Source organism: Mustela putorius, unplaced genomic scaffold (assembly GCF_011764305.1).
Source record: "Mustela putorius furo isolate JIRA1106 unplaced genomic scaffold, ASM1176430v1.1 tig00537227_pilon_pilon_pilon, whole genome shotgun sequence".
NCBI classification, from domain to species: Eukaryota; Metazoa; Chordata; class Mammalia; order Carnivora; family Mustelidae; genus Mustela; species Mustela putorius.
This window is the reverse complement of record NW_025422368.1, coordinates 1,593,302-1,663,447: the sequence shown is the minus strand read 5'-3', so window position 1 is coordinate 1,663,447 and position 70,146 is coordinate 1,593,302. Positions and strand designations below refer to the sequence as shown.

The 70,146-nt window shown below is 42.8% G+C and overlaps 3 protein-coding genes across 6 annotated transcripts in view; 1 reads left to right on the top strand and 2 right to left on the bottom strand.

The window, feature by feature from the left end:
* The window catches only part of GTSF1 (gametocyte specific factor 1), a 16,125-nt gene extending 4,726 nt beyond the window's left edge, over nt 1-11,399 (bottom strand). The window contains exons 1-8 of one of the 3 annotated variants that reach the window (XM_004774535.3): nt 11,298-11,383; nt 10,913-11,048; nt 10,678-10,795; nt 9,410-9,454; nt 3,944-4,044; nt 1,365-1,491; nt 844-927; nt 319-382 (exon numbers count right to left, since the gene is read on the bottom strand). In XM_004774535.3, the coding sequence (XP_004774592.1) occupies nt 319-382; nt 844-927; nt 1,365-1,491; nt 3,944-4,044; nt 9,410-9,454; nt 10,678-10,681 (425 nt within the window). In that variant the 5' untranslated portion in view covers nt 10,682-10,795; nt 10,913-11,048; nt 11,298-11,383. Of the gene's footprint in view, nt 1-318; nt 383-843; nt 928-1,364; nt 1,492-3,943; nt 4,045-9,409; nt 9,455-10,677; nt 10,796-10,912; nt 11,049-11,297 lie in introns of all 3 variants that reach the window. The other 2 variants (XM_004774536.3, XM_004774537.3) reach the window with 2 other exon arrangements.
* An 8,484-nt stretch (nt 11,400-19,883) lies between these two features.
* LOC101685080 (gametocyte-specific factor 1-like) lies at nt 19,884-25,430 on the bottom strand. 2 transcript variants are annotated; one of them, XM_004774534.2, is made up of 7 exons: nt 25,235-25,430; nt 23,703-23,814; nt 23,110-23,230; nt 22,844-22,945; nt 21,820-21,886; nt 20,990-21,060; nt 19,884-20,035 (listed from the first exon to the last, which is right to left on the bottom strand). In XM_004774534.2, the coding sequence occupies exons 2-7, from the start codon at nt 23,793-23,795 to the stop codon at nt 20,022-20,024; spliced, it is 468 nt and encodes a 155-aa protein (XP_004774591.1). In that variant the 5' UTR covers nt 23,796-23,814; nt 25,235-25,430; the 3' UTR covers nt 19,884-20,021. The 2 variants fall into 2 exon arrangements, with proteins under 2 accessions (XP_004774591.1, XP_004774589.1); XM_004774532.2 differs by having other exon boundaries at nt 25,104-25,429.
* Nucleotides 25,431-29,254: 3,824 nt separating this feature from the next.
* Nucleotides 29,255-67,796, top strand: NCKAP1L (NCK associated protein 1 like). The gene is made up of 31 exons (XM_004774531.2): nt 29,255-29,434; nt 30,469-30,579; nt 31,508-31,600; nt 35,462-35,518; nt 35,982-36,124; nt 37,111-37,201; nt 37,292-37,429; nt 38,228-38,276; nt 38,376-38,532; nt 41,604-41,660; nt 41,929-42,025; nt 42,599-42,708; nt 42,869-43,001; nt 43,388-43,469; nt 43,651-43,709; nt 44,168-44,313; nt 45,422-45,554; nt 45,841-45,960; nt 48,518-48,663; nt 48,994-49,125; nt 50,455-50,673; nt 52,519-52,649; nt 55,787-55,884; nt 56,006-56,099; nt 56,256-56,338; nt 56,611-56,691; nt 59,258-59,351; nt 60,225-60,341; nt 60,725-60,834; nt 62,813-62,902; nt 66,383-67,796. Exons 1-31 carry the CDS (start codon nt 29,333-29,335, stop codon nt 66,512-66,514), a joined length of 3,405 nt encoding a protein of 1,134 aa, XP_004774588.1. The 5' UTR covers nt 29,255-29,332; the 3' UTR covers nt 66,515-67,796.
* Nucleotides 67,797-70,146: the final 2,350 nt, after the last annotated feature.

Below are 70,146 nucleotides of genomic sequence, written 5' to 3'. Positions count from 1 at the left end.
GAATATTTTCCAAAGCATTAAAATAGTGCCAACTCCGCAAAAAACCCAACTTAGACATAAGAATGTCTGGTGCCACTGTCTCCCTTGCTAGACTGTAAACTAGTATTTCTGTGTTCCCACAGGGATTAACACAAACCATGTGGCCTTTTTATGAATTGAGGAATAAAGAAAAAAAAAAATAACCCATCAAAACTATCTAAGTTACCACCAAGTAACATCATTAACGAAAGAAACCAAACCATGCTTTGGTGGCTTCTTTTGGTACCAGAGCACTTAGATTTTGGGAGGCAGTGCTGGGAATGAGCCTATTTCATTTACCTGTTGTTGCCACAGTAGTTGGCTGTGCCCCAGACAAATGGGGTGCTGGTCTGTTCCCACAGATCTGCCAAAGAAAGCAAGACATAGTTTGTGGCATCCCTAGGTAAAACACCAGTTTATGCTAGTTGAATCTGTAAGTTGGGAAATAATACACCTAAGCTTAGAGAAGCAAGTAAAAATTGATCAAGTACCTGCCGAAGTGACACAGTAGCAGGAATTTAATTGAAGGATATAAATGCAAGCAACATAAATAATAATAAACATGCCCAGTAACAACCAAACACAGATGGTACAACACAATTTATGGAAAAAGGCAGTTGTAAAGAAGTGCTTTTTCCAATCGAGAGGGATAGGCTGTTCCACATGCCTGCACAGTGATACAAATGTGCTCATTTGGGGGCCCAATACAAATAATAAGGCGTTCTGAACATGGGATGCTCATAAAAAAGGAAAATCTTCCTTCTGCCTAAACTAAATGACTTGAGATTTAGACATTATGAAAAATAAGATGTAGGTACAATCCACCTTTATCCCAATCTTCATCGCAAGGAGGGCACTGCCATGTGCTCTCAGCCAGAGTCTCTTGTCCAAGGTTCCTGGTTTGGTTGACTGCAAGATAATAAGGATTCTGATGTAAGAAGGGGACATCGTCAGGTTATTATTTTTAAAGGGGTTAAGTGGCTTAAAAGCTTTCAGGGTAGCCTAATAGGTCTTTGTTTCTGAAAAATGGATGCTATGAAAGCTAAACAGAGGTCTTATCCCCTTGCTGACAGAAGAAAAAGCAGAAACAAGAATGTTTACCATATTTACGGCAAAAAAGGATTTTTATTTTTAGATAAATTGGTAAGATGGATCAGGTTGTTCAGAAGAGAAAGCAGTCTGATAAACACAGCCTGACAACCTTTTACGGATGAGATAAAATACTCAAGGGCAGAAAGGTACTATTCTTCTGAAATGATGAAAGCCAAAAATCAAGCTGACAACGCAGCGTAATACAAATCGGAAGGGGCTAACCTGTAAGATGGAAACCTTTCAGCTAGTCTTACCAACATCCTGCTCAATACAACTTTTATCATCACAGCTTGAGATATGATGACTGATTTCGGCCCGAGGAACCTGGTGACGAGCATTGAAGGGACAAGTAGCCAATTTGTTTGCGACATCAGGATGATTCTGTGGAAAAAAATTAAGGGGTCTGTCAATTCTTTCTCTTCAGATTCAAAGGGAGTGGCCTAGCCTTACTCTATAAATGACTCCCCTAAAATCTCGCAATAAACTTGACGCTTAACTGTGGTAGGTAAACTCATGGTAGAAAATTAAGAGGGAATGAATTATTTCTCACTTACACAAACTGTACAGATGACCTCAAACTCATCAAAATGTAAGCTTCTTTATTATGTTCATAGAGACCGACAACACAGATACTGAGTTCACAGTGACTTTTATAAGGAAGTAAATAGTGAATTTAAAATTGGTTATTTATTTTAAGATTTTATTTACTTATTTGACAGAGAGAGGGACAGTGAGAGAGGGAACACAAGCAGGAGGAGTAGGAGAGGGAGAAGGGATCTTGACCTGAGCTGAAGGCAGCAGGCGCTTAATGACTTGAGCCAGCCAGGCACCCCAGGATTGGGTATTTGAACCACATTTCTCAGGGTCCCAAGACTGGCAGAACAGCCTGTAATGGTGGAACTCTCTGGATGTCTCTGAAGGGTGATATTCAGGAAACAGTAACAAGAAAACCTACTCTTAGTCCGTACTGCAGTCCAGCCCTGCTACCGCTATGCAATAGTGCTGGCAAACAGCTGTGGGGAGGGAGCCCTAGAAGAAGCTGGCTGAGGAGTTTTCAGATTAACACAGGGATACTTATTTAAAGTAATGGTGCCTGAAATGGTGCTGTGGAAAATTTGACATTTATTTCAACAATTTCATAAAGGAAAAGCCCAAATGGGAGAGGCTGCTTGCTGATCAAGTTCTTTACTTTAAGACAAAACAAAAAAAAACCAAAGTGCTAATATCACCCAAATCCTACAGGAAGCATATCAGGTATTAAGAAGTTGATTTATTAGAAGGAACAAAACATTTATCACAAATTATACTCAAAAGAGTAAAAATAATGTGAAGTGGGAGGACACGAAGAAAAAACAGAGGATGAAGAAAATTATGAGGGCAGTTACCTCCATGATTTTCATAAGGGATACTGAGCTTTCCAGTGCAGAGAGGTTTGCGGTCAAAGATTAAGAGGTTTAGAAGAGGGGAGTGAAAGGGGTGCCTGGGTGGCTCAACTGGTTAAGCATCTGACTCCTGATTTCAGCTAAGGTCATGATCTCATAGTCCTGAGATGAAGCTCTGGGTTGGGCTCTGAGCTGGGCATGGTGACTACCCAAGATTCTCTTTCTCTCTCTTTCTCCCTCTGCTCCTCCCTCCCCTCCCCCCAAAGTGCACATGCTTTCTTGCTCCCTCAACAAAGGAAAAAAGTGAGTTAAAGAAAATGTCTTTTTATTGCTTGGTTTTCTTTCCCAACCTTTGTCCTTGGGGACATGTTTGCAATCCTAGGGGAAGAAGTTGTGGTGGGATCTGGGGGCCCACATTATCCAGGTGCAAATTTAAGGGATCTTTGCTCTAGAGATTTAAAAGAGCTGGAGAGGGGCGCCTGGGTGGCTCAGTGGGTTAAGCCGCTGCCTTCGGCTCAGGTCATGATCTCAGGGTCCTGGGATCGAGTCCCGCATCGGGCTCTCTGCTCAGCAGGGAGCCTGCTTCCTTCTCTGTCTCTCTGCCTGCCTCTCAGTGTACTTGTAATTTCTCTCTGTCAAATAAATAAATAAAATCTTTAAAAAAAAAAAAAAAAAAAAAAAAATAAAAGAGCTGGAGAAATGATCAACAATGGCATCATAATCATGTCATTAGGAATGCAAAAGAACACACTTTAAAGGATGTTAATGCATACATGAATTATATGGAGTTTGGATTAAATACCAAAAATGCTGTCCAAGCATAAATCCTGCAGACCTTTGGCCTTTGTATCTGACATCTGTATTCTAACAATCCTTACAAAGTGCCTCAATTAGTCTGCTAGCTTTAAAGTAGTTTATGTCATCTAAGACTACAAAAGAGTGACCAGAAAAAAAAAAACCTCTGCCTAGTTGTCTCCCACCCCCACCAAAAGATGCTTCAACTAAAGACTGAAACTTGGAGAAACCATTATTTTTAGGAATAATCTAACCTCTAGCTGCTCAACTTCTCTAAAAATTCCAAGCAAAAATAAAGATAAATGTATTATGGCACTCAAACCTTATCAGGACAACGAACACATAGAATTCACAAGGCAAAAGGGATTTCTCATTGCTAGCCAACATTACTGTTTCTTCTGTTTTATAAAGTGTGAGAAGAGTATATAGAGGACGCTCTGTCACTAGTTAGGTAGAAACAAGAAAACACGTATGTACCCAAAGAAATGGACTCATTTCTATAAATTTGGCACTTAACACAGAAGTGTTAATGCCCAAACCAAGTCTGGCATTAAATTAAAACATTTTTGCTAAAATTATATGATACTTTCAAAATTTGGCTTTTTAAAAGAACTCAAGAGGTCATTACAAGGAAAATTATGAAAATAATGTCTTACCTTTCTGCACTTGATAAGATGATAAGGAAACCTGCAGGCCCTGATCTGGTGGTTTTTATCATAGGGGCATTGTAATAGCTTTTCAGGGTCCAGGGAATCGACTGAAAGAGAGAAGGGAAGGATAAACATACAGCTTAAGCTTTAAGCCTTTGTAAAACCACAGTATTCCAGGCACACTGGATTTTTCAACAGAGTCTACAAGAATAGAACAAGACAGTCTTCACAACAACTTGGAATTTAAAAAAAAAGGGTGACTAAACATTTAAACATGAAAACATAACTCCAAGATAAAACTGTATTACCAACAAATCTTCCTAAGTACAGCAAAACAAGCTATCACGGGATAGGATCTTGGCTCGTATTTAGTTGTATATAAATTTGTTTTACACTAAAGGTAACCAACAATGAAAAGAATAATAAAGTTACATGAAATGATATCCTCTTTTTCTTCCTAGAAGTGCTAATTCAGGGTCATTCTTATCTCTAGCTCGCCTAACCAAAGCCTCTCAACCAGTATGCTAAAGTTGGAATGGATGGTGTGCCCATATATTGATGCAGGCTACCTGTGCACACATGCCTCCTGTCCCCACCAGTCATTTCTAGGGCAAGTTAAGGGCAATTAATCCCCTTTGCCAGCATTCTTGCCTATTTACTAGTATGCTATGACATGAAAAAAGATCAGTTATAAGCTCTACGGAAGCTTGATAGATGATTTCTTTTTCATCTGTCTGCTTGGACTTATTACTGTAAGTAGTTCTTGATCTTGATTACGCTCGATACCTCTCAAAAGAAACCAATACCTTTATCAGATAGGGTGGTTTTATTTTTCATAGTTTGACACACAGATGAGAAAAAAATCAGAGAATTCTTTAATCTAGTGATTATCAAGTTAGACAGATGAAAAAATAATCTGTAAAAACAGAATGTGCTAAGTTTAAGATAACTGCAGACATATGGGGATGCTCTGTGAAAGAAAGCCTCTAACCTAGATCATTCTACTTAAAACTTCCCTTAGAAGACTATACTTTCAGAAATCATCTCTATAGTTACTAAACAAGTTTCTCTAAATGTGTAAAGCTACACGTAGGCTTTACAAATTTTAGCAAGCTTGATTAAGGAAGGGAAATTAAATAGTTAAACACATTCTCAATATATTATGGGGACAAAAGGTGACCTAATAAAATGCTGTTACCATCATTGAAGGCAAAGATAAAAATGAAATAAGATAAACAATTCACATTTGATAAGGAGCTTATAAACCAGGAGACTGCTATGAGAATCAGAAGCCAGTGGGGAATTGAAACAGACAGTTTCACTGGAGGAGTGGTAAACATGGAATAAATTGCTAACCATGATCGTGATGCAAATGAGCCAGAAAGGTGATCTGAAGGACAGAATGAATAGGAAGGAAAAGTCTTAGAGGACAAGCAAGTTTATTATGCCAACCAGGCTCATCCTGACCAGCAATTTTTTTCACATTTCTGAAGCTTCAGGACACCCAGGGACAGTTTACAGATACAATTCTTATTACTTTCCCTTCATTTAATCCTTTCCATCATGAGCAAATATTAGGCCATGTCACCAGCTGACAGACTAGACATACCTTATGATTCATACACATTATGCTGCCCATACAGTGACATATATCACAGTTGGTAATGATGACTTCCTACCATAATGTTTTATTTCTTGGCCTCTGGTAACTTAGGTTAGCTCTAAACTGTTTTTCTAGATTAAAGAATTTTTATTTTATTTTTAATTAAAAGTTTTTAATGGTGGCAAAAATATACATAACATATAACTTAATGTCTTAATTAATTTTAAGTGCATAGTTTGACAGTGTTAAGTATAGTCACATTGTTATGCAACCAGTTTCCAGACTTTTTCATCTTGCAAAACTGAAACTCAATATCCATTAAGCAATAATTCCCCATTCTCTCCTCTCCCCAATCCCTGGCAACCACTAATTCCACTTCTTGTTTCTATGAGTCTATTTCAGATACTTTATGTAAGTAAAATCACAGTGTAGGTATTTTTTTGACTGACTTATTTCATTTAGCATAATGTTCTCAAGGTTCAACCATATTGTAGCATGTGACAGGATTTCCTGTACCTATTTTGCTATTTGTTTATTTTCTTTAAGTTTTTATTTATATTTTTTAGTAATCTCCACCTCCAGTGTAGGGCTTGATCTCATGACCCTGAGATCAAGAGTTGTATCTGCCTTCAACTGAGCCAGCCAGGTGCCTGCCTTTTTTTTTTTTTTTTAAAACTTCATATATCTTGGAGCTCCTTCTATGTCAGGATATAAAAAGAATATTAAAAAAACAAACCAAAACCCCCAAACCAAACCAAACAGGAATACTTCAGTGCTGCATATGGATGTGCCATGGATTCTTTTTCTTTTTTTTTAGATTTTATTTGAGAATGAGAGAGAGAGAGAGAGTACCAGAGGGGAGAGGGTCAGAGGGAAAAGCAGATTCCCCACTAAGCAGGGAGCCCGATGCAGGATTTGATCCTGGGACTCCAGAATCATGACCAGAGCTGAAGGCAATTGCTTAACCAACTGAGCCACCTAGGTGCCCATGTGCCATGGATTCTTAATAATTTCTCTTACTGATGGACATTTAGAGGTCATTTCCAGTTTTTACTGTTATATAAAATGCTGTGACTAACAATCTGGTAAATGCTTGTGTTCTAGGAGTATTTTTTTGGGAAGATACCCAAAAGCACTGCATTGAGGCCTATGTGCATTTAAAGTAACAAATACTTTGTACTTGTAATAAGTACTATCAAACTGCTCATCACAAATTCTATCTGGCTTTTGGGGAATACAACTTAATTGCAGAAATAGAGTAGGCCCTGTGGACAAACTCTCTCCAAAACCACAGACTCAGACGTTTCTCACACCTTGATAGGGCCTGAAACCCAGGGGGAGAAATGGAGGAAACTTCATAGAAATAGGAAGGGTGGGGCGCCTGGGTGGCTCAGTGGGTTAAAGCCTCTGCCTTCGGCTCAGGTCATGACCTCAGGGTCCTGGGATCAAGCCCCGCATCAGGCTCTCTGCTCAGCAGGGAGCCTGCTTCCTCCCCTCCTCTCTCTACCTGCCTCTCTGCCTACTTGTGATCTCTATCTGTCAAATAAATAAATAAAATCTTAAAAAAAAAAAAAAAAAAAAAAAGAAATAGGAAGGGAGACCTGACAAAAGTTTCATCAGTTAAGAGGTACAGTCCCAAACAGAAGCTGGAGAGCTTTAGATCAGATTAAGATTATAGTTGAAGGACGCCTGGGTGGCTCAGTTGGTTAGGCAACTGATCCCGGAAGTGCTCAGATAGAGTCTCCCACGAGGCTCCCAGCTCTGCAGGGAGTCTGCTTCTCCCTCTGACCTTCTCCCATCTCATGTTCTCTCTCTTTCTCTCTCAAATAAATAAATAAAAAGAAAAAATATTAAGGTCAATTTGGGAAGAAGATCAAGTATATCCTAGGGCAGTGTTAAATTATTTGGGGACTATGTTAAAATGCAGATTCTGATTCAAAAGGTCTGGGACCGGGCCCAGAGATTGTGCATTTCTAACAACTTCCAGGTGATATTTTTCTAAGAAAAAAAATTATGGCTGAAAAAAGTAAAGAATGAGAGACATAAAGAGGAGTTGTTGCTTTCTAATTTAATGGAGTAGTAAGCTTCTAGGAATAAATATAAATCTACCTATGTCACATGGAATTCCAGGTTTACATTAAAGTATCTTTAAAAAATTTTTTAAAGATATTTTTTATTTATTTGACAGAGAGAGAGCGAGAGAGAGGTCACAAGTAGGCAGAGAGGCAGGCAGAGAGGGGGAAGCAGGCTCCCTGCTGAGCAGAGTGCCCGATACAGGGCTTGATCCCAGGATCCTGGGATCATGATCTGAGCCAAAGGCAGAGGCTTTAACCCACTGAGCCACCCAGGTGCCCCCATTAAAGTATCTTTTTAAAATATTTTGCCTATTGGGACACCTGGGTGGCTCAGTTTGTTAAGCGGCTGCCTTCGGCTCAGGTCGTGATCCCAGAGTCCTGGGATTGAGTTCCACATCCGGCTCCTGGCTCATCCTCCCACTCTGCCTGCTGCTCTCCCTGCTTGTACTAGGCCTCTCTGTTAAATGAATAAAACCTTAGAGAGCACACAGGCAAGGAAAGGGGCAGAGGGAGAAGCAGGCTCCCCACCAAGCAGAGAGCCCCATAAAAGGCTCAATCCCAGGACTCTGGGATCATGACCCAAGCTGAAGGCAGACACCTAACCGACTAAGCCATCCAGGTGGCCTACATTAATATATCTTAAGAAAAACTAAGGAGGTAGGGGAGGGAGCCCTAAGGCAGACCAAGGAGAATCAGTTTTCTAGATCAATGATTCTCAAAGTGTGGTCCTCAGATCAGTAGCCTCAACTGAGAACATGTTAGAATTGCAAATTCCTGAGCCCCAGACCTTCTAAATCAGAAATTCTGGGGGTAAGCAACAACAACAACAAAACACACAAAAAACCCCAAACCAACCAACCAACCAAACATACAAATTCTGGGTTAAGTCCAGCAAGCTAGTTTTAACAAACTCCCCAGGTGATCTTGCTGCATGCTCAAGTTTGAGAATCTCTGATGTAGATATTTAATGAAGACTATTTCCATAAAAATATCGGTGATTAAGATTCTTTGAAGGTAGAATGGAACTAAAAAAATACCCTTTAGTTGGAACTAAACTCCAAAGAGACTCTGAACAATACAGCAAAGTAAGAAACAAAGTAGGCCCTGTTGTCAAGTTTCATCCACTCACTGATGCCGTTGTTCCTTAAATTTGGTCAGGATCTAGAAACCACAGTGCCTTATGGTATCCAGTGTGGCACTGCTTATGAATAACGTGTGACTCTCTCCCTAACTATGTCACCTTGGACAAATCAGTTAATCCAGGTTCTGTTTTCTCAGATGTAAAATCCAAACATTAAATGAAATGATTTTTTCAGTCTCTTTTGTTTCTACATTTGTATTGTTCTAGATGCTAGCTTCCTTCTGACTTCTTGGGCCATCTAAGATTCTTGAATCACTTGAGAAATAAGAACTCTTCATAGGATTTCTTTAACCCCAAGAACTCAATGTATATCAGCATTATTAAGAATATCATATTGTCCCTCATAATAGAAAACAGACGTTATAGTTACTATCCCCTTGTCTTTAATAGGAGAAACTGAAGTTCTAAGAAATTATGTTTCATTTAATAAAAATATAGTTTAACACAGATGACCCAGCTGTAGCCTTTTCAAAGACTGATAGATTTCAAGTGTCTTATTTCAAATTTGGGAACTTCTCTACCACCACACAGACAACCTCAGCAGTTGACGGAGAAATGTGAATCTTTCCAAACACACCCTAAGAGTCTTGTCAGACATAAAACTATATGTAAGAAATTTAACTTATTTTCTAAAAACAGTAAGAAATACATACTGTAAGTTTCTTCCATGTTGGAAATGAAGAAGCTGAATCCAAGCACTGAGGGGGGAAAAAAAAGCAGTGGTTCAGTAAATAGGACTACTAATTTAAAGTGTATTCAGGTGATAAGATAGTGTACTTTAAGTGCCATTACAACAACCTGTCACTGTTTACCATCCATTAGGGTTGGTATTTAACATTAAAGGGGCCAAGTCAAGACCACAAGGGTACTACTATTTAAACTTTAGGATAAACATAGGAATAAAGTACTCTTTTAAAGCTCTCCTCTGAAGTTCTTAAAAATACAGGATGGACAGGCTGCCAGTCTTGCTCTCTCCTGGCACCTGGGAATGCTGGAAGTCTAGGTCCACCAGTATGCACTTAGTCCATCCAATAAGCCCAGAGACATTGCTAGCTTACTATTTTTTGAAAAAGATTTTATTTATTCATTTGAGAGAGAAAGAGAGTGAAAGCGTGAGCAGTGGGGAGTAGGGAGTGGGAGAAACAGACTCCCCGCTGAGCAGGGAGCTTGATGTGGGGGCCCTATGCCAGGACTCTTAGATCATAACCTGAGCTGAAGGTAGTCACCTTACTGAACCACCAAGGTACCCCTAGCTTACTAGTTCTATGACTTCTCTAAATATGATCAGGAAGTGTCACACTTACTCCAGTGATGCTTCACCTCCCCTCTCCTCCACCAATCCCATATACAAAAATGGACAGACTTTAGGTTAAATCTCTCCAGTTAGTAGTCACTCCCTCTAAGCACTGAGGGAAAACTTGATTGTTAGGACTTAACGACTATCCATTTTATGGATAATACAGTAATAAAAGAACAAGTCTGTAACAGAAATGTGGAAGATAAACGACAAGAAATGATCCTGTAGTTTGAATCCTCTTCTACCGAAGATCTCCCCCCATTTAGCACTGTGATTAAATAAACTAATCATTATGGGAAAAAACTGAATTTATAGAAGACCATTCTCATAGGAAACTTCTGAAAATTAGCTAGGGTTACAGTTGTTGTCTCTAGGGCAAGCTCTCCTTTGGCCCATCTTACAGTTCCACACCCCTTCCCCCCATTCTATGACATAAGCAGCCCTGGAATCTGAGGTAGGAAATACAAGTGATCAGCTGGAACTCTAGTTTGGTAATCTGCCACACAGCCTATTTGTTAATAACATTTACTAACAAAACTGCTGGAAAAAAAATTTTTTTTTCATGTCTGGATTAAGAAATTCTAACTTTCCTTTTGACAACTTTTAGTTATACTTTATACTTACTCATTAACTATAAGATGTTTGGAAGGAAGAACCAAGTAGTATGTTCCCTGATTTTAAGGTATTTATAGATGAACAATCAGCACGAGATTCAGCAACTTACGGAAAGCCAGCCTGAACTCTGGGGGCAAAAAGACTAATTACAGTAGATTCAGGGTACTGAAATCCACAGCTTTATCATTCAGCCGTGTCCACTTAAGTATCTTCCGTACCAAACTGTTAACAGGCGATTCTTTACCTTTTCCCTAGTACTAGACCGCGGTGAAACGGATAAATTACGCGATGCAGTCAAGTTTGGGGGCTGGATGTAGTCTGAAGCAACTGGTTAAACTCTTAACAGAGCTGGGGTCTTGGTAAAACAATCCTTTTTCTTCCTTCAAACAAAACAATCAGAGGAGATTTAAGCAATGGGACTCAACAGGAGGTGGGGAAGGTGGTTAACTTAAAACAATGTACACAGAGGAGGCAGGGAGGCCCTCGAGGGGACTGGCGGTGCTGAGAACCCACAAGGCCCAAGGCTACAGGCTGGTGGAAAGGGAAGACATCAGGTGGTGAAGGTATCCCAGAACCCTAAAGGTGAGTGTTTGTGGAGGCCCCAAGCCAGGCGGGGACGTCTTTCTTACCTCGGTCGAGACACGTTCCCTCCACAGCCGCTTTCTCCCCGCATCGGCGCCCAGCAACGCTCACTTCCGCCCCTGACGTTAGGGGGTGGGGCCCCCACTTCCTATGACGCTGGTCTAGGCTCCGCGGGAGCCAAGGGGACCCTCCCTCCCGGGCCTTCCCGGGCCTTCCCGGGCCACGGCGCCTTGGCCAGTTCTCACTCTTCCCGTTCCACTTCCTCGGGCCATTTTCCTATTTCAGCCCCTGCTTGTGGGGTCTCCGGAATGATAGTGGCCTTGCGTGGGTGAAACTCACCCAAAGCCTTCCCGGGGCTTTGTGGCGGCCATCTTAGGAAAGAGAATGAGGGCTTAGATACGGGCACCGCGCAGGGGAAGGGGACTGGCTGGTGTCGGCTGCTGGCTGGGAGGAAGCCTTGTTTGTGGAAGTTGCCTAGCCAAAATAACCAAGGAAGGGGAAGCTAGTTTTCGTTGAGCAAACATTGTAGAATCTTAAAATCCAAACGTCAGTAGTAGTAAGAATGCTTGGAGGAAGGATGCCCTAGTTAGATTAAAGGGAGTCAGAGTTGAGAGAGCTCAATGCTCAGTGAAGAGTTGGGAGAGGTGAAGAGGGCCAAAAAGTTATAACTTGATAATGGAAACCCAAATATAGATTGCGAGTCTTGTGGAAACCGTGACACACACACACGTATAAACAGTTTTGTCCCTGAGGTGCTTAGGAAACTAGGCCTAAAGAGGATGAAAGGCGAAATGGCAGTATAACATGCCAAAAATGTGGTCACGACTGGAAACTTACGTTAGGAAGAAATCAGTGGGGCCCCACGATGAGCTGGGAAGGATTTATAGAAAAAAGAGACCGTGTCCTTTGAAAGCTAGACAGAAAAAAAAAAGGAAGATGTTGAACTATGGATAGATCTGGTGATACTGTTTTTCAGAACCAAGAAAATAAAATTAAAATATGAAAACAAAATATAAATTTTTGTACTATCCAAGGTGCAGGAGGCAGTATGGGAGATCAGTCTGAGTGCTCAATTATTGAGACTTTTGGAACATTTCAGTGGTTTCTAGAGCCTAAATGTGACTTCGGAGAACTTGTCCTGATAGCAAGAACTGAATATAACTTATGAGACTATTTAGTAAACATAGATTGTTACCTTTTCTTTTTCTTTTTTTAAGATTTTATTTATTTAGGGGCACCTCGGTGGCTCTGTGGTTAAGCAGATACCACAGTCACCCAGGTGTCCCTACCCAGTTGGTGGTGGTGGTGATTGTTTTTAAAGATTATCAGCCCTTGGGCTGAGGAGATTGTGCTTCATAGTATTTGGCTCATATTAAGACCCTAAAAAGAAATGTGTTGTTAGACGCCCTGCCCAAGCCATTCATGTAGGCTAGTGGTTTTTAATCTTGTCTGTACATTAGAATCATCTGGGGAGCTTTTAAGGCATACTATGCCAAGTTCCTTTTCCAGACCAATTAATCAGAAAGGGCTGAGCATAGTTATTTTTAAAAAGCTTCCCAGATGATTCTAATATGCAGTCAGGGCTGAGAACCACTGACCTAGGCACTGTTTTGAATTTAGGAAATCTATTCTTTCACCCGAGTAGCCTGCATAATTCCTGTGAAGGAGGATCAAGCTGTTAAAGTGCTTCTTGAAAGATAATAGCTAAGAACGAAAACTTCATTGCAAGCTTAGCACAAAGCATTTTAGAGAAAGCTGCTGTTTTGGTAAATCAGTTTCAGATTGTTAGGAATATCTTAAAGTAATCTTTCTGAAATCCTAAACCTCTGAATTTATCACATCATTCATGCAGATTGGTGCAGCCAATGTGATTTGAAGTGAAATGTGATTTTTCAGGCTTTAAATTGCAGTAAGCTGGTGAAATTGTTGACACTGTTACTGTGACCCATGCATACTTTTCAGATACCTGCAGACTGAAATTTCTGGGCTTGAAAGGATGGAGGTGGTGGGTACCAAACTAGAACCCAAAGTCAGGCTTCACTGCATTTAGTAATGCCTTGTCAGAGTGACAGGATCCTCATTTGAAAAAGCTGTTCGATTTAGCATGAGGGAACAAGCCCACCAACTTTTATTTTATTTTATTTTAAGATTTTATTTATTTGGGAGAGATAGCATGAGTGGAGGGATGGGCAGAAGGAGACACAGAGAGAGAGGGACAAGCAGACATCCCCCCAACTGGGCAGGGAATTCTGATGTTGGGCACCATCCCAGGTTTCTGGGATCATGACCTGAGTGGAAGGAAGGTAGATGCTTGACTGACTGAGCCACCCAGGCACCCCATGCCCACCAGCTTTTAAATAAGTAAACAAACAAAACAAAACCCCCAAACTGTCTTTCAGTGGAGACTTTAAAAATTAAAATGTGCAAAAAAAAAGAAAAAAGAAAAACGCACCACACATCTATTCTTTCTATTCTTAAATGCTTTGTTCATTCATCTCCAACCAGGAAAGTTCCTGCTTTATCTAAGATCCCTGCTGAGCTTTCTTTCAGCCTGGCTTTCAGCCAGGTTGAATATATTTGAAAAGGGAAAAAACAATGAGACCAAGGCATTCATAAAGAGTCAATCTAGGTGCTAGCCAGGATTAATACCCTGGACTGAATCTGATCCTTGCTGGCTCTATCTGAGGATATGCTAGCATTTATCCCTAAATTATAGATTGTATTTTTGAATTAATAATTGTAAGTTAAAAACAGAGACTCTGGACTAACAAATAAAAAGACAGACCAGTGCCCTAGTGATTAAAAACAAACACCTTTTTTTTTTTTTTTTTAAAGATTTTACTTATTTATTTGACAGAGAGAGACATAGTGAGAGAGGGAACACAAGCAGGGGAAGTGGGAGAGGAGGAAGCAGGCTTCCTGTGGAGCCGGGAGCCTGATATCCCAGGACCCTGAGATCATGACCCGAGCCAAAGGCAGACGCTTAATGACTGAGCCACCTAGGCACCCTTAAAAAAAAAAAAATTTAAAAAAAATGGTTTATTTACTTGAGAGGGACAATGTGTGGAGAGGGGCAGAGGAAGAGAATCTTCGGGCGCCTGGGTGGCTCAGTGGGTTAAGCCGCTGCCTTCGGCTCAGGTCATGATCTCAGAGTCCTGGGATCGAGTCCCACATCGGGCTCTCTGCTCAGTGGAGAGCCTGCTTCCCTCTCTCTCTCTCTGCCTGCCTCTCCATCTACTTGTGATTTCTCTCTGTCAAATAAATAAATAAATAAAAAATCTTTAAAAAAAAAAAAAAAAAAAAAAAAAGAGAATCTTCAAGCAGATTCCCTGCTGACCCATGAAATCGTGATCTGAGTCAAAACCAAGAGTCTGGTGCTTAAGCAACTGAGGCCTCAGGCATATCCCCCAACCCCATGCCCCCTCAAAGATCTTTGTTAGAAAATGGGTTTTCGGGACGCCTGGGTGGCTCAGTTGGTTAAGCAGCTGCCTTCGGCTCAGGTCATGATCCTAGCGTCCTGGGATCGAGTCCCACATCGGGCTCCTTGCTCTGCAGGGAGCCTGCTTCTCCCTCTGACTCTGCCTTCCACTCTGTCTGCCTGTACTCGCTCTCTCTCTCTTACAAATAAATAAATAAAATCTTTAAAAAAAAAAAAAAAAGAAAATGGGTTTTCCCAGCTTCTAGGATTGAAGGAATTCCGTAGTCTTTGAGATTCCTTAGGGATTTTCAGTGTTTTAGATAGCCAATAAAACTTAAACTTTGCTCATCAGAAGACTAAAATGTTAAATTTCTTTATTTTTGGTTTGAATGTCATCAGCAAAGTTCTGATTCTCTCACCTAATTATAAATTCTGATTGGTAGTTAAATGCATAATTAAAAATAGGAAAATTATTCAATAAACACAGTTGCAAAATATTTCAAATTGAAAGATCTAGGGGATCGTAATGGATAGTGTTACTGATGAGGATAGATTGGGAAGTACTGCTTTAGAGGAGGGTGAAAGGTTGGTGCTGGTTGTAATTTTTCAGGCAAAGTAGCAGGGATAGGTGCTGCTACCAGGAAACCAAAGAAAATAAATTTATGTTTGAAGAAAGAGTCCTTAATGGGAGTTTGGAATAAATAGCCAACATTTAGCTCTAGAAACACAGGCTAATACAAGATGAATGAAAAAACTAATAGTGATTTTTAAAAATTTATACTTTAAATTATTTCTGTGTCTTAATATGTAAATGTTATATACCTGTGTAATCCATATCGCCTGTAACAGTTATGAGTGGGTTTGAGAAATCTGTTCTCTATGTTTTTCCTTGACTTCTAGCTAGTTTCTTTTTCCAAGAAGTCAGCAACAAACAACCCTTCACTCTCTTTCTGGTGTTGATATCTAAAATGTAAATTGTTAAGTCAGAATTTTCAAATCATTGTTAGTATCATGTTGGCAAGGCTTTTATGAACAAATAGATGAAGAAATGAAATTTATTGAAAGAAGATCGTTGAAAAGATGGTAGAATGGCAGAATAATACTAAAGAAATTTTACCTACTAAAAGTTATGCCAAAGACTTGTCTTGCACAGAACAGTTCTAAAATTATAAAACTGCCATTCTTCTGTTATTTAAAAAAAATGTTAATGGGTGCTTGAGTGGCTCAGTGGTTTAGGCCTCCAGCTCAGTCTCAGCTCAGATCTTGATCTCAGGGTCCTGAATTCAAGCCCTGCTTTGGGCTCCACCCTGGGTGTGGAGCCTACTTAAAAAAGAGAGAACAACAGCAACAACAACAAAGCAAAAATTTAAAAAATGTCAAATGTTTAAACCCAAGGGTCATTTTTTTCTGTAAAGTTTTCTAACCTCTAGGGGCACCTAGGTGGCTCAGTGGGTTGGGCCTCTGCCGTTGGCTCAGGTAATGATCCCAGGGTCCGGGGATTGAGCCCCTCATCAGGCTGTCTGCTTGGTGGGGAGCTTGCTTCCCCCTCTCTCTCTGCCTGCCTCTCTGCCTACTTGTGCTCTCTGTCTGTCAAATAAATAAATAAAATCTTAAAAAAAAAAGTTTTCTAACTTGTGTCTGATATTAGGTTCTTATGTTTTCTTTTCATCCTCCTTCCCTCCTAGCGCTTAAACTGTGTTCAGGCCAGTGGTTCTCAAATTGTGGTCACAGACCACAGCATCACTTGGGAACTTGAGAAAATGTCAATTCTTAGGCCTTACCACAGTCCTGTTGAATCAGAGACTCAGCGGTGAGATGTCCTATCATCTATTTTAACAAGGCCTTCAAGTGATTTTAATTAAAAAAAAAATTTTTTTTTTTTTTTAAGATTTTATTTGACAGAGAGAAACACAGTGAGAGAGGGAACACAAGCAGACAGAATGGGAGAAGGAGAAGCAGGCCTCCTGCAGAGCTGGTAGCCCCATGCAGGGCTCCAACCCAGGTCCCTGGCATCACGGCCTGAGCCAAAGGCAGACGCTTAATGACTGAGCCACCCAGGCACCCCCAAGTGATTTTAATTTTTTTTTTAATATTTTATTTATTTGTCAGAGAGAGAGAGAGAGCACGAGTGCCCAAGCAGAGAGAATGGCAGGCAGATGGAGAAACAGACTCCCCGCTGAGCAAGAAGCCTGATGTGACTTGATCCCAGGATCCTGGGATCATGACCTGAGTCAAAGGCAGACCTTAACTGACTAAACCACCCAGGCATCCCAGCCTTCAAGTGATTTTAATACCCACTGAAGTTTGAAAACCATTGCCTTATACTATAGTTGTCAACACTCCTCCTTTATAATGGACCAGAGCTGCTACAATTTTTAAAGAGACTAAAATATTGGAGGTTTTTTCCTTTTCTCATTTTATACTACAGCTGCTTGGGAAACCTGCACAAAAAGGCCATGTAGTATGGAACAACAATAGGATAAATCTGGGGAACCAATGAATTATGCTTTGGTATGTTATTTATGATATGAGTAATGAGCCCTAGTGATTTTTTCCCCATGGTTCATCATATTGTGAATGTAAAAGTGGAAATCTTAAACTTGATCATAGGGAATAACCTTCATAGCTACAAAGTCTTATTACTACTACACAAATATAGTTTAAATTGCTTTGATAGGACTTTTTGGTGAAGATCAGTGAATTTGGTTACCAATGTTTTTGAAAGGTTGATTAATTCAGTATAAATATTTAAGCCAGGTCACTGAGTTTCTTTCTTTCTCTCTTTCTTTTTTGTCTTAATTATCCTTTTTAAAAAAGATTTTATTTATTTATTTGAGAGAGAGAGCATGAGAAGGGAGAGGTCAGAGGGAGAAGCAGATTCCCTGTTGAGCAGGAAGCCTGATGTGGGACTTGATCCCGGGACTCCAGGATCATGACCTAAGCCGAAAGCAGTTGCTTAACCAATTGAGCCACCCAGGCGCCCACAGAGGCTCCTTTTACCCTATGTCTATGTAGATTCTTCACATTTAGCAACTTTGATTTTTTTGTGTGTGTGTGGGCACAGGACTATAACATAGTCAAGATCATGCCTTTCCTAAAACATCTTATAGTTTATTAATAGTAAATCACAATGAAGGGATGTTAAATGGAGACATAAACTACCTGTTATGGGAATATGGGAGGAATAGTTAAGACTTTGGGGAATCTAGGCAGGCTTTGAGGCAGTAACTTTGAAACTTTGTTTTTGTTTTTGTTTTTTTTAATTAAGTATTTTCTGTAAGTTTTTTTGTTTGTTTGTTTGTTTTTGTTTTTGAAGCTTTGACCAAACGTTATGTCAAAGGCCAAAAAAAAGGTGATATTTTAGTTATTATTGTGCCTTCTTCTAAGAGGCTCAAAACTTTTTTTTCTTGATCTCACCTCCCTGAGACCAGGACTTGAGTCCTGTATATCACAAAGAATTGGATGTTTAACCAACTATGTCTCCCAGGGATCCCTTAAAACTTCTTAAAGTGAGTTATGAATAGATCTGGCACACGTATTTTGAATGACAACTGCCTAATTAGTGATATTTTATCCCTTAAGACTAGGATGGCAATCTAGTTTTTTGTTTTTCTCAGGATAATTATTATTATCCTTTCATGGTCAAGAGTATCCTGGTTTGAAGGAAAAATTATGTAGTCACCCCAATTAAGACTTTTTGAGGGGAAGATTCCATATCCTGAAAATATGAGTATGGAAGACATCTTTATCTTTTTGGGCCATTTTTACTTGGACACCTTTTGATTTTCATATCGTTTGGTATTAATATACAAAAGTTAATTTAAAAAATTCAAAATATATGTAAGGCCTTAGTCAGGAGATAAAAATCTTTTTTTTTTTTAATTTTTTATTTTTTATAAACATATATTTTTATCCCCAGGGGTAAAAATCTTTTTTATATTATGTAAATATAAGGGAACAAGTCAGTAACCCTCCTTTGTAAAAGTATACTAGAATGTGTTAGACACTAAAATTATCTAGTTTTTCTCCCTTCTGTTTTCTGCTTTAATTGAAGGGGGGAAAAAAGATGATTTTAAAAGGATCTAGAAAATACTTAGGGATAAGACTTCTAAGGGCAGAAAATATCCATTTGGTTGTAACTTCTACTTTTAATTTTAAGTCTATATATACCTGAACCAGTCAGTAAACTAGCAAAAAACCAAGGTCATTAAAATTAGCTAGCTGAGTGCTCGCTTCGGCAGCACATATACTAAAATTAGCTAGCTGAAAAAAAATTACAGCTAAAGTGGAACAAATTTTAGCCTGTTGTAAGTTGGGTCTTGGTTCAGTTTAAATATCACGTATGTGAATATCTACTACATGCATAGCACCGGGCTAGTGGTTTATGGTATAGCAAATATGAAGTAGCATGTGATTCCAGCTTCTCTTGGGAAGGTTTGTGAAATCCCTAGAAAGGGATTTTAATGGTTGAAGGGCAAGGGATGACATTTTTAAATGAACGGAATGAAAAAAAAAAGTGTATTTACGATCGGAATAAACTGCTGCAGAATTAAAAAGGGAGATTTGGAGACAGGCTCCAAACTCAGCTTGTCATAAAAACTATAGCTTTTGTTCCGTTTTTTTGTTTGTTTGTTTTTTAAAGTAGACTCCCCATCCAACGTGGGGCTTGAACTCACGACCCTGAAATCAAGAGTCACATGTTCTATTGACTGATCCAGCCAGGTGCCCCCCAAAACTGTATCTTTTTTTTTTTTTAAGATTTTATTTATTTGTCAGAGTGAGCACAGGCAGACAGAGTGGCAGGCAGAGGCAGACGGAGAAGCAGGCTCCCACTGAGCAAGGAGCCCAATGTGGGACTCGATCCCAGGACGCTGGGATCATGACCTGCACCGAAGGCAGCAGCTTGACCAACTGAGCCACCCGGGCATCCCCCAGAACTGTATCTTTTAAGCATGGGAGATTTGTACAAAACTGTTTGAAGAAGGTTGATCTGATGGTCACATAGTACATGACTTGGAGTAGGAGAAAAATAATTGGAGGATGAAGAACCTGATTAAGGAATAGCATAGCTTACATTGATACCTGTATTTCCTCTACTAATAAGGGAAATAGGCAAATAATCCCTCTAGGCTTTTGGTTGACAAATGGGGATATGAAAACAAGGAAGAATTAAAAAAAATCCAGTGAAGCTTGTCATAGGAAAAATATTCTTTATTTAAATAAATAAAAACATTTTAAGATGCCAACAATGACTGGAGTTGTTACCTAAAACATGACAGTTAAGATTTCCCCAAAGTTTAAAAAAAGACAATTAATTTTCTGCCTGCTGGCTCTTTAATCCACAGCTTCTCCATCAGTTTTTCTGACCTATGGGTAGAAAAAGAACATTAAGGTAATGTCATTTTGTAAGTGTTTTATTGGAAGGCCTAAGCTTGATGAACATTAGTTGCATTTGAAATAGAGCTCTAGATAGCTTTTTCTCCACAGTCTGACTTAAAGCCTCTGGGACTTTCCCTGCTTTCTATTATGGGGAAGAAGGACTTAGAATAGAAAATAGACTTATTATTTATTTTTAAAGATTTTATTTATTTGAGAGAGAAAGAGCATGAGAGGGGAGAAAGTGAGAGGGAGAAGTAGACTCCCCATGGAGCTGGGAGCCCAATGCGGGACTCGATCCCGGGACTCTGGGATCCTGACCTGAGCCACAGGCAGTTGCTCAATCGACTGAGCCACCCTGGCACCCATTAAATAGGTTTCTTTTCTTTTTCTTTTTTCTTTCTTTTTTTTTTTTGTTAAGATTTTATTTATTTGACAGACAGAGGTCACAGGTAGGCAGAGAGGCAGACAGAGAGAGAGCGGGAAGCAGGCTCTCCACCAAGCAGAGAGCCCGATGCGGGGCTCCATCCCAGGACCCCGAGACCATGACCTGAGCCAAAGGTAGAGGCTTAACCCACTGAGCCACCCAGGCGCCCCTAAATAGCTTAATTTTCTTAAAGAATAAAAGTTTGTCTAAGAATCTTTGAAGATTTAGGGGGCACCTGGGTGGCTCAGTGGGTTAAGCCTCTGCCTTCGGCTCAGGTCATGATCTCGGGATCCTGGGATCGAGTCCCGCATCGGGCTCCCTGCTCCGCTGGGAGCCTGCTTCCCCCCTCCCTCTGCTGCTCCCCCCACTTGTGCTCTCTCTCCTTCTCTCACTCTCTGTCAAATAAATAAATTATTAAAAAAAAAGAATCTTTGAAGATTTAGAATACATTAGTGGTATTAGTTAAAGCTATGTTAACATTGTAAAACTAGGATATTCGTTTTAAAAAGTTACTCTACCTTTTCTCCAGGACTTATAGTTGTTAGGATGTTTGCCATCCATAGACTGTTTTTTAATGTCTCTTGAGTCACTGTAGGAGATGGCCAAAAAAGAAAAGTTAGTTGGAGACCAGAACTAGAGATTTAGTCTAGATAACCATTCTATCTAGGAGATTTAAATTACTTTATCAAAAATAGCTGACATTGGGGCACCTGGGTGGCTCAGTGGGTTAGGCCGTTGCCTTCGGCTCAGGTCATGATCTCAGGGTCCTGGGATCGAGTCCCACATCGGGCTCTCTGCTCAGCGGGGAGCCTGTTTCCCTCTCTCTCTCTCTCTGCCTGCCTCTCTGCCTACTTGTGATCTCTCTCTGTCAAATAAATAAATAAAATCTTAAAAAAAATAGTTGATATTATTAAAGGTCAGAGTAAGAATTATTGATTTTGTGCAAGCTTCTGTTTTATATAGTTCCTTTGTACTTCCTGTCCCCCTATGTATGTGGTGGGAAACTCCACTGATGGCTTCTCTAACCCTTAGATGTACCCTTCAATCTTGTTAGGTTATTTCATGTAGAGTGTAGTAATTATTTTCCCTTCAAAGTTTTAGGAATTGAAACTCTTACATAGAATTGAGAATCTTATGTAATCAAGTCCTTAATGGATTAAAGTCCGAAGAGAGTCTTATGGAGGGAATGGAAGTACTCAGATCCCATGAATGCAGATCTTTCGAAATTCAAGACTGAAGTTTAGGCATTTGCCACGGCTATGGCCTAGTGGCCACTTCACTTTAAGAGTCAAACTTAAAGGTATTTCGCTCTCTATTCCGATAACTTCTATAAGATGATTTATCTTACCTTTCACAGACCAGCGTTTTTGGAGCAAATGTCTTAAGAACAAATGAAGGAGAATGATGTGTGTTATCTAGAAAGAAAGAGAGATGATGGAGATGTGATATCAGTACTATAGCATTTTTATATTGTTGCAGAGAAAGCCATCGGCAGTAGAGATTTGAATCTCCCATCCATAGTTGTTGCTGGGAATTAGCTGCTTTGCAAGGACTGCATTCTTATCCACTTGTCTGAGTATGGTCATATGACTGGTTTTGGCCAATGGAATGTGACTGGAAGTATTTTCTTCTGGGCCAAGATGCTTAAGGGGGACCTGGACCTCTGTTCTCTTTTTGTGGCAGTTTGGGAAGCCAAGTGTGGAAGGTGACAGCCACAGGATGAAAAAAGCCTGTGTTCTCAAGGCACAATCTCCATGGGATTCTTGCTCTGGGCTTATATATAAGGAAACATCTGTTATGTTAAACCATGATATCAACACAATTTGAACTTTGTTAAAGGAACTTGCATTACCCTAGTACACATATACATCTTTATTTAATATTAATCTATCTTGTGAGGTAGGTATTATTCATTTTATAGGTGAGGAAGAGGTATTTAAGAAGTAACTTTCCTTAAGGACTGAGCATATAGTTGAACCTCGATCTGACAGAAGAACTATTGAATTTTCTGTTTGTTATAACACACTACATTTTAGAGAAAAGATATCACTTGAGATAGGATAAATCCAAACCTTTCAGACTACAAGTTTCAATTTATACCAATACTTTTTTTCTGTGGCAAGTGGCCAGATAGTAGTAAGATAAGATTCTTTAAACTGTTATAAGTGATCTCAGGTTTAATTAGACTCCCTTTTTGCTGGGTTGCCTCTTTAGAGACAGAGGAAATTCTCAGATTTATTTGATTGTTCTGAAGGATCTTGTGGGAGGAGTATTAAGACTTAATTTACCCAGGACTACAGTACTTAGCTACGAAGAACTTAGGATCCAAGCCTTCATTTTAAAACTGGGTTCACTGATTCACTCATGCTCACCTATGTTCCAGACATCAGGGTCAAGAATCTGATTGGCAGCATTAGAAAGTTTTTCATTTGGTTCCAAACTTGGAGAAATAACCTTTGGAAGATTAAACGGCTCTGAAATAAAACAGACCAGAAGTTACAGAAACAGAGTAGAAACTTCCTTTTGTTTTTCCTTCCTCTCATTTGGCTAAGACTTCTGTACATATGAAATATGGGGGGCAAGGGGCAATAGCACTTGATGTAACTTATCTGCCCCTCAAATTAAAAACAAAACTTACCATCATCTACAGCAGTTCTATTGACACAGTTAGCCTCATGTTCCTTGAGCCTTTTGATTGGGACCACATGGCAAGCATTATATTTGCAGTTAGCCATTTTTTTAGCTATCTTTGGATTTTTCTAAAAGAAAAAAAGCTCTTGTTAAATGCCTATTATACAATGCCTGTATTCCACCCTCCATTCCCTTCTGGAAATACTTAAGACAAACAATTTCCAACACTAAGAACTGCTAGTGCTGGGGTGCCTGGGTGGCTCAGTGGGTTAAAGCCTCTGTGGGTTAAAGCCTTCCGACTCAGGTCATGATCTCAGGGTCCTGGGATGGAGCCCCACATCGGGCTCTCTGCTCAGCAGGGAGCCTGCTTCCTTTTCTCTCTCTGCCTGCCTCTCTGCCTACTGTGATCTCTGTCTGTCAAATGAATAAATAAATAAAATCTTAAAAAAAAAAGAACTGCTAAGTGCTACATATAGTCAGAAGCTTGTTCTTGAAACCAAATGAACAAACAAACAAAAACTTTAAATTTTATATTCTGAGCTTATTTTTCTCCCTCCACTGACTTAACTTTTTTTTTTTTTTTAAATCAGGAAAACTTACCTTTCTACATGATGCCAGGTGATACTGTAACCTGCTGGCTGGCATCCTGTGGTTTGGGTCATAAGGACATATTTCTAAGTCTTCTGGCTCCATGAGGCCTAAATAGTAAGAACTAAGGGTTGGAAAAGAAAATATTGACATTTAAGATCAGGTAATTTTGACATAGGCCTTCTTTCTGTTCTCAGAAGAGTGAGAGAGATGTGGGTATCTTGCTATGAAAGTTTGGGATGACTAAAGCAATAGCCTCAACAGTTAGATAATAGGAGAACTTTACTTCTTACATGCCTTGGAAAACCAAAAATTAATGTTTGCACAAATATTTTAGTCTTCTAGGTTGTTTTGAATAGAATCCTTTGCCCTCAAAGAGAGTATTATACAGGCAGGGCTCCTTGGAAAGCTCAGAGTACTGGGGTATGATGAAGTTTAACACGATCAACTTGAGTGTTGAGAAAGCAAGCCTGGGGCAGCTGGTTCTTTTACTGTTCAGCACTGCTCCCTCACATCTCTTTGCCAAATCTATCTAAATTAAGCTCTTTGTTAGGCAAGGATGCTACTTGTCAGATCAGCGTAGCCACTTTGGGGGAGTGGGGCTTGGAAGAATGAATAGTACCATGTTCAAGTTCAGGCTACTTTATAATTATCTGAGAATGCCAGTCTGAAATCTCTAAAGTTGTAGGTATTAACATATGAAGACTCTTAGAAGAAAACTAAGAATATACCATCTCGAATCTGCCACATTTCACTGCCAATAGGAGGCCTACTTTCCCTTATGGCTAGCTGTCTTTAGCTATCCAGCAGACATTCACTTCAAGGACTCCCAAGTTTCCAGGCAACAGCTACAGCTGAGATTTCTGCAAAGCAGGGACAGACTAGTCTGATGGGGGAGGGAGATCAAGGCAGACTGGCAGAAGCAGTAAGGATAGAAAAGTGCCTGGAAGAGCCCATTTCAATTCTGCTTTGTATCATGCCTAGGGCATAGACAAAGGGCACAGAGATAGACTGTTAAATGTCAGATTTTCCTGAGGGCATTTAGATGATTAAGTCTAGGGATTTAGACTCAGTACCTTTCAGGAACGCAAGCCAGGGTGGCCCTTTAAAGCTTACACTGCATATTAATGATAATATTAGAGCCATGAACACTTACTGTAAAGTAAATTGGCTTTCTGGGAAATAAAGGTTGCAGTATAATCCAATATTGTGTAGTTATCTTTAGATTCTTAAAGATAGTGGAAGAAGAGCTTTAATCCTGATACCTAACTATTGATAGCTGAATATCTCATGTTGGGAGGCCAAGATTATAATGGAGGCCAATTTGGTTTAATACATGTTGGATTTGCAAGAGGTTCCAGCCTCAATGCTACCTTGACAGTTAAACCGAGTCTAAACGCTCTTGAGTCCTACCTTATTCTCGAAGCAGTGACTCTCAAGAATCTGAAGGGAACTGTCTGAATCTGAAGAGGCAAACAGTCCTTCTGGAGGTCAAAACAAGGCAAACAGGTGAAGTTTGGGGAGAAGGAAAGCAGAGTGAATACCTTTGTCAAGTGATGTGAATCAACTTTCTGTTCAAGCTACTCAACTCCTCTTCTCCCACCATATGGTCGATGGTTTCTCAGAGGTTTGGAAGTTTTTGATGTCATAGTTAAGTCTTGAAGAAGTGGTTTTCAATCTTGGTTGTGCAAGAGAATCAGAGTAGTTTTAAAGTGACAGAGCTGCCAGAACTCTTGGACCAGAATCTTCACAAATGGAGTCTGGCTAACTGTGGCTTTAAAAGAGTTCCACAGGGGATTCTGATTTGTAGCCAGGGTTACCAGGCTGTGCTCTGGGGTAACTAAGCTGTCCACAGGAGGGTTCTTCCAGTTTCCAGGGGGAGCTGCTGCATAGCTTTTCCAGTGAAGTTTCTCTCAGGACTACCAGTTGGAATGATTGGTCCCATCTTTAAACCTGGCCTTTTTTGGGGCGCCTGGGTGGCTCAGTGGGTTAAAGCCTCTGCTTTCGGCTTGGGTCATGATCCCAGGGTCCTGGAATCGGGTCCTGGGATCGAGCCCTACGTCAGGCTCTCTGCTCAGCAGGGAGCCTGCTTCCCCCCACCCCCCACCTGCCTGCCTTTCTGTCTACTTGTGAGCTCTCTCTGTCAAATAAATAAATTCTTAAAAAAAAACCAAAAACAAAAACAAACCTGGCCTTTTTCTTTATGGGGTGCCAAGTAGAATTTCACAGAAAGTACATAAGCTCACTATATCTTAAAAATCCCTAAGTTTTACTTTCTTTCTGGCCTTCTTAATCCAGTGTACAAGGTCTTGAGCCAAATGTTTACAAACACCACCATATCATATAACTAACCACTTCTACGGGTCTATGAGGGATGACCACTGTTTTATAGATCAGGAAACCAACTCAGTGGTGATAGATATCCTAAAGTTACAAAGCTAGTGCATGTTTGGTTGATATAATTAATATTTTTGAGGTAATACATGTAAAGCCCTTAAAGTACCTGGTACATAGTAAAGAATGAGGTTATCACTTCACATGTAGTAACTTCTTTAATACACAAAATATCTACATGTGATATGAATGATTCTTAATATCCTCTCCACTTGGCAGGCAGGGAGACTGAAGCTGCTGAGTGATAGAGTTGAGATGTGGACTCAAGCTTTCTGGCTCCAGACCTGGGGTCTCTGCCTGTAAGTCATAAGGCTTAGGCCACTGGACTCAACAATATTCAAGCCCAAAATTCTGTCTGATGCCAAAATGTAGGCTTTTCTCCAAGTACAAGTGATTTCCAGGCTCCAGCAATCTTAGAGTTAGCTGAAGTGGCAGGGTAATAGGAAACAGGCATATAAAGGTGGGACCTAATTTAGATGTGAAATACACTATAGAGACCAAGTTGAAGTTTAGCAAGGGCTCAACTTAGGACTCTTTGAGCCAGCTTCAGAAGATTGACTAGGATTTGGGTCAGCAAGAGGGAAAACATACATAAGTGTGAAAGGTAGAAATGAACATGGCACATGCACAGTAGACTACTGGGTTGGTCCCTGCTAGGTTGGGAAGTATACAGTAGGGAACAGGAGAAAACTAGATCAACTTTGTAAGGAGACTCTTCAACATATTTTCAAGAGGGTAAGGCATACGAGTGAAAAAGATCCAGTAGAACTATACTAACCTGTAAGAAGGCTGCTACTGTCCTAGGGCTGAGCTTCCTATGCTTTGGTACCCCACAGCCTGCTCTTAATCTCCCCCATCAAGGTGAAAGACCAATAGAAATCCTGCAAATGACTCTAGTAAATCCTGGGTTTCTTTGATAGCAGCAGGTGATTCAAATCTTCTGGGGGTCAGTAGTACCTTATGCCGGGTCTCTAGCCTTCTAGGGACTCTAACCAGTCAATAAAGTGAAAGGCAGATTCTATTTTCTAAGTGTAAAGTTTCCATTAGAGATGTTTGAAATTTCATGTGTTAAGCACTGCTGTCTTTTTGCTTCTTTAAAAAATATATTTTTGGGGCAGCTGGGTGGCTCAGTGGGTTAAGCCTCTGCCTTCAGCTCAGGTCATGATCCCAGGGTCCTGGGATCGAGCCCCACATCGGGCTCTTTGCTCAGCAGGGAGACTGCTTCCCCATCTTTCTCTCTCTGCCTGCCTCTCTGCCTACTTGTTATCTCTGACTGTCAAATAAATAAATAAAATCTTAAAAAAAATAAGTATATTTTCTTGGGAACAAACATATTAAGTTTATGTATTTAAGTTTATTTAGGTTTCTGTATATAATAATACTAATCAGCTCTCCCCCATCCCTCCACCCCAGGATTTACTGGGACAATGTAAGAGCCCGGGATATGGCAAATGAGAGTGATTGAAAAGCGGAAAAAGTATTGGAAAGGAAGAAGACATTATGGCAACTCCATATAGAATTTTTCTGAAGACCTTCTGCTTTTTGCCTTGAAAGAAACTTGAAAGTGAGTCTATTTTCTTGAGTTAGGGAGTTAAGGCTCCGTTGGAATGGCAAGAATATTTTAGTGTTAAAATTCATTCAGTCTCCTAACATTTAAAGTCTGCTATTAAAATCTGCTGTTAATCTCAGTTAATTTGGTTCTTCATGGGGCCTATTTCCCAAGTTAGTCTTAATAATTTAACAAATAAATCAGCATATTTACTGAGTGGTTACTGGCTCCAGGAGGTAAGTGTTTCTCAGCATGTTTCTGATAGAACATTTGTCTCAAAACTTTCCAGGGTACTTACAAATGCAGATTTCTAGGCCCCACTGCAAACCTCCCAATTCTGAATCTCAGAGGATAGGGATTGATCTCAGTTTCTTAAGCACCTTTAAGAAGGTCAGGCACTGGGATGCCTGGGTGGCTCAGTTGGTTAAGCAGCTGCCTTCGGTGCAGGTCATGATCCCAGCGTCCTGGGATCGAGTCCCACATCGGGCTCCTTGCTCCGCAGGGAGCCTGCTTCTCCCTCTGACTCTGCCTTCCACTCTGTCTGCCTATGCTCGCTCTCACTCGCTCTCTCTCTGACAAATAAATAAATAAAATATTAAAAAAAAAAAAAAAAAAGAAGGTCAGGCACCCATTTGTCAGATGGGTGCCTGGGTGGTTCAGTTAGTTAAGTGTCTGCCTTCGGCTTAGGCTCAAGTAATGATCTCAGGGTCCTGGGATTGAGCCCTGCATCAGGCTCCCTGCTCAGCGGGCAGTCTGCTTCTCCCTCTCCCTCTGCCCCCCCACCCCTGCTCATGCTCTCTCTCAAATTAAAAAAAAAAAAAAAACCACACACACAACAAACTATTGTATTAGAGCAATGGTTCTCAAACTTGAGAATGCATTGGAATTACCTGGAAGGCTTTCTGAAACACAGAGTGCTGGACCCTACCCTAGAGTTTTGGATTCAGTTGGTCTGGGGTGGGTCCTGAGAATGTGCATGTCTAACAAGTTTCAAGGTGATGCTGATATGACTACACTTTAAGAATCACTGTACTAGAGTATTGTGAAAGATATGAAGAAGTATTAGATACAGTTCCTATCATTAAGGAGCTTATGATGTAGTAGGGGGAGATAAGATATATACTTGAGAATATAGCGAAGAATATGGTGTTCTGTATAATAATTGACACTAGATGGGGCAATGAGGAAGAGTTAGGATTTAATCTGGGCCTTAAAAGATGGTTAGGCCTAAGGTTCAGCTGAGAATAACGGGCAATTTCAATGGGGGTATATAAAAGAGGAAGTAGTATAAAGGTGTATGGGCGTGGGGTGGTCGATAGTTTTTTTGTCCGGTTGAGCTTTTTATAGGATGCTAGTGAAGGGTTAAGGCCAAAAAGGTTCGTACCAGGCTGTGGAAGAGCCTTCAAAGCCTGTTCCTTTCCCTTGCCTCCACCCGCTTCATAGCCTTACCAAAAGTGCTGCACCGCTAAAAAGAGGAAATGTCTGCTGCTGAGTGTGCAAGAGGAAGCACAAGAAGATTCTGAAGGTCTGTGAGCTGTAATGACTGCTTTTACCTATGAGCCAATTGTAGAGGCAACAGGAAGACCAGCGCACCAACCAGGCTGTGTCCCTCCGCCCAGGGGGTGTCACCACCCAAGCTGAAAGTGTTTGGGGAGATTCGACATTGCTGTCTGGATACTCCTCTCTCTCGGAGGCCATCATGTCTTTGACCTCTGCCTACCAGCATAAATTAGCCGAGAAGCTCACTATCCTGAATGATCGAGGTCAGGGGGTTCTCATCCGCATGTATAACATCAAGAAGGTAAGCATGAGCAACTGGACTAGTGCCATTTATTCCAGCAATAGTAGGGCAGGGGACTCTGGGGCCGGCAGTTCCAGGGGTTAGACACCGTCTTCTTTCCCCACTGGTTTAACTGGCTTTCAGTCACTTGGATTATGTAGGCCAGCCTATGAGGCGGAAGGGAGGCTTTTTCTAGGTATAATTCTTGCCCCAGTGAGAGTCTGTTTTCTGCTGGGTATACGGGGATAGGAAATAATTTTGTTCTGAGTCACTTAATAAATGTTTGGGGTCTAGAAGTCTGGGTCTCATTGTTTATTGCTGATCCCCCATACTCTGAAGATATCCAAAGTTGTTCTATGGCAAAAACTTTTCCATGGACTTTCCTACAAGGAAAAAATAGATACAATATTTCAATAAAATATGGGTTGGTGCCTTCTGAGGTACACAGTGTCTGAGAGTTCATGCTGTAGTGTGTGTGTGTGCTTAGGATAGGAATTCTGGAATTGAGAGATGCTGGGGACAGGATCAGGCTAGGGGGCAAGGGACTGGCCTAGGGAAGTAAAGAGATAAAGATGGGCAAGAACAGGCAGTTTCTGGAAGAGAAAATAGAGAGAGGGAACTTTCATGCATTTTGTAATAAAAATCACCAGGAACTTGGTTTCTGTGACACAACGTCCCCCACAAATGCCATTTGGGATGAGACACTTACATATGGACATTGTGACACATTCACCCATGAAGTCTAACTCCCAAGCAGCTGCTTTTCTCACTCCTTCCGGCTTTAGCTGGGGGGCGGGGAGAGAGTTTCCTCTTAGCACTGGGGCCGAGCAGACACTGAACTCCTCTTGGTAAGACAAGATACCCAGGTTATTTAGCTCTACTGATAGTTGGCTTCATGCCCTGACACTTGTTTCTCCTCTACTGTTATGCTTTTGTAATGAATTCCCAGATTCTCTTTCCATAAGAAAGACTGTGTGAAAATGAATGCATCAGGAAGAAGTATGTTTGGAGGGGAGGGAGAAAGAGTAAAAATATGGTGTGTTTTATTGGTACAGACTTGTTCAGACCCCAAATCCAAGCCACCTTTCTTACTGGAAAAGTCCATGGAATCTTCTCTCAAGTATATCAACAAGAAATTTCCCAACATAGATGTCCGAAACAGCACGGTGAGAACCTGGTTCCCCCTGTCCCTTTCTCTGAAATAACTCTACACTTGGGTGGCTTAAACTTGCCTCTTTTGACTGCCTTTCTTAGAAGTTGGCAAGGGATGGAGTAGCCTTCTTTCAGTTTTCTTGGGCTCAGTCACAGAGCTTCAGGTTCTTGTAGTCTTGAGAATTCTGAGATAAGTTGGGATCCTTGCAGGGTAAGCTAGAGCAAAGCATTTCCCCTTTCTCCATTGCAAGCTTCATGAGAACACTCTGTTCTTATAGAAGAAGACAGTTTGATCAACCCAGCAGGGTGCATATATTTTCTGCTGTTTCTCTTTCCAGCTGTTTCTTTGCTAATTACCTTAGAGTTATGCCTCTCTTGAAATATCCCTTACTTCTCCCTTACTAAAAGCTCTAGATTTCTTATCATTGTACCTGTAGCATTTTCTCACTCTGCCTCTTTTGACTTTAATATAAATGGTAAGCCTCTTTGACTAAAAGGGACCTTGAAATTTCCTCTCTTTTAGCACTCTGTATCTAGTCAGGATCACATGCATCATTCTTTCTAGAGAACCTCCCCTGTTCAAAACCTTCAGAGCATCGGATATTTTCCAACTTTGTCTGTCAGTGTACTTCAAGCCTCTTCAAGACGCTTTCTGTAAGGACACCTTGGTGGCTCAGTCGATTGAGCATCTGCCTTTCGCTCAGGTCTCGATTCTGGATCTTGGGATTGAGCCCTGAATCAGGCTCCCTGCTCAGCAGGGAGTCTGCTTCTCCCTCTCCTTCTGCCATTTCCCCTGCTTGTGCTCTCTCTCTTTCTGTCGAACAAATAAATAAAATCTTTTTTAAAAAGTGTTTTAGGTATAACTCCTATTCTTCTTGGGTTACTTTGATCAATTGTCTTCTTATTTTGTGTTTTAAAATTTTTGTTTTGTGTTTCTCTCAGCAACATTTAGGACCAGTACATCGGGAAAAAGCTGAGATAATTAGATTCCTTACCAACTACTACCAGTCATTTGTGGATGTCATGGAATTTCGGGTGAGCTCTACCACTCCAGGTCCCCAGTGTAGGCATTATCCTTCAGAGGTTACTCCTTCTTTAGTAAATGTTCATTTTTTTATTAAGATTTTATTTATTTATTTGACAGAGAGTGATCACAAGTAGGCAGAGAGGCAGGCAGAGAGAGGGAGGCAAGCAGGCTCCCTGCTGAGCAGAGAGCCCAGTGTGGGGCTCGATCCCAGGACCCGGAGATCATGACCTGAACCAAAGGCAGAGGCTTAACCCACTGAGCCACCTAGGTGCCCCAAAACATACTTTTGATTTACTAATTTTACTTCTAGAAATTCTTTTTTTTCTAGAAATTATTTTTAGAGAAACAATCAGAAGTGCAAAGATATGTAAAAGAATATACTCTTTAAAAAAAGAATGTATTCTGCTACGTTACAATAGGGACAAGTTGAGGGGTACCTGGGTAGCATCGTCGGTTGGGCTTCTGACTCCTGATTTTGGCTCAGGTCTTGATCTCATGGGCCCTGGGATTGAGTATGGCTTTGGTTCAGTAGGGAGTCAGCTTGGGAATTCTCTCCCTCTGCCCCTCCCCGCACTTGTACATGTGCATGCATGCATACGCACGCACACATTATCTCTCTCTCACTAATAAATAAATCTTAAAAAAAATGACAAGTTGATAATTGATGTATCCAATATATAGAGTATATGCCTACAAATGAATATACAGCTGTGAAAGATGATAATATATATTTATGTCAATTGGCATAGAAAAATGTTCTTTGTATATTCGTTTTTTATTCTTCATATGTTCTTTAATGTAAAAGCAAATTATAATACAGTAAGACATAAGATGTCCCTAATATGTATATTTACCTGGATAATGCATATAAAGAAATTTGAACTTCTAATTGATGGAATTTTGAATGGTTTTAAACATTAATTAAAATTATGCCCGTTTGTATTTTCTAATTTTTCTGTGAGCATGTATTATTTCTGCATTTAAGAAATGACACAGGGGCGCCTGGGTGGCTCAGTGGGTTAAGCCGCTGCCTTCGGCTCAGGTCATGATCTCAGGGTCCTGGGATCGAGTCCTACATCGGGCTCTCTGCTCAGCAGGGAGCCTGCTTCTCTCTCTCTCTCTCTGCCTGCCTCTCCATCTACTTGTGATTTCTCTCTGTCAAATAAATGAATAAAATCTTAAAAAAAAAAGAAATGACATAAATTTTAGCTATTTGAGCAATCCAAGTTTGTGATGGTATCATAGTATTTCTTCAATGATGCAAGAGTATGGAACCCTGCTTTGGATGCCCTATATCTACCTGAGGGGGCTAATCCAAGCCACTCAACACATAATGAAAAGAGAAGTGGGGCCACAGAAAACTGTAAAACCTGAAGGAAGTTCAGGTCAGAAGTTATTTATTTATTTATTTATTTGACAGAGAGAGAGAGAGAGATCACAAGTAGGTAGAGAGAGAGGGGGAAGCAAACTCCCCGCTGAGCAGAGAGCCTGATGTGGGGGTCGATTCCAGACCCTGAGACCATGACCTGAACCAAAGGCAAAGGCTTAACTCACTGAGCCACCCATGTACCCCAGTTCAGAGGTTATTAATCTTGGAATTGAGAGTAGTGGTTAGGAAGAAGGTAGGCATTGGTGGGGGTGGTTGAAAGAAGGCTGGATTCATATGAAGAAGTCTCTCACTAAGAAAAGCTGGAGTCCAGAGGGGATTTCAGGACACTGTTGCATTGGTAAAGTTCTGAGGCCAAGGTGTATGGTATGGCTCATTTAGGGCAAGAGGGATAATAGAGACACTGAGATGTTGTGCACTGTAAAGTAGATAGGCTCTGAATTATCAGATAGACCCGGTTTTGAATTTTAGCTTTAATACTTACTAGGGGGTGCCTGGGTGGCTCAGTAGGTTAAGCCTTTGCCTTCAGCTCAAGTCATGATCCCGGGGTCCTGGGATCAAGCTCTGTGTTGGGCTCCCTGCTGAGGGAGCCTGCCTTTCCCTCTCCCTCTGTGTGCTGTTCCTGCTGCTTGTTCTCTCTTTTTCTCTGTCAAATAAATAAGTAAAATCTTGAAAAAACAAAACAAAACAAAACAAAACAAAACACTTACCAGGTATATGATCTTAGACAAGAAACTCTTTGAATCTCAGTTTCTTTGTAAATTGGATTAAGATTTACTATGTGAGGTATTTGTGAGAATTAAATGAGATAATGCATGGAAAACATCTAGCTCAGTATCAAGCATATAATAAGGTTAGAGGCCAACAAATGTTAATTCCATTAACATTAACTTGTGGGAATTGAGCTGCAAGAAGTTGCAGGGCGCCTGGGTGGCGCAGTGGGTTAAGCCGCTGCCTTCGGCTCAGGTCATGATCTCAGGGTCCTGGGATCGAGTCCCGCATCGGGCTCTCTGCTCGGTAGGGAGCCTGCTTCCCTCTCTCTCTGCCTGCTTCTCCATCTACTTGTGATTTCTCTCTGTCAAATAAATAAATAAAATCTTTAAAAAAAAAAAAAAAAGAAGTTGCAGAAAGGCCCTCCTAGTAATTGAGGCCACATAGAGCTAGACAGGTTCAGAAGTCATGTAGTATAGAGGGAAGATCATGGGCTCCATGTTCTAATTCTGATACTATCCCTCACTAGTTTGTGATCATGCGTAAGAATAAATTACCTATTAAGTACTTAGCATATAGTAGGTGGTCTATAAATAGAAACATATAGAGAATTGGGTAGTAGTTCCATTTGTTAATGATTAATGAGAATAGGAGATGGAATCCAAGAAAAAACTGGGTCTGATTTCTGGTATCTTAGAAAGAGCCTATCAGAGAATGGGGAGAAACGGGAACCCTCTTACCCGGCTGGTGGGAATGAAGCTGGTGCAGCCACTCTGGAAAGTAGTGTGGAGGTTCCTCAAAAAGTAAAAAATAGAGCTACCCTATGACCCAGCAATTGCACTACTAGGCATTTGCCCCAAAGATATAAATGTAGTGATCTGAAGGGACTCCTGCACCCCAATGTTTATAGCAGCAATGTCCACAATAGCCAAACTATGGAAAGAACCCAGATGTCCATTGACAGGTGAATGGATAAAGAAGGTATATATATATATATATATATATATATATATATATATATACACACACACGAATGAATGGTGGAATATTTTGCAGCCACCAAAAAAATGAAATCTTGCCACTTGCAACAATGTGGATGGAACTAGAGGGTATTATGTTAAGTGAAATAAGTCCATCAGAGAAAGACAGTTATCAAAGATTTCACTCATATGTGGAATTTAAGAAACAAAACAGAGGAGCATAGAGGAAGGGATGGAAAAATAAAGCAAGATGAAATCAGGGTGGGAGACAAACCATATGTGACTCTTAACCATAGGAAACAAACTGAGGGTTGCTGGAGGGGAGAAGCGTGGGAGGATGGGGAACCAGGTGATGAACTTTAAGGAGGGCTTGTGATGTAATGAGCACTGGGTGTTATATACAACTGATGAATCACTGATCTCTACCTCTGAGACTAAGAATACACTGTATGTTAATTAACTGAATTTAAATAAAAGAGCCTATCAGATGATCTTCATTTTGTAATCCTCTTTTGTGGAGGAAGGGGACATTGGGATGATAAAGTCAGAGTGTCCATAATCTATTGATGAACTGTGCCTGTGGAAACATGAGCATTTGGTAGGGTAAGTTTGATAGGGGTCTACTGCTGGCTTTCTGAGAAGGAGCTCCTTCTATTCAGCAATGCTTCCTTATGTTATTTGGTGGCTGTTTAGGACCTATATAAGGGAAGAAACTTTCCCTTAAAATTCTAGTATTACAAGTCATCTTCTCTTTATTCTTTATTCATTCTCTTCTCCAATTCTACCCCCAGGATCATGTATATGAACTTCTCAACACCATTGATGCCTGCCAGTGCCATTTTGATATTGTAAGATTCTTTTAATTCTCTCCTATCCTCAGAGCCATAGAAAAGGTCTTGGTTGGGACAGTGTGGGTTGGGAAGGGACTGGAGGAATGGCTATTCCTTCAGGATTATAATTTAATATACTGTATTATTCATACTAGGATTGTAATTCTTTTATATCAAGTGTTAAAGCTGAAGTATATTTGTGTATATTAAGTAAATCAGCCATATGATTTAATATAAAAATGACAAAAATATTCTTATTGCCCTTCTTCTAACCTCCAAATGCTACCATATCTCCTGGCCTTTTTGTGTCTTGAGCTCACTTTTAACCCTTGACTATTGTTCTGATTTTCTCCTTCTCATCCTGCCAGTCTTCCTTCTAAAGAGACCCTCTCAGAGTCTCTTTGGCACTCTCTGGAATGGTTGGCGAATTAGGGATTAATTGGCATTGCTGTTCTTGGGTTCCTATGTATTTTCCTTGTAGAATCTCAACTTTGACTTCACTCGGAGTTACCTGGACTTGATTGTGACTTACACCTCAGTTATTTTACTTCTGTCACGGATTGAAGACCGCCGAGTCCTCATTGGCATGTACAACTGTGCCCACGAGATGCTGCATGGGCACAGGTGAGTGAAGGGGGTACAGGAGATGAAGAATCTCGTACATGGTGGTATGAGGTACAAGGATATAAAGGAAATAGAAGCCATGTTTTCTCATTTGAGAACCTGTAATCTACGTGATGACCCAGGCCAAAAAAAAAAAAACCAAAAAAACAAACAAAAACCACCCCCCCACACAAAAAAAATACTTTTAATGGCATACTTCAACAAGTGTACTGCCTGTTTACATATAGTTAACTCTTGAATATCTGTTAGTGGATTATCCAATTTGCATTGTCTCTGATCAGTTTTTAATCCTGGTCTGGCTTCCACCATGCTTTTCAGGTTATTGCAAAAGGAAATGAAAGTTGTTTTTTTGTTGTTTTGTTTTTTGTTTTTAGTATTGGTAGGAATAATATCAGCAAGGTAAGGCCATTAGAGGTAAGTAATATATGATAATACATTTGAAGCCAAGTATAAATGGATTTTGGATTATCTGAAATTCTGTGCCCCTCCATTAGTGCAAATAAAAGTACTTGAGGGCTGAAAAAATGAAAACTAGAGGGATCAGAGGAGGCTGTGACACATTGTTCTATGTATGATGTGTATTCCTATTTGTCTACATGAATACCTAGGCACATGCCTTACCCATTAGCTTGAATAAATATATATCTTTTGGGGTTGCATACAAATTTGGGTCTAGGCATATCACTTGAATTACAACTAATCAACATGAATTTATAGAGTATCTATCCTATGTTCAACACCATTTTGGGTGCTTATAAGAAACTTTCAAGGACCTGTCCCAAATTATATAGTTCTTTCGAATAGCTTAATGCACCTGGGCCTGGAATGGGTTATCTATGTATGTAATTCACAGTTCAGTATATATATCTTTGGAGGTAGAGGGGAATGTTAGCCCAGGTATGCATCTTTATCCTACATGCAAACACGAGAGTTTATATCATGGTTAAAGGAGACCTGTAACTCTTCTTTCCTATGCTTTCTTCCAGTGACCCCAGTTTTGCCCGTCTGGGGCAGATGGTCTTAGAGTATGACCAACCTCTGAAGAAGCTGACAGAGGAGTTTGGGCCTCACACAAAGGCAAGTTCCCTAAGAGAGTGGGGAATTCCTCCGGTGGAAGTATATCATCCTCATCATTGACACTAAGGATTCATTTGTTTCTCCCCACAGGCTGTGAGTGAAGCCCTCCTCTCTTTGCATTTCCTTTTTGTCCGGAGGAGCCAGGGGGCTGAGCAATGGCGCAGTGCCCAGCTTCTGAGTCTTATCAGCACTCCCCCGGCCATGATCAACCCTGCTAATTCAGACACGGTAGGTTCCCTTCTCCTCTTGTCAGGGATGGCATTCTTTTTGCCAAGGCCATCTCTGTAGAGGGTGCTTCTTTCAGGAAATATCACCTCTAAGAGTGCTTTAAACCTCTTCTAGGATGTGTATCTAAATTGATCACCTCTTGTAGCTAAAACTCATGGTTGGGTTGGAGCTTTTGTTTGGACAGGGATTAGTGTGTGCTTGCCCATAGAAAGAATTTAATACCTAATCATAGAGTGAATGGGTAGATGAAAGTGAGTCATTAGACACTATTCAGCCTAGCAGGAACTTGAACATCAATTAACACATAGTTTTGTTCAATTACTATGGGCCCAACAGCCGTGCTTAAAGAACTTAGTGTCTTGTAGGGGAACATATGCCATACAGTCATAAAAAGACAAGGGATGGTACAAGATGAATGAGAAATGTCAAATGAGTGATTTCTACTTGAAGTGGTAAAAGAATCCATAAGAGGGAGAAATCATGTGAACGTTTTGAGTATTGCTTTTATGAACTGTTGAAGAGAAGTTATGTTAAACCTTTTATTTGTCCTGACTTCCAGCCCAACCTCCTCTTTTTTTTTTTCTCAACTGTATTTGTTTTTGCTTCTGGTTGCCTCACTTCCATTATTGGGAGGTTCCCCAGCTTTTGGCTTATCAAAGTACCCTGATCCAGGCTGGTAAAATAAAAGTTGGTTTTGGTACTTAAATTTAGTTTGACGCCCTTATCTTGACAGCCTCAGTCTTTAGGGGAAGACCGAGTTCAATAATGGCTTGACCATCTCTGCCTCTCTTCTCATAGATGGCCTGTGAGTACCTGTCTGTGGAAGTAATGGAGCGCTGGATTATCAGTAAGTTTTATGGGATGAGTTGGGAATCAATTGTAGCAGCACATTACATGGATAGAAAATTCTAAAAGTCTTCCTCTGCACTGTTCTACCCACCTGCAGTTGGGTTTCTTCTTTGTAATGGCTGCCTCAACTCCAACAGCCAGTGCCAGAAGCTGTGGAAGCTGTGCCTACAGGGCTCCCTGTACATCACCCTCATCCGGGAGGACGTGCTCCAGGTGCACAAGGTCACCGAAGACTTGTTTAGCAGCTGGAAAGGGTGAGATGTGGGAGCCAACTAATCTTATTTTAAGATTTTTTAGGGGTCTTGGGAAGAAGGAAGACAGAAATTAAGGGAAGAAAGCATTCTTAGGAGGAAGGATCAGTTTTTTACCTTACATAACATTAACAGGTCAGAAAAAAAGAAAAAGAGGGCTGAAAAATGTTCATTGGATCTGGCTATAAAGTTGGTCTTAGTGTCCCTCCGGCGGACTTCAAGTTGAGTACTGAAAGCTGGGTTGTGATAGGTTTAGAAGCAAATGGGAGATAACATATTTAGCAAATAACTCTTATTTATTTATTTATTTGATTTTATTTATTTATTTGACAGAGAGAGATCACAAGTAGACAGAGAGGTAGGCAGAGAGGGAGGAAGGGAAGCAAGCTCCCCGCTGAGCAGGGAGCCCGATGCGGGACTTGATCCCAGGATCCTGAGATCCTGACCCGAGCCGAAGGCAGCGGCTTAACCCACTGAGCCACCCAGGTGCCCAGCAAATAACTCTTTGAAGAAGTTTGTATAAGGAAGAATAGGGAACTATAAAGAGAAAGAGGTGTTGGATTGAGGAAGGGGTCAAATACTTTTATTGTTTTTTTACAGTTGTAAACTAAAATTCAAACATGTACAAAATACAAAGTGGAAGTTGTCTATAGTCTCATCTCCCAGAATAGTTTGGCATATGTCCTTCAGATGCTTCTGTGTATATATAAACATGTAAAGCTGTGCATGTGTTTTCAACCTTATAGAAGCAATATTTAAAGAGCAGAGGATCCACACTCTGTTTTACATTCTGCAGTTTGATTTTTTTCACTTACTCTATTTTGGGTATCTGCGCATATCAGGCTGTAGACAATTATCTTATTCTTTTTAACAGTTGCATAGTATTCTGTTATGAGGTTGAAGCATAATTTATTTACCTAATCCCCTATGATGCACATTTGAACTGTTTCCACTGTTCTTTCTTTGTGACATAGTTGAGACTGTTTCCTTTTTTAAAAATATCGTTACAAAAAATTCTGTAATGAACATTCTTAGACATGTATCTTTGTGAACATTTCTATTAGGTAGATTCTCAGAAGTGGAATTGCTAGGGTAAAGGGTATGCATATTTCAAATTTTATTTTATTTTATTTTTTAAAAGATATTCCATTTATTTGAAAGAGAGAGAGAGAGCATGTAAGCAGGAGGAGGGGCAGAGGGACAAGCAGACTCCCTGCTGAGCAGGGAGTCTGGTGTGGGGCTCAATCCAGAACCTCAACATCATGGCCTGAGCTGAAGTCAGACACTTAACCTACTGAGCCACCCAGTTATATTTCAAATTCTAATAGCTCCTACCAAATTGCCTTCCAAACAGATGTATTATCTACAGTCTGTGAGAATACTTATTCCTCATACACTCAACAGATGGTATAATCATTAAATAAACCATTCTCAGCGTTAAGAGAGAGTAAATGTAGGATTAATAATTAGAAGTTACAGGAGTGGTTTTGGGTTTGTATCTGCATCCATATCTACATACCTATAAAACTTTTTTTTTAAAGATTTTATTTATTTAATTGACAGAGAGAGAGAGAGAGACCGATGACAAGTAGGCAGAGAGGCAGGCAGAGAGGGGGAAGCAGGCTCCCCACTGAGCAGAGAGCCCGATGCGGGGCTCGATCCCAGGACCCTGAGATCATGACCTGAGCCGAAGGCAGAAGCTTAACCCACTGAGCCACCCAGGTGCCCCCATACCTATAAAACTTTCTAATGATTATTGCTTTTAAGAAATGGAAGACATGTTTGAAGAACAACAACTAAAATGTTAAGATTCATAGCATAGGGAGTTGTTTGGCATAAATGATCTAATTTGATATTCATGTTACTTATATTCAGGTATAAGTATTAAATTTTATTTAGTAGATGAGACAATGGAGCTCAATCTAATGTCACTCAGTTAATATGGAATTACGAAATAACTCCAGATTTTTTTTACTCTTAATCCTGTTGTTTTCCATCATACCATGTAGAGGTTGAAATAAATATCCCCCAGGAATGCCACGGAGTTGAATCCTGATTTAATTAAGATACTTTCCAACCCTACATTTCTTTGATTCTGTGCCAAGGTCAATAGAGAGCTGTTTGGAGAAGGGAAAAGACAGGTTATGATGTTTGACTAATGCAGTGGCAACAGTGATGCCCACAAGAGGAGACAGATAGAAGGAACATAGGGAAAACACAGAGCCTAAGGTAATGTGGGAGTTTTGAGCATGGATCACTAGGAGAAAAAAGAGACATGGTCAGGAGAGTCAAACATAACAGACAGTGAACAATGAAAAGGCCATTTAGTGATTCAGCTGTTCACATGGACTTTAAAGAGAGCAGTTTTTTAGTGTCAAAGGCCTTGTGGGATTCAGGGGTCAGTGAAGGGTGACGAAGTAAAAAGCATTTAAGGATCTCTTTGGAGGAGTTTGGTAGTGTGGGAGAATGGGAAAGTTCAGGAGATGGTTGGGGTCAAGTGAGGGTCTTTCAGGATGAGGGAGGATTTGAACTCCTGTGTTGGAAGAAGAGGATCAACCAGCCAAGACAGAGAGTTTAAAGTGACAAAGAGATCACTGATAAAGGAAAATTCTAAGAGGAGATGGGTGGGACCCAGCAGAGAGCTGGAGTAACTGTTCTTACTTAAGGACAGGGCCCATGTCATATTTATGCTCGGCCTCTTTTATTTCCCTCAAACCTGGAAGAGGACTTTGGCCTGACAATAAGGCAGGAGCACGGGACGAGAAGTCCAGTCCCAGCTTTGCCACTAAAACCCTGTGTAACTCCTGGCAAGTCATTTCTCTTTCCTAGAGGTGATTTTCTTCATCTGCAAAACAGTGAAGAGAACAGGATAATCTCTAAGCTCTGTGAGTCTCTTATCAAGGGGCCGGGGTGGGGGGGGGGGCACAGCTGGGTTTGCACAGATCCTGTCAGTGAGGGCTGCCCTTGCTTGCCCTACATAGGCTGTGATTTGGAATCTCTCAGGACTGGGAAGGTGAGACAAGGCTTCTAATCAGTGGTGTGGCCCACGCTGCTGTGTTTGTGTCAATCCTCAGGTATGGCAAGAGAGTGGCAGACATCAAGGAAAGCAAGGAACATGTAATTGCGAACAGGTAAAGGTGGGGAATGGGCCCTCCAAGAGGGGATGGAATAGGAATCTCTCTGGACTTTTGTTCTCACTTAAGCCACCCCCAGGTTCTGTACAGCTTTATTGCTCCAACCCAAGAACTTGCTGCTGCCCCACAGATTCTTATGTTTTCTTACGAAGTCTAACTGTGGCACTGAACGTTCTTCCTACCTGACCCCCCTTCCTAAATGCCTTAGGAAGATTTTTAAGGATGGGAGAGCCATTAGTCTCTAGCTTCCACTTTCTTTTCTTAGTGGCCAGTTCCACTGTCAACGGCGCCAGTTTCTGCGGATGGCCGTGAAGGAGCTGGAGAGTGTGTTAACTGATGAGCCAGGACTGCTGGGTCCCAAGGCAAGAAAGAGAAATGTTGACTGGGGGATAACAGCCAATAATAAAAGTCTCTCTGTGGGGGGGGGGGTTGGGTGGCGGTGTGGAATGACTTGGCATTCAGGAGTTTTTGTATTTCTGAGGCTTTCGTGATCTGTTTGTATATGTATATGCTGATTCATTTGAATCTTCTGGGAGTCGCCCAAAAGTTCTTGAATCTCTTTTTGGGGCACCATCAGGGGGTAGTATATCATAGCTATTTGTGTACTTGTCTTATCCTCTATTTGAACATGAACTAATTGAAGACACAGCTTGCTGCTTTTTTATTTTTTTAAATCTCATAAATGCCTAGTAAATATTTCTAAGATTTAATAGGATGAAAAAGAATCGGCTGTGCGCTAATGTCAACATATGACCATATCTGATTCTGTTTCCTATGGGTTTTTTTTGCGGGTCTCTGTGTTCATTATTGGACACTATTGCTGGGGTTGGCTACACAATGGTATCCATCCATCCATGTTTTGTCATGATAGTTCTTTGTGCTTTGAAATCTGTTTTCCAGGTTGAAAATTCTCATAGACCCTGTCCTCTCCTTAGGCCCTTTATGTTTTCATGGCCCTGTCCTTCATCCGTGATGAGGTAACCTGGCTGGTTCGCCACACAGAAAACGTCACCAAGACAAAGACCCCTGAGGACTATGCTGACTCGTTAGTACTCAACATGGTTAAGAATCTTGACCTTAGATGGCCCAGGGAAAGGGACAGGGAGACATCAAATGACCTGGGAGGTCTCAGTGTCTGCATTGCCTTTGTCTCAGTTGATATTTCTAGTCTCTTAATCTCCCTGTTCTCACCCTTGACTTCGTAGGAGCATTGCAGAACTGCTTTTCCTGTTGGAGGAGATCAGGGCTCTGGTCCGAAGACACATCAAAGTGATACAGCAATACCACCTTCAGTACCTGGCTAGATTTGATGCTCTTGTGCTGAGTGACGTCATTCAAGTAAGTTCAGTTGCCTCTACTTTGGAAAGGTCAGGGCGATGCCCAGTCATTTCCCCTTGGGGGCCACCCTGGCTGAGTCTCATGCTCTGTAGATTGTGTGTCAAAAAGCCCAATTTTCTTCTCTACATTTGGTAAAAGAGGAAAAAAAACCCACGAATAATCTCCGCAGTCTTTTTTTTCCCCCTCCTACATGAAGCTACATAGAAATAGCAGAGAAAAATAAAGAGAAATTGGGTTTAGCAAGACAGGGAAGCCTCTTGCTTAGCTCTTTCTCTGTGGTGCTTAGCAGCTCTTGTATCTTCATGCACGGAGTGAGAATTCTGGTTCTTGATTCTATCCTGGTGGAAACTCTACCTGCTTGATGGCAACTCCAACTTCTCTTTTAGAACCTGTCTGTGTGTCCTGAGGAGGAGTCCATTATAATGTCCTCATTCGTCAGTACTCTCTCCTCCCTGAATCTCAAACAAGGTAACTGGAGGGTCGTGGAGGAGGAGAGGTCTATATAAGAGCAAACATCTATTGTTCTAGAAATATTGATCCCAAGCCAGGGAATGGGACAATATGACTTTGAAAAGGACCTACCATTCTGTGGAGTTGGATATAGGGTGCTGTTTTCTTATTTTCTTTTGAACTTCTGTTTTTCTTGCAGTTGAGAGTGGAGAAAAATTTGAATTCTCTGGTTTGAGGCTGGACTGGTTCCGTCTACAGGTAGGTCTATTCCTGCTAATGGTTCTCCATTCTGAGAGTTCTCCCTCCCCAACAATCCCTTCTATTTTATTTCCTAATCTCTACTGTATAGAGTGTTTCAACATTGAAAACTGCTGGTTGAAGGGCACCTTGGCTCAGTTGGTTAAGCATCTGCGTTTGGCTCGGGTCATGATCTTAGGGTCGCAGGATCAAGCCCTATATCAGGCTCTCGGCTCAGTGGGGAGCCTGCTTTTCCCTCTTCCTCTGCCTGCCACTAACCCTGTTTATGCTCTCCTTCACTCTCTCTCTCTCTCCATTTCAAATAAACAAATAAAATCTAAAAAAAAAAAAAAAGAAAGAAAGAAAGAAAGAAAACTGCTGATTGGCAGGACAAACCCTAGCCAAACTGTAGTTCCAAGGTGGACAGTTCTTTTCATTGATCTTGTTCTTCTTCATTCTTTTCCCAACACCAACCATAGGCATATACCAGTGTGGCTAAGGCTCCCTTGCACCTGCACGAGAACGCTGACTTAGCCAAGGTGATGAACCTCATTGTCTTTCACTCCCGAATGCTGGACTCAGTAGAGAACATACTGGTGGAAACTTCTGACTTGTCTACTTTCTGGTATGTCCTTCCTCCAAGCTCTTTATCGTTTGACCTGATCTCTTCCCTGGCCTCTGTGGAGAATAGCAGTTCCTTCCTATAGATGGGAAAACCTTTTATCTTTGGGGCCTCCTTACAGACAGATGCTCCAACTCTCTCATTCCAGCTTCTACTAAGTGATAGGAATTTGAGGATGGCTTCTTTTTGTTTTGGCTTTCTTCAGGATAATTACTTGGGATAATTCATTAGTGTGGCTTTTCCCACATTATTATCTTTGGAAACTTCTTCAGCTTCTTTTTATTCTTGGGACATTGTGATTTAAAAGAGACATGGAAAATGTGGAATTTTAGTAAAGAGAGCTGAAAATAATTGAGAGAGCTGGAGAACAGGGCCTTTGGAGGATGAAACTTAGTTTGCCTTCCTAGGTATCATTCAGCATTTATCAAGTGCCCACTGTTGTACATAACTGTGTCCTTTGGCAGATCAAACAAGCAGCACAATATGTTGACTCTGCTTTCTGCATTCCGTGTAGGTGGGGAGATAAACACTCAAATGTGAAAAGGACATCAACATATTAATTGCAAACATAAGAAAGTGTATAAAGAGTGCATGACGTTGAGAGGATATAGGGTTGAGGAAAGATTAGTATCACCGAATTAACCTGAGAAAGTTTCCTGAAGCCTGATTGGGCAATTTTTGGGAGGGATGTGGATTAATATTACTGAAGGATTTCTAAATTAGGAAGAATGGCCCAAATTGTACAGAGGTTCTGAGGGAAGAATAGCAAATTTTGTATAGGGGAGCGAAGATCCGCTCTAAACTGCCATGGGGTCCAGAATAAAGGTCTAAAACTGTTAGGTTTCTTGGTTTCCTGTCGATGTTAAGAGTAGGGAAATTGTAGGGCACCTGGCTGGCTCAGTCAGTAGAGCATATGACTTGTTCTCCGGTTCATGAGTTCAAGTCCCATGTTGGGCATAGACCTCACTTAGAAAAAACAAACAAGAGTATGGAAATGAAGGAGGGAGGGGTAAAGATCAGTAAATATTTGCTGAAAGAATGAATATTCTTTCTGGCTGGAAGAGATCAGCACCTAACCCTGGTTCTAAGTCTCCTTCCCCTTTCTCTGCAGCTTCCATCTCCGCACCTTTGAGAAGATGTTTGCCATGACCCTGGAGGAGCCTACCATGTTGCGTTATGCCATTGCTTTCCCCCTGATTTGCGCTCATTTTGTCCACTGCACACATGAGATGTGCCCAGAGGAGGTGGGTTCCCTGGACTCCAAGCTCTACCATTCCTCTAATCACATCTCAACCTTATTCCCCAAAACATAATTCCAAACGCTGGTTTTGGTCATAAGAAGGGCACATAGGTATGTGACATGTGTCCCTAAATATCTCAGCTTGATGTAGAATGTGTCCTATCTCTGGGTCTGAGTTTCTTCTTCTGTAGAAGGAGTGGCAGCTCAGGCCAGGGGATCAGAGCAGATTATGAGGAAGAAGTGGCTGTTTTGGTGATGACAGTTTCTTCCTTGCTTCCTTTTTCCCAAAGTACCCCCACCTGAAGAACCACGGCCTTCATCACTGCAACTCCTTCCTGGAAGAGCTGGCCAAGCAGACCAGCAACTGCGTCCTAGAGATCTGTGCTGAACAACGAAACCTGAGTGAGCAGGTAGGCTCAGAGTTCTGTCCCTATTTCAGTTTCCCTCTGTTTCCCTTGTCTTCCTCTCAAACACCCAAGTTCTCTAGCCCTGTCTCCCAAGTAGGGCTAGGGCTTTTGTGTACTTGAGTTTATGGCAGGTTTCTTTTCTTGGTGTAACCCTTCAGTCTTTACTCCTTTACTCCCTCAGGACTAGATAGAGGTGTCTAAAAAATACTCTTATTTGAACAGCTGCACACCAGCAAAATCTGTGCTCTCATTTGAAGACTTCTGGGAGATGAGTTAACGTTCTGACTTCGTTCCTCTCCTCTCTCTGCTCTGTGTACACATAGTTAGGACAGTGGCCCCTGACATCACATCTTGTCTCCCCTTTCTGTCCATCTGCACCCTAATCTGGGGCCCTGTGAACATTTCCAGGCCCCTCCTCTGTGTTTATCCTCAGGACTACTTTCTGGTCCTTATCTGCTTGTTTTCCCCTCTCTCCCTTTCCTTGACTGACTCATACATAGCACCTGGTCATGCTGAACTCAATCTAAATCTCAGAAAATTTGAAAATGAGGAGCTTCTTCTGCTGTTGCCCTGGAGTCTTCTAGGTTTCCTAGACTACCCACCCTTCCTGGGTTTGAGTCAGGTTTTGTAGCAACTTTGGGAGAAGGATGAGCCAGGATGTGTGTGTGTGTGTGTGTGTGTGTGTGTGTGCGCATGTGCGTGCGTGTTGTGTATACATATGGACAGTTAATATTATTACTTACATAACCTTTCCATCTTCTCATATGTAAAATGTGCATAAAAATAGTTCCTTCATAGAGATATCCTAGAGATGAAATGAAGTTGAGCATGTTAAATATTTAATACACGGCTCTCAGTAGATGTTAGCTACAATATTTTTTTTTTTTTTTTTTTTTTTTTTTTTAAAGATTTTATTTATTTATTTGACAGAGAGAAATCACAAGTAGTCAGAGAGGCAGGCAGAGAGAGAGAGAGAGGAGGAAGCAGGCTCCCTGCTGAGCAGAGAGCCCGATGCGGGACTCGATCCCAGGACCCTGAGATCATGACCTGAGGCGAAGGCAGCGGCTTAACCCACTGAGCCACCCAGGCGCCCTGTTAGCTACAATATTATTTGGTACTTACTGGGCTCTAAACTCTGTGCTGGGTTTTAGGATGGGCCCCAGAAGGAGGTGACACAATCCCTGCCCTTGGGGGAATGTCCTGATTTAAGGGAAAAAGGAATGCAAATACATATTAGAAAGAAATTTAAATAAGGAATGCAAAGAAGATAGGCAAGTAAGTAAGATTATGAGTATATTCATCACTCAATTTGAATACCTACTACATGCAAGGGACACACGATTTGCTCAGTGCTCCATCAAGGATGACGAAAACATGATTGAGTAATTGTTTTCTCAAACACCAGAACTTTTGCAACCAAGTGAGTGTTGCTCCCTCCGTAATTATCGTTTCCAATAAGTAATTGGTGATGTTGCCATTACTAATGGGGTTATGTCTTTTACTACATTCAGAAATGACTGCAGATATTTTGGCACCATTTCAGGGTTGACATATCTTTAGTGTCGCATCTTTTAGTGTGACTGTGAAGTAACAAAACCAGTTTTCTCATGGCTCTTATGTTGTTCTGAGAGTAATCCTGAGTGGGGAGTTTCCAGACATGTTCTGCACATGCTCAGCAGCATTGGGTTAAATGGAGAGGGTTCTAAGATGATTACCTTGAAGAAGATACTGGAATATATAATGCTGTCTTACGTTTTCTGTGCAGCTGACTGGGTTGGTTGAGAGAAGGGATACAGAATTGGTGTTTAAACTATCCAGCAAGAGGGGCGCCTGGATGGTTCAGTAGGTTAAGCCTCTGCCTTTGGCTCAGGTCATGGTCTCAGGGTCCTGGGATTGAGCCCCGCATCGGGCTCTCTGCTCAGCAGGGAGCCTGTTTCCCCCCTCTCTCTGCCTGCCTCTCTGCCTACTTGTGGTCTCTCTTTCTCTGTCAAATAAATAAATAAAATCTTAAAAAAAAAAAAAACTACCTAGCAAGAAATATGCTATCTTGTTAAAAAAAAAAAAGGATAAAGAGTTCAGGTCATGTTGTGAGCTCTGAGTCTCTGGAGAACGGCGGTAGAATGGGTGGCTGACTCCATGGGATGGAATATATGGAAATGTAGATGGTCATTCCATACAAGCAAAAAACAACTCTCTCCTCAGGTTGGAAGATTCAAGAAAGTGCAGTTGAATGGAGCTCTTAGATCCTATTCTTTTACTTGAATTTTTTCATAAGGAAGGACTCTTTCTCAGGATGTGGGCAGGGACTTGATGATCTGATCCATAAAAGACACTGCCATTTTGAGCCGTTGAGCCCTAACCATGAGGGATATTTAGGAAAAACTGAAAGAAGAGTGTGCAGTTCAAGTGGGCCCCCCTTGGAGGAAGAGATGCTAGAAGCAAAGAAAGAGAAAGGCAGAAAATGAAAAAAGAGAGCTTAGTGGAGGGCCTGTTAGATGAGCTTCTTGACAGTTCTAGGAAGGAATCTCATTTCTCTACTCACTTGTGCCTGTTCCTACAGCTCCTGCCTAAGCATTGTGCTACTACCATCAGCAAGGCCAAGAATAAGAAAACAGTGAAGCAGAAGCAGACCCCCAGGAAAGGAGAGCCTGAGAGGGACAAGCCTGGAGCTGAGAGTCACCGGAAGAATCGCTGCATTGTCACCAAGTGAGGATCTGGGCCCTTGAGGGCCAAGGTGGCACTCCTCAAAGAAGGGAGAGCAAGGAAGAGGGAAGGACGTATAGCAAGGGAACGTGGAAATGGTGGTGAGGAATGACAGAGAGTGGGGAGAGTACTTACATGTGAATTTTCTCCTTTGCCTTTGAAGGCAGCATCGGTGTGTACTGGTCTAGGAGTCCTAGAAGATGAAAGGGTCTGAGGGTCACATATCCTTCCCAGATATGAGCAGGTAGTGCCAGACCCTGGCGCTCATCAAGGCTCATTTTGACGGGCCTTTGATTGGTAATCAAGGCTCATTTTACTTTCTCAATTTCCCAGCATGGACAAGCTACACTTAAACTTGACAGAATTGGCACTGACAATGAATCATGTACACAGCTTCTCTGTGTTTGAACATACCATCTTCCCTTCTGAGTATCTCAGCAGCCATCTGGAGGCCAGACTCAACAGGTACCATTCTTTCCTTGTCTTCTATGCTGGCCTAGTAGGATCATTCTGAAAGCTGGATTCTGTTCGATTCATCTTGGTGGTCATTCTGATGTGGCTGATCTGGCATAGGCCTCAAGTATCTTTATTAAAATCCAACTAACGAAAAGCGTCTGAGACTTTCTACAGGCAGTTTTGGGGGACAACCAGAACTGATCACCACTGGCTTAGTAGAGTGAGAGGGGTTTTTGCAGTCAGCAGACCTGTGTTGACATCCTGACCCTCGGGAAATACACTGGAGCAAGGATTCTGACTTTTTTTTTTCTTTTTCTTTTTTTTTTTTTTTTTTAAGAATTTATTTATTTGACAGAGAAAGATCACAAGTAGGCAGAGAGGCAGGCAGATAGAGAGAGAGGAGGAAGCAGGCTCTCTGTCGAGCAGAGAGCCCGATGCGGGACTCGATCCCAGGACCCTGAGATCATGACCTGAGCTGAAGGCAGTGGCTTAACCCACTGAGCCACCCAGGTGCCCCGGATTCTGACTTTTTGAGCCTTAGTTTCCAACCTTTTAAATAAGGATAATGATATTTACCTTATAATGAGAATTACCTTGTAATTGAGCATTGGTATAGAATTAAAGGTAATACATAATGAGTATAAATTTCCTGACATATATAGATTTTGATAAAATAGATTCCCTTCCTTCCACTGTGCCTCTCTTTTCACTACCCCGTGACGTAGGAGAAACATTTCTGATACTGGATTTGAGCACTTCAGTTAGCAATTAGGGAAATGAGTGGAAGAATTATTTTGAATAATCCCTTAGTCTTCTATGTTTTGTTTTGAAATATGTAGTATATTCCCTCAAGTTGCCAGGGAAGGCCCACTTGAGAAAGTGACATTTGAGTAAACTTCTGAAGGAAGTGAGGAAGCCAAGTGTGTGACGATCTGGGAAAAGAGCATTCTAGATAGAGGAACTAGCCAGTGCAAAGGCTCTGAGGTGGGAGCTTACCTGGAATGTTCCAGGGACACAGGGGAGGCCAGTACTCCTGGAGCAGAAGCAGCCAGGGGCAAATGGGTCGTATGTGAGGTTAAAGAGGTTGGGAGAGTGGCACACTGTGTAGGTGTTTCTGTGTCATCGTAAGCACTTTGACTTTTATTCTGAGTGGGAGGGGGGACCTGGGCAGGGTTTGAGCAGAGCAGGAATGATAAAAGTGCCTACATTATTGGGTTGCTATGAGATTTAAAGGAGATCCTATTTGTAGTTAAATCACAGCACCGTGCCTGGAAGCAGTAGAAATGTGCCGTTACTGTGTTTGATATTGTGACTGTGATTATGATTTTTGTCACCCAGAGCCATTGTGTGGCTGGCGGGCTACAATGCCACGACCCAGGAGATCGCAAGGCCTTCTGAGCTGCTGGCAGGAGTCAAAGCATATATCAGTTTCATACAGACACTGGCCCAGTTTGTGGGTGTTGATGTTTCCCGAGTCATCCGCAATGCCCTCCTCCAGCAGACACAGCCATTGGATTCTTGTGGGGAACAGACGATCACCACTCTCTACACAAATTGGTCAGTGTTGCTTATCCTCTTCCACCTCCTTACCTCTTTGTTAGGACTTTTTTCATTACATGGTCAGAACTCGGTCCAGGCATTTTAGCTCCCAGGGTCACAGACCCCCAAATATAGGCTTCTTTCTGCTTGAGGACTAGAGCAATAAGCGGGAGGGCAAACCCAGATCCCCTTCTGTCCACAGGGGACCTTCCGTGTAACATCCATTCATCTACTCTGCAGAAATTTGAACTTTTCCCTCCCCCACTCTTTTTTAAGATTTATTTATTTATTTCAGACAGAGAGAGAAAGAGAGAGAGAGAGAGAGCACGTGCACTAGTACTTTGGTGCAAGTGGGGGGAGGGACTCAGGGAGAGGGAGAGGGTCCCAAGCAGACTCCCCATTGAACATGTGGCCCAATCCAGTGTTGGATCCCTTGACCTGAGAGCATGACCCTGAGATCAAGACCTGAGCTGAAATCAACAGCTGGACGCTTAACCGACGGAGCCACCCAGGCACCCCTGACCCTTTTCCTCTTAAGCTCCAGTTCTTAATCTTCCTTTTCTGGATTCTCACTGTTTTAATTTCAAATGCTCTCTCTTCCTCTTTCTGAAGTTCTTTTATTTCTCTTTTTGTTCAGCTTCTTTCCCAGAAAACTATCTAACACCGTATCTCCAGAATACTGTTACCTCACCTCTGTCATGACCATGTCAAGTCTAACAGATTGCTTTGAATAGGAAGGGACCCTCCTCTCCAAAATGAGAGGAGGTAGGAATTAGCAATATTTCGTTTGAGGCTTTAAGGATGGAAAGGAGCTGGAGCCCTACCTCCCCAAGCCACTGGGTGGCGCTCTGATTCCAATATCAGTTCAGCAGGAGCCTGGCGGCTAATAACCCCCTGAGCTGGGGCAAGACTGGCAGGTGGCCACCCCCTACTTCCATCTGATCACTGCCCCAATAAAATCTTATTTGTAATGTAAAATCTCCCAGTTTCAAAATTTTGACAACAAATTCAAATTAAAAGAAAAAATAAACTCACCTTTGATGGCTGGGTTTGGCCCACCCGTGGTTAGCTTGTGACTTCTGTAGGACCTGGGCCCAGAGCCAGTGGCTGGGTGAGTGGCGTCCGTGCCCTCCTTTGCTGACAGTGGCTGGAGGCCTTTCCTTTTTTTTTTTCTTTTAAAGATTTTATTTATTTATTTGACAGAGAGAGACACAGTGAGAGAGGGAACACAAGCAGGGGGAGTGGGAGAGGGAGAAGCAGAAGCAGGGAGGCCAATATGGAGCTCGAGCCCAGTACCCTGGGATCATGACCCTGAGCCCCTGGAGGGTTTTTCAGCTTGCCTGGAGGTCGGGGGAAATATCTGGAGACCGGATGTCCAGTGTTCACAAGGCTTCTGTCTGTGCGGGAGGTCTGACTTAGGATCTGCTTCCAGAATCCTAGGTTATCGGTCCAATGTTCTTACTGGGGAGGTTGAGGCTAAGTATGTTTCAAAGGACCCCAATTAGTAGGAATTTTTTTCTTGTCAGTTTGGGCTTGTCTTACGTGACAGAGAAAGGCCAAGGGTGAGGGGTGAGAACAGTTGGAAAAAGAGCAGGGGTGAGGGAGGGAGTGCCCACTGTTACATTTGACAGCCCAGTGAAATACCCTGTAGATTGGAGGAGAAGCAGAATTACATTACTGCCAGTTGTTTTTGAGCCAATAGCTTGGGGTGATAATTAGAGTGTTTTACTGTCTTCTTTGAGTCTCTTCTCCCCATCCCAGCCTTTGGCAGAGTTTCTCTTCCTGAGCCCAGTGGCAGTGGTAGGGAGCAATGGAGAAAGGATTGAATGCTAATCTTGTGTGTTTTCTTGGCCAATCTTGTAGGTACCTAGAAAGTCTGCTTCGACAGGCGAGCAGTGGGACCATCATCCTCTCCCCAGCCATGCAGGCCTTCATCAGCCTTCTCAGAGAGGGGGAGCAGAACTTCAGCGCAGAGGAGTTCTCTGACATCTCTGGTGAGTCCAGGGCCTGGTCTCCTTGCAAGGAGCTGAGCCTTTCCCCTCAGTACAGGACCTCAGCCTACAGAACTCATCTAAATTCTCCTACCTTCCCAGAGGCTCATTCTGTATGCTCCTCGGCATCTCTGTGAGATTACATGTTAGGGACAATAAAGAGAATTCTAAGTGAGACCCAGAATTGAGGAGTGGCCTGGGGGTGGCAGGTGGAGAGGGAAAATGGGAGGAGATGTAGGAGCTAGACAAGGCCACTCAAGTCAGTGAAAGGGTTTATTTTTAGAAGGGTGGTGAATATTTTCCATTTCTACACAGAATAAAGAGTGGGGCATATAATGAGGTGTAAAGGTTGAATGTAAGGCGGACATTCTGATATTTGGAATTATTAAATAGAGTTCTGATGTCATGGCATCTTCTATCTTAGGGATAAATTTTAGGGCCTTACTTAGCTAGAGCTTGGATTGCTAATGTGTAACAATGATGATAAAATAACAGATGATGTTCACTGTGGGCTATGTTCATTGTGGGCTAAGTTCTGAACGGTTCACATGTATTAGTTCCTTTAATCCTCACAATGGCTTTGAGATAGGTACTCTCAATACCATCATTTTACAGACGAGGACACAGAGACCCAGAGAGCTGAAGGAGCTTGCTTAAAGTCACCCATTCATAAATGGTAGAACTGGGATTTCAACTCGAGACAGTCAAGTTCTAGAACCTGGGTGCTTAGTTATATTTAGTACTGCCTCCCAACGTGTAGATGTGCTTTGGTGTCTCAAGGCCAGTGGGAAAAGATTGTGGACTGAATGAGTTCTCTTTTTTAAAGAGGGCTGGCAGCCATATAGATCCTTTCAATGGATTTGTTTTACTGACTGATTGATGAACTATTGTACTGCTTCCACCTTCCTCTTACCTCCGTATAAATCATGGATCCTGCATGTTGTCTGGGGCATGTGGGGGATCTTTCCATGATCCTGCCTTCTCCATTCTTCCCTTCCTTGGTTGAGGGGAGGTGTTATGGAAGAGCACACAGCTCTGTTGTCCAACTCCATCCCCTTCTTACCCTCAGTCGGACTCCATCAGTAAGCAGACCCTACTCTTTGCCCGTTGGAGGTTTCAGATGTCCCCTCTCATCAACTCCACCCACAAACTGTAGGCAGCATCTAAAATCAGCTTTAGGTCTTGCTGACAACTGATGAGCAGCAGGAGGTAAGGCTGGTTCCCCCTTCTACCACCCCCACCCCAATTTCCCTGAGTTACCATGGTGATGGGGCAATGCTACTGTAAAAATAGATAGATGGAAAGAGAAGGATGCCCCAGGGTTGCAAGCCTGGAGTTGAGAAGACTAGAGTAAGGAACACTGGTGGATCTGAGCTGGGGGATGGGTGTGTCTTCTCTCTAGAGCAGGCAGTTCTGCTCCTCTTCCTCTCTGCCAGCCATTTTAGCATTAGCAAGTTGACCAGGTAGGAAGTGTTTTTTCTAGTTCTCAACTCAGTTCTTCCTACTGTAAATAGGAGAGGCCTATGGGTAGTATTTCATCCAGATAGGGCTCTCACCAGTTCCACTTCCTCTGTCCTTGGTAGACCCCAAGATCAACTGGGCCTGACTTCAAGGACTAGAGGATGAGCCTTGATGTCTTCCCCTCTGACCTCTTAATAACTATATTAAACTCAATTTTCTGCTACTGGTCTCTTGAGGTTACTTTTGGTCTCTTATGGTTTTCTCTCCTGGGATGGCCCACGGCCAAAGATCATCCACGAGCTCCTTCCTATTTGGATTTGTCTCTAGTGTTTCTTTCTTTCTTTTTTTTAAGATTTTATTTATTTACTTGACAGAGACAGAGAAATCACAGGTAGGCAGAGAGACAAACAGGGAGAAAGGGGGAAGTAGGTTCTCTGCTGAGCAGAAAGCCCAATGCGGGGCTCAATCCCAGGACCCTGAGATCATGACCTGAGCCGAAGGCAGAGGCTTAACCCATTGAGCCACCCAGGTGCCCCTCTAGTGTTTCTAACAGGGGATTTCCCCAGCCAGGTTTCATTTAATTCACAAACAGCCAGAGACAGGGTGGGTAGGGATAGATAACGCATCTGGGCAGACTAGAGGAGGAGGGATTCAGAGGAAAAAACAACTGGGATTCTGGGGATGTGTGTTGATTACAAAAAAGAAAAGGTAGCTCAAGGATAGAAAAATCTGGACAGTGAGGGAAGCAGAGGTGGGGAACATCGAAGACCCCAGACCTTAGATAAGGAACCAGTTGTGGTATCTACAGTAAGGGGCAGTAGGACATCACGGTAGGTTTCAGGTACCAGCCCTTAACCTGGGTAAGTGACCTTGGACAAGCACTTAATTAACTCTCCCATGTCTGTTAAACCAGAAGGATGTGTCATATACTTCAGAGGGCTGTCAATAATTATCATAATGACAATCCTTTAATCATAAATATTTATGTTTCTTTTTTTTAAAAAAGATTTTATTTATTTATTTATTTGACAGAGAGAGAGATCACAAGTAGGCAGAGAGGCAGGCAGAGAGAGAGGAGGAAGCAGGCTCCCCACTGAGTGGAGAGCCCAATGTGGGACTTGATCCCAGGACCCTGAGATTATGACCTGAGCCAATGGCAGCGGCTTAACCCACTGAGCCACCCAGGCACCCTATCTATAAGTTTCTAAGGTTTTTATAATGGTATCTTATTTACTCTCATATCAACTCTGTGAAATATTCAGGGCAAATACTAACTTCTTCATTTTACAGAGAAGTAAACTGAGGCTCAGATAGGATCAGTGACTTGTTTAAGGTCTTACAACTCATAAAGGTAGTACAGCTAGCCCAGCAAGAGCAACCCAGGTACCACAGGAAGGGACTTGGAAAAGTGTAGATTTCTGGAAGAATATAAAGTAAATATCACTTGTGGTAAATCTTTGTGTGAGTACCAGAGGGGAGAAGCTGATTCATCTCACAGGCAGACCAGACCTGTCACCAGAATAATTTCGCAGGACTTCAGGCCACTTTTGCTCCCCAACTTCCCACTTCCTTTCCTGGATGAAAGTCATTGTCAATGTTCAGAATACTCTCTACCTGTGTTGTCCACATCCCAGTGCCCCCTAAAGCCCCCCTCCTGGACCTCTATAACTCTCTTGCAGAGATGCGGGCCTTGGCTGAACTCCTGGGCCCCTATGGCATGAAGTTCCTGAGTGAAAACCTGATGTGGCATGTGACCTCTCAGATTGTGGAACTGAAGGTACTCTGGAAGCCAGGCCTGGGGCAAGGGATAGGAGTAGGAGATGGAGGTGGGTGGTGGGTGGGAAGAGATACCACGGTTTCATCTTTCCCTGCTTAATGTCCCTGTGTCCTGGCTGCAGAAGCTGGTGGTGGAAAACATGGATGTACTTGTTCAGATCAGATCCAATTTCAGCAAGACTGATTTGATGGCTTCTTTGCTGCCCCAGCTGACAGGTGAGCACCTTTCTGATGGGAGAAGGAACTGTGGAATGGCATTGCTAGATGACAGGGGTCTGGGGAGGAGATCTGGGGGCTGGGCTGGGTCCACAGAAGCAAAGCTATCATTGTTCTTCTAAGTTCTACGTTTCCAATGCTCTCCATTCTCCTCAGGGGCTGATAACGTGCTGAAGCGCATGACCATCATTGGAGTTATCCTCACTTTTAGGGCCATGGCCCAAGAGGGACTTCGGGAGGTGAGCTGGGACCTCTGAGGGAGGGGTTGGTATGACAAGTCGTGGAAACGTATGGTGAGCATTGAGGAGAAAGGAGGAACTTAATTTGGTAGAGGTCCTAGAAGATCTCTGGGGATAAACGAGTGCAGAAACCTAGGGGCAGACTGAAAGGGACAGTGTGGGAGGCTAGTGGGGTCCTCGCCTAAGTCTCGGCCCTTTTTTTGTTCGTTTCCATCTATCTCTGAAGGTATGGGCCCTGTGCTGGGGACTCATTTATCTTCTTTCTCTTCCAGGTGTTCTCATCCCACTGCCCATTTCTTATGGGTCCCATTGAGTGCCTGAAGGAGTTTGTCACTCCAGACACAGACATCAAGGTACGGGACAGTGCGAGGTAGGATCCACTTAGGAGATATTGTTGTTGAAAAGGATGTAGCCAGGTCTTTTGTAAGGGTATGGGGCAGCTCTGAGGAATACTGTAGGGAGACGAGGCAGCATTTGAATATGAAAGCACTGGAAGAGATTTTGTGGAGTGAGGAGCACTGGTCAGACAATATTCTTAGAGAGAGAGGCCAGAGCTGGGGACACATGAGGGGTTGGTGAAATGTGGAAGCCTGGCTGACCTGTGGGAGGTGGGGAAACATTGCTGGGGAAAGCTAAGATCTAGGATAGTATCTGTAGGTTTCCCCCTAAAGTGTGCAAATTAGATACCCTCTTCAGTCAGGAGCTTAGGTACTTCTTTGTAAAAAGATTTATTGCTTCCACCCCCACCCACCCTGCCTGCCCTCAGAGTTGCCTTTTTTCCTGGCCCTTCCTTTTTCTTTGCTCTAAAACTTTTGGTTCCTCTACATCAGGGTCACCTGGCTCAGGCCCCCATTTACTACAGAAATGTAAGAAGGAAGGGCTTCTGCAGGCACACTGAGTAAACAACCATTTTTCTGCACCTCCCACATGTCAGCTGCATCTTTTTGTCTTTTGAATCACCTCAAACAAACAAGTCTCTTAGGTAGGATATATAGCCAAAGGCTGGGAACAAGAGCATTCAAAGGCATAGAACAGGTCACTTCTCTTACAACTGATTCCTTTAACAGAGAGAGAGAGGCCTATGATTAAGAGGGAACTGGTTAGCAGAAAAAATTAAAATTACATATTGAGAGGGGTGCCTAGGTGGCTCAGTCGGTTAAGTGACTGCCTTTGGCTCTGGTCATGACCCCAGGGTCCTGGGATTGAGCCCCACATTGGGCTCCCTGCTCAGTGGAGGGCCTGCTTTTCCCTCTCCCTCTCCCTTCTGCTCTGCCTGCTTGTGCTCTCTCTCAGTCTCTCTGTCAAATAAAGAAATAAAATCTTTTAAAAAAATTAGTTATTGGGGAAAAACTTCCTTACGTTGAGATAAAAAAATCTGTGAAATCTCCCCCTCTCTCTGCCCGATGTTAAGGGTGAAGCAGTCATGGGAGCCGTGTGGGTTTGAATGGCTGCCCCTTCTGACTGTTCTTTCATGATGAACCTGGCTTTCTGGCAGCTGCCGATGCTGGGAACGAATGATCTAGACTGTCAAGAGCTTGTCTACCCGTATCTCCTGGGCAGCACTGAGTTTTAGGCTCTGCCTGCTTGTGAAAATAAGCAGGTTGGAGCAGAGAAGGGGGGGGGGGGATGGTGGCCTGTCCATCAGAGATTCTGTTATGCCTGAGAGGAATGTGAAGATTAGGGAAAGAGAAAACAGTAGCCCCTTCAGTCATCCCTTTCTTTCTCAGAACATCACACAGGTTGTGGATCAGATCCCTGATCTCCCCAGCCACGGTTACCATGAGCACGGTCATTTAGCTAAAGGGAATTTAAAATAAAGGGCAGTGTGGAACGTGGCAAAGCTTTGCCTTCTATGTGTAGATGGAGGAAAGGAATAAGGTTTATTGATCTATTAGTGACTCTGAGTATGTAGGGTAGATGTTTTATACAAGTGGTCTAGTTTAATCTCTACAACAACTCTGTGAGGGATTATCAACCCAGTTTTACAGATGAGAAAATTGAGGCTCAAAGAGGTGAAGTAAGTTTTAGTCAAGGTCACACATTTATAAAGTCGTCCCCCTGGGATTTGAACCCAGAGCTTCTCACTCCAAGGCCTTTTTCTCCCCTCAGAGGCCATGAGGTTTTTTGTTTTTGTCTTTTTTAAGATTTTATTTATTTATTTGACAAATACAGATCACAAGTAGGCAGAAAGGCAGGCAGAGAGAGAGAGAGAGAGGGAAGCAGGCTCCCTGCTGAGCAGAGAGCCCGATGTGGGGCTCGATCCCAGGACCCTAGGATCATGACCTGAGCTGAAGGCAGAGGCTTTAACCCACTGAGCCATCCAGGCGCCCCGGCCATGAGGTTTTAAAGGACTGTTTTCTAGGTGGTGAGATGAGCCATAGGTCTTCGCTCCCGTCTGAAAAACTAACTGCTCACACCAGGCTGCTGTGTGAGCCACGCTAAGCCAGTGGTGTTACTAAAGGAGGGAGAGATGGGTTTGGGCTGAGGTGTTCGAGGAGGGCTTCACAGACCCTATGAGATTTGAGTTAAGCCTCAAAGGACGGGTGTCACCAGGCTATAAGTAGAGGACAGGAAGGGACACTGTGGAAGAGGGACGCACATGAACCAAAGTCTGGAAGTCAGGAAGTGAGGTGTAGTTTGAAGACAGTGCATCGGTAACCCGGGCCAGGTGGATTGTAGGAAGCACCTGAGGGAAAAATAGCAAGTTGATGGGTACTATAGGGTATCTCAATGCTGAACAAAAGCATTTGTACCTTTCCCCTGTAGGTTATGGAAAGCCATGAAAGGAATACGTAGATAAAATGATAGCACACCAGAAGTCTAGGATCTGTGATCCAGGAATCCCCAGCTCCCTCTAGCTTCTGTCAAACACTTCTCTCCTGGGAATCCTGTCCAGAATGTTGTTTTCTTCTCTACTAGGTGACCCTGAGTGTCTTTGAGCTGGCTTCTGCTGCAGGAGTGGGCTGTGACATTGACCCAGCCCTGGTGGCTGCTATCGCCAATCTGAAAGCTGGTAAAATTGGGGGAATTGGGCAAGGGAGGGCTTGGGCTGTATTTCTAGGTGGGCAAATGTCAATGTCAAAGAAGCCTTTATTTAGGATTGTGAATTCTGAGCCCATAAGCTGGGAGCTAAAGAAAGACTGAAAATGTAGTCCCTAACCCCCAGAAAATACTTAGGCAATTTAGACCCCTAGCCAGGTTCCAACCAATGGACCTGTCAGTTGACTAAAAAATATTAAATGAGGGTCTCTTTGATGCTTGACAAGGCCTCAGAGGAACTTATAATCTAGTAGGGGAAATCAGGTTAATTCAAATGAAACCATGAGAAAGCCATCCGCAGTCACATAAGATTTCAGGCTGAGCTGTGTGGTATACATCTAGGTTCCCCAGAGTGATCTGGTACCCTCCCTTCCCACAGAATCACCCTGACCCTACTCACTTCTTCCCCTGGACTCCCATTGTCTCTGACATTTCACATTTCTTACGCGCACTCAGAATGGGATGAAACCAAGGGGCTGGCATTAAGCCCTTTCCAAACTGCTGGACTAGCCCTTCTCTCTTGGTTTCATGAGCCTCTTTCCTCTCCTTTCTGCCTCTCCCTCCATTCCATCTGGCAGCTGACAGTGAACTCTGACCACTTGTCTGCAGAACCCTTCGCTAAGAGCTCTGCTCCGGTCACCAGAGGAGGCCTCTAGGATTGGGCCCCTCATGACAAGTGGGGGGCTAATCCTGTCCCCTTCAGCAATGACTTGCCTGGAGTGCTTTTGAAAGTGTTTCATAGATGTTTCCTTATGTGACCCCCACAGTTCTGTGAGTAGGGTCTCTGTAGAAGATAACTCCTGTTTGCTGACCTTACTTCTCTCTTTTCTTTTTTCCATCTTACCAGATACTTCATCCCCTGAGGAAGAATATAAGGTGGCCTGCCTGCTCTTGATCTTTCTTGCAGTTTCCCTCCCACTCCTGGCCACTGACCCCTCTTCCTTCTACAGTATTGAGACGGATGGTAAGTAAGGACTACTCTGAGTAGTTTGAGCAATCAGTACTACTTAGGTCAGTCTCCTGGGGTAGGGAGATGAGATGGAGACATTTACCTGGAGAATCCATGCTTCTGACTCGGGTTTAAAAAGTTCTGTTTCAAGAAATACATGAGAATGAACTATCCGTAAAATTCAATTCCAGTGGAAATTTTTAGGAATATCTTTCTCCGAATATCCTAACCATGTTCTCATATTTCTTAGGTATATCATTCCCCACACTCCTCCTAGTGCTTTTGGTGTCAAACAGGGGTGGCCTAGCCTGGAAAACAGAGAGACGACCAGCTGGGCTCAACCTGGGGCAACTCACTGTATTCCCTTTTGTTTCTCTCTCCTGTCAATCATAACCTAGGTTACAACAACAATATTCACTGCTTGACCAAAGCCATCATCCAGGTGTCTGCTGCCCTCTTCACACTCTACAACAAGAACATTGAAACTCACCTCAAGGAGTTTCTGGTGGTGAGTGGCCCTAGGCTATAAGGCATGGGAGGTTCTAAAGTCTTTGGGGATGAAATGGAAGATTGCAAAGTCCAGCGGGAACTGGTGTGACTTCAGTCCATAGATAGCCCTTGTTGAGCGGGTCTTGGAGTATAACCTCTCCCCTAATTCATTCAGTGAGTGAGTGACCACTCGGTGAAAGGCAGGAGTTTCTTCTAAATTCCCTGAGAGCTGGTGTTTCAGCCTCTGCCGGACTACTTGGAAAGAGCATTGGACTGAGCCAGCGAATCTGAGTTCTAGTTCCGGATCTGCCACTAAGATGCGTGTGACCTCTGAGGAACCAAACTTTTGGGATCTCATTTTGCCCATTTATTAAATAGGGAGGTTAAACTGAATCTATGATTCACTACGTTGGGGTGCCTTAGACTATCCCAGGGAGCTTGTTGAAATAGAGATTCCTGATCCTTATGCCAGATGTACTGAATTAGAATATCCCAGGGTAAGGAGTCCAGGCCTCTGTTTTTTAAAAAATTAATAAATTGATTTTTAAATAAAAATAGATAATTGTTTACTTTTATTAATAAATTCGTGACCCGAGCTCATGATCCTGAGCCAAGATGAAGAGTCGGAGGCTTAACCGACTGAGCCACCCAGGTGCCCCAGGCCTCTGTTTTTAATAAAGTCTCCCAGAGATCAGCTGCACGATCAAGTTGGAGATGCTGAGTTTTAGAGCCTTTAAGGCCCTTTCTAACTCTAATCTTGACAGAAAATTCAAATTTTTCCCACATTCTCAAATTGGAGCATAAATAAGAATTACTACTGAATTTCTGATTCAGTAGACTTGAGGTGGGGCTGGAAAATTTGCATTTCCAAGTTCCCAGGGGATGCTGATACTGTTCATCCTGGGATCTCACTTTGAGAATCCCTGGTCTCCATTTCTAGGACTGGAGCTTTTAACCAGGCAGCTGATTCTACAGCAGGTCACATCCAATTTATTCAAGAAAAAAATTGTTTTAGAAAACATTTTTAGCCAAAGTTTGACTCCCTGTAGCTATCACCATTGATCTTAGTTTTGCCTCTGGAAAAACACAGAATAAGTAATCTGTTTCCATTGTTGAAAGAGGCCCTGGAGTTTTCCATCCTAGTTCTCCATGGAGGAATTCCATCCATATACTTTTGATACATGGTCCATTACCCACTGCCAGCTTGAGCATTCTCAGAATGGGGAGCTTACTCCTTTGTAAGGCATGGGACTGACTTAAGAACTAGGGCCTCCTTTGTCTCCTTTTAGGAGCAAACACACTAGATCATATTCTCTCCGGAATCATACCATTATGCTGGAAGCTGAGTTAGAGGGTCTCCATTTAAATGGGGTCAGCCAGCCAATCTGAATGGGTTCTGAGCCTCTTAGATATGAAGAATATTCACAGCAGATCTCTAAGATGGTGTGAGAAGGGACCTGCTTCTCCTTTTTCCCATTTGCCCTGTTTGTTTGCAAAATGAGAGTAACCTGGGCCTGGGGTACAGTTAATCATGTCTCTTCCTCCTCCTTATTTGATCTGTTGGGGGCCTGGAGGTGAATGGGAGGGGAACAGCCACTTGGGAGTTGACAGGAGGAGAATTCGAAGAGCTCTGCATCTGAATCAGAGGCCCAGCCCTGTCTCTAGTCCTGTGGGGAGTCAGCTGTAAACAGCTTGGTGACACTGCTGTCTGAAGGCTGCCTAGAAAAAGAGATTAAGCTCCTGCCTTTGCTCTAGGTTCTGTGCTCAGCCCTTTCGATCTCTCCCCCAGCAGCCTGCTGCTGTCTGCCCTGCCTGGTTTACAGGCCATGTGTGGCTCTCAAGTCAAGGGGTTTGCTCCTTTTCCACTGGGAGTCTCCAGGAACATCCCAGCACTTCTTAACTCCCCTCCTTGATCTTTTTTTAACTTCCTGTAGCCTGAGGCTATCCTCCTCTGACCTCCATAAAAATCTGCTTTCTTACAAATTCTTCCTCTACAGGTGGCCTCTGTCAGCCTCTTGCAGCTTGGCCAGGAGACTGACAAGCTTAAAACACGAAATCGGGAATCCATTTCTCTGCTCATGCGCTTGGTATGTATCTGGTTTAAGTTGGTCTGGGAACAAAGAGAGCAAAGGCCAGACGGGGGACCCCTTTTGAGGGTTTCTGGGTCTCTGCCATTGTCATCACTCAAAAGCACGAACTCAGAACTGAAATCTACCTGACTCTCTGGGTCTAGGCCTCACATTCTGGTTAACATTCCAGACTTGTCCTATACTCCCAAGGTAGAGTCTTCGATGACTTCCTCTGTAGCACAGGGCCTTCCTGGCCGCTGGCTGGCTGGGCCCTTTTTTCTCAAGTCTGTCCTGCTGGGGCAGCTGTGTCCCTCATTGGTTCACTTCGTGTTTGATTTTACTTGACCACTCCCTACTGCTGCATGTCTTGTCCTTAAAAAGTACTGTGGAGAGAGGGTGCTGAATAACACAGAGCTGAATGGGGGGGGGGGAGATGGGGGCTCAGAAGAGGGAAGGAATTTTCAATGAAGAGCTGCAAGACAGAGAGCCAGGTGGGCCGTGAATCAGGCAGCTCCTATCTCTTTCCTCCCAAGCTGTGGGCTTCTCGCTACTTTGGCAGAAAGTTCTGGGAACTCTGACTCAGTTAACTTAAAAAAATCTTTTCCTCATGACCCTGTTTTCCTCTTCAACACGCTTACTCACTCTTTCGCTCTAAAAGTCTGAGTCTCTAGGTTCGTGAGGCACTAAGATACAGTCAGGAGGACTCCCGCCCTTGTGTTTCAGAGGCCCTCCGGCCTGCGGGGACAGGCTATGCCCATCTGAAGCCAGTGCTCCACCCGGAAGTCCACGCTAAAGATTTCTAGGACCTCGGAATTCTCCACTAAGTGGCTGCAGCCTATCTGCAGGGCTTACGCAGAGTTGGTGCCGAGTTTCTTCCCCGAGTCCATCCTGCCAAGGCAGGCAGTGCTACTGGTGCCTGTACCCCTAGTGCCAAGGGACCTATGGCTGGAGTTCAGAGGCACAGATGGGAATTTCCGAATGTGTCCACAAACGCCCCGCAAACCGGGCTGGTCCACTCCACCTTGTTCTCGGAGAACTCTGAGGAGTCCTAAGAATTCTGAATTCAAACCTGGCCTTTCATGAAATTATAAAGGGAGATTGTGAAGAAAAAGAACAAACTAGTTTGTTTGATTTATTTAGTCCCATGCTACGTAGGCTTCCTTTTGCACTCTCTGCCAGGCCCACAGATGTTAGGCGCAGGCAAGCCTGGGCCTCCCTGTGGGTCTCCTATAAGTGCACAGGAATCAAGTAGGAGCTGTGTCTTAGCTAGACACAGCTGGAGAAAGGCCTCGATTGGACTGACTAAGGATTATGATGGAAACAAGAGGAGAACGGATGTGAGGGCTGTGTGGGGGTGTGCGGTGAGGGGAGAGAGCTCAGTAGAGACAGATGAGGCCAAATGCCAGGAGTATGCTAGAAAGGGCACAGTCTTTGGAGCAGCATGGCCTTGGGCAAGCTAATTAACTTTCCTGAGACTCTGGTTTTTTATCCATCAAAGTGGGCAATAATCCTTTTGACGAAGTGGTTAGGATTCATAAGAAAATATATGTGAAAGTGCCTAGGACGTAATAGATGCTCAATGAATGTTAGTCCTCTCTCTCTGCTGCTTGTTTTAGTTTCTGGATGATCTAGTTGTGCTCCTTCCTATCCTTGGGCAGTTTTCACCTCTGTAAGGTTGGAGGTGGCGATTCTGTGTTGCCGCTCAGGCCTGCCTCCTCCTGCTTTGTTGCTCTCCTCCACCCTCCCATGTGGGAAGGTTTCTGCCCCTGGTTGCATCATGGTGAGGCTGCAGAGTAGCTGGGACAGAGGTAGGACCAGGCACTTTCTGTGAAAGGGAGAGACCAGGGGACTAGCTGCTGTAAAGCAATTTAAATGCAAATATTTTCTTACAGAAATACAGGAGAAGGAACTGTATTCTGAGTTAAGAGGTGACTCATGTAGTACCAGCTCCTGGCCAGGCCCTTCTCTCTCTGGGGTCTTTCTGTCTTGGCTGTGAAGCCTGGGCAGTGCCATGCCCCCCGGGCAGCCGGCTACTTCTTGGCATGGTTACATCGGGAGAGGAGATGATTCTCTGAGAATTGTGGAATCCTAGATGTCAGGATGAGATCAGATCCTGGCTGTTAGTCCAGTCCTTAAACTGATAGGTGAAGGAACTGAGGAGAGGGAAGGAAAGACGACATTCAAGGTCTCCCCCAAAATCTGTGGGCAGATTTGGGCCGAGAACCTAAGTTGCTCAGCCTTTGCTGTAGGGCTGTTTCCACTGCCTTGAATTTCCTCCAGTTAGGAGCCTTGTGATTTTCCGTGCTTAATGGAGCAAACACTAGGAAGTCTTGGGCCTGTGGATCCTTCTTGAAGCTATCACTCATTTCCTTGTACCTGAGGGTCATATCCCAGAAAAGAGACCTTATTTCTCTCCTGGCTTAAGGTTTGAAAGTCTTGCCTGGCCAGAAATTCCTCTGTTAACCAGCCTAAGATCCGAGCTACCCATCCTGGCAGAATTTTCCTTCAGCCTGCAGTGCCTGTTCCTCTGAGGCTGATGTGTGTATCGTGTGTGCCTGTATTTGAGAATAACAGAATCTCCGACATTTTAAAACTTGAAAGAGAGACAACCATGTTAGAGTCCATAAGGTTAATTCTCTTTCTTGAGTGAATTTTCAGGATTTGAAACACCAGACATTTTGGGGAGGGCCCATCTGTGTGAATTGCCAGAGGATATGGGACACTTCTCTCCAGTGTGTGTTTTTTAGTCCCACAACTGCGCGGATGAGGAGGGCACTGAGGGAAGCACCACGCCCTGTTCCTTCCTCAAGGATGGGACCCTCTAGCACAATGCTAGGTTGTGGGGCTCTTTGCTAATACGCCCCCTGCCCTCCACTGCTACCCTCAGTCTTATCCAGGCATCTCGAGCTATCTTTCTGCTTGGCTGTGGGGGCTGCTGGGATTACCACAGCACACAGGCTTCTAATTAAACTAATTAATCATGCCTGCTCCTTTATGCAGCATCCTTACTGCTCCCCAAGCACTGTACTGAGGGAGGGAGGATACTGAGACCCAGCACAAGAGGACCCATGTGGATTCCAGGCCCTTCTTTCTTGGCCTGCCATGGTGATTGTTTCCTTCTCTGCAAAGCTTTGTTATGAGCACTTTAATCCAACCTTACTTGCTTCCATGCTGCCCGCCACATTTGGTTTGGCATCCAGAATGGGAGAGAATGGGAGTCTTTCTGCCAGCAGAGAAGTGATTCTTTCCTTCCTTCTGCTCCTGAGTCCTTCATATAACCCTGATAAGGGGCCCAGGGACCATTATAATGAAGCCGAAGAGGCCACATTGCTTTCCTAAAGCTAAACCAAGTGTGGGAAGAAGGGGGTGTATGATTTGGAACGTTGTTCACTCATAACTCTAAGGGCCTCCAAGGGCCTAGGGAACTGAGTGAAGGAACAGGGTATCACAGAGTTATATGCTAGCTGTGGTTCTCATCTCTTGACCTGTTCTTTCCAGGTAGTGGAGGAGTCCTCCTTCCTGACCCTGGACATGTTGGAGTCCTGTTTCCCTTATGTCCTGCTTCGAAATGCCTACCGGGAAGTATCCCGGGCCTTCCACCTGAACCGAGTGGCAGCCAGTATCCACTGAAGGACCCTTTGGACCTACCTAGACCCATGAAGCTACAGCTGTTTTCTCAAGAGATGGGCTCAGGAGTCAGAGCTGATGAACAAACATATGGAGGAATAGTCCAGGGCTGAGAAATCATAGAGAAATGGGTCAGGCTGGCTGGGGGTGGGGTTGGGGGTGGGGGTGAAGGACAGTTTATTGGAAAAGTGAGGGAATTGGGGACCACGTGTGTGAATTTTTACCATGAAAAGCACGAGTGACACGCAAGTATGTTTTCTCTTGTGACTAGCACTTGAGCTCTGACTGGCATGGGTCTCTCAACCTTCATCATGATTCTAGGCTAATGCTGGCGGGCAGAGATGATCAATCATCATATTAAACCATAATGAGCTTATAATCCTCCCACTGGAGCTGCTATTGTCTCCTGCACATTCATTAGGACGATTATCTCCTCTCTTCCTTTTCCAAATGTGTTCAGCAAACATTCAGCTTGCTCCTACTGCAAAGCAGCAGCAAAGGAACTCCCTTTTTCCTTTGTGGGGCTCTCTCAGGAGTCGTAGGTCTTGTCCTCTGCCCCCAGCTCTACTGCCTCCATGGGCAGTGAGAGGTTATCACTGGCCCCAACCCCCCTCACCTGCTCTCCCACACCTTGTGGGGAACCAGTAAGTTCTTCCATCTGTTTCGCTGGAACCCCGCCTGCTTTTTCTTTGCCATCACTACAACCCAGAGCAGAGGGTCAGTCTAGCTGATATGAGGTCACATGACAACTAATTGGATCAGAGTCATGTGGGTCTCCCTCCCAGATCATTTGGGGGTACTCTCTCTCCTATCTGGAGCCACTAATTTAACCCAAATCCCCTTGTCATCCTGGGTACAGCTGTTGCTCCAGGCAGGGATTTCTCTTCTAGATCTTAAACTTCATAGACCTCATTAGATTATAGGGCCCTGAAAGTGGGTATACTTGAGGGAGTACAAGCTGTTTCAACTTGGGCCTTTTCTGCACTAATTAGAATTTCAAGTGTCACAATGCCTGGGGCGTTCAAGATAGCACTAAAGCTGATTTAGTTAACTCCATGGCAGGAAACAGTGGCCCCATCCATCATTTTGGTGCACCCATGGCCAGGGAGGACTGGAGCAACAGATCTTGTGTCACAGGTTGAGAGTTGTTGAAGTGTGCAAATATAATTAACTAGCTGATTAATTAGGGTCATGTCCATATTTGCATGATAAAAAAGGAAACAATTGTTGGTTTTTAGCAAAACCATCTGGGGTTCATTAAAGCCATTTGATAGCTGTTTTGGGACTTTGTATGCATGTTTGATCTTTATTTCTCAAGACCCAGGCTCAGTCAATACTTTTTTAACTTGGGACTCATAACTGATACACAAGCTTTTCTTAGCAACGATTGTCTGATCTTTAGGATAGAAGCAACAGAGCATCCAGCTTCATGACATCATCAGCGGGTTGGCCTTCTTTGCTATGGAAGGGCTGTTATGTTCTAAAGGAGTGATTCAGGGTCAGGCCTTTTGAGACTGAGGGCAAAGTTGATGAGCAAGGAAAGGCTCAGAAGCATCTGAATGACTCCTCCTAGACCCTCCCCTCTCTTCTGGGATCTTGTTCTTGAGGAAATGGAGACCTCTGTTCCATGCACGTGAAAAGCTACTTGAGAGGAGCCTCCCAGGGGATAGCATAAGTTTCTGCAGGGGCTAGAGGGTAGACATGATCCTTTTTTTTTTTTTTTTTTAAGATTTTTATTTATTTATTTGACAGATAGAGATCACAAGAAGGCAGAGAGGCAGGCAGAGAGAGAGGAGGAAGCAGGCTCCCTGCTGAGCAGAGAGCCCGATGGGATGTGGGGCTCCATCCCAGGACCCTGAGACCATGACCTGAGCCCAAGGCAGAGGTTTTAACCCACTGAGCCACCCAGGTGCCCCAGATACTTTTTTTTTTAATTAAAATTTTTATTGAGAGGGGGTACCTGGCTGGCTCAGTGGATAGTGCCTGTGACTCTTGATCTCAAGGTTGTGAGTTCAAGCCCCACGTTGGGCATAAAGCTTACTTCAAAACATTTATTTTTTTAAATTGAGGTGGCTAACCCACAGGCACTTGTAAGAAATAACACAGAAACACTGTGTTATCAACCATACTTCAACGTAAAAAGAAAAGAAAAGAAAAAGAACACAGAGAGATCTTATGTACATTTACCACTTTCTCCCATAGTTAACCTCTTGGATAACTATAATATACTATCATAAACAGGATATTGACTTTGATACAATTCATGAACTAATCCAGATTTTCCCAGCTTTACTTATACTCATTCCTCTGTGTGTATGTATTTAGTTCTGTACAGCTTTTTCTTTTTTTCTTCTCTTTTTAAAAAGATTTTATTTATTTATTTGAGAGAGAATGAGTGAGAGCGAGAGCACAGAGTGAGAGGGACAGAGAGGGAGAGAGAGGTAGAGCAGGGACACCAATGTGTGGGGGATATGGGACTTGATTGTGGGGTTCGATCCCAGGACCTGGAGATCATGACCCAAGCCGAAAACAGATGCTTAACTGGCTTAGCCACCCAGGCATCCCTGTACAGCTTTTCCCATGTAGGTTTGTGCATCTGTCACCAACAAGGTCAAGATCCACAAGGATCCCTCATGTTGCTTTATTACAATCACTTCCTCTTCCCCTTCCCTAACTCTTGGCAGTAGAAATCTGTTCTCCTTTTCTAAGATGTTGTCATTGGACCTGATATCTTTTTACAAATATATAATCACACACACATTTCTGTTATGTATACTTTTTCAAAGTGCTCTCGCATCCTTTATGACAATTCTGCAAGATAGCTGGGGAAGGCTTCCCTATTTTAGGCCAGTAAATAGATTCAGAGATATTTAATGATTTAATGAAGGTCACATGTTTAGCAGTACATCGAGAACCGGGACTGAAGCCTGATCTCAATCCTAGACATTTTCTACCTGACCAGACTGCCTCTTCATCTGGGAAGACTTGGTCGTTAGAATCCAGAGACTCTAAAATGAGCAAACAGAAGGTGAGGGCATGGTGGCTTTACTGAGTAAGGGACAGGCAGGGCTAGGCAGGGAGAGCTAGGTAGTGGTCTACGGAATCAGGTTTACAAAAAAATCCCCCAGATGTGGAAGTTGTAAGGAAACTAAAGGGAACAAACCAGACCATCTTGTCCCAGGTGTCAGAGGTGGGGTCTTCTTATAACAACTACTTGTGACCAACAAAGAATTACCAGACCCTAAAAAGGAAGTAAGCCATTGAAGGTGTTATCACTAATCCTTACTTGGTGGTGCTATCAGTAGAGATGTTAAAAGGATTGAAGTTCCCTGGTTAGCCTTCAATAAAAGATCAACCCTAAAAGCCCTCAGTGGCCCCCGGTCTGGACCCTTCTCACTCCTGAGAGCTCTCTGTATCCTCACTCAATAAAACCTATCACTTTACTCCCTCTCCTTGGTCAGGCGAGATTCATTTTTCAACTCATTTTTCAACTCTGTGAGACAAGAACCTCAGTTCTCCCGCTTCATTACCACCTGAAACAAAAGGTGAATGTCTCCAGCTGAAGGGACAGATGTGGTGATGGGACCCATCAGCATTTTCAGCAGTAGGCTTCCCTGATCTCTGACCCCTGAGAG

Excerpts from the sequence above, each read along its gene's own strand:
- LOC101685080 (XM_004774534.2), bottom strand. The coding sequence starts at position 23,795 with ATGGAGCCAGAAGACTTAGAAATATGTCCTTATGACCCAAACCACAGG. Across the intron at positions 22,946-23,109 it reads TAGAACTGCTGTAGATGATG|AGCCGTTTAATCTTCCAAAG; the intron begins GTAAGTTTTGTT and ends GTTTTATTTCAG. Across the intron at positions 21,887-22,843 it reads CCCTGATGTCTGGAACATAG|ATAACACACATCATTCTCCT; the intron begins GTGAGCATGAGT and ends CTTTCTTTCTAG.
- NCKAP1L (XM_004774531.2), top strand. The coding sequence starts at position 29,333 with ATGTCTTTGACCTCTGCCTACCAGCATAAATTAGCCGAGAAGCTCACT. Across the intron at positions 38,533-41,603 it reads TTGTTTAGCAGCTGGAAAGG|GTATGGCAAGAGAGTGGCAG; the intron begins GTGAGATGTGGG and ends GTCAATCCTCAG. Across the intron at positions 52,650-55,786 it reads GGAGTTCTCTGACATCTCTG|AGATGCGGGCCTTGGCTGAA; the intron begins GTGAGTCCAGGG and ends ACTCTCTTGCAG.